At 51.7% G+C, this 70,801-nt stretch overlaps 1 protein-coding gene across 2 annotated transcripts; it reads left to right on the plus strand.

The window, feature by feature from the left end:
• Positions 1-6,854: 6,854 nt before the first annotated feature.
• WSCD1 (WSC domain sialate O sulfotransferase 1) lies at positions 6,855-50,834 on the plus strand. Of its 2 annotated transcripts, XM_089900558.1 has the most exons (10): positions 6,855-8,701; positions 15,102-15,216; positions 15,558-15,742; positions 20,120-20,241; positions 28,644-28,652; positions 30,375-30,479; positions 33,235-33,394; positions 34,102-34,266; positions 36,814-37,014; positions 38,426-50,834. In XM_089900558.1, the coding sequence occupies exons 1-10, from the start codon at positions 8,275-8,277 to the stop codon at positions 38,776-38,778; spliced, it is 1,842 nt and encodes a 613-aa protein (XP_089756684.1). In that variant the 5' UTR covers positions 6,855-8,274; the 3' UTR covers positions 38,779-50,834. The 2 variants fall into 2 exon arrangements, with proteins under 2 accessions (XP_089756684.1, XP_022451355.1); XM_022595647.3 differs by lacking the exons at positions 28,644-28,652; positions 30,375-30,479.
• Positions 50,835-70,801: the final 19,967 nt, after the last annotated feature.

Consider the following 70,801-nt stretch of genomic DNA (forward strand, 5'->3'; position numbering starts at 1 on the left):
GCCTCATCTTCCCCCAGGAGAAGCCCCTTGGCCCTCACCTGCAGCTGCATCCCCCTGTCTTCAGCAGGACCATTGCCACAGCTCCTCTGGAAGAATGCCTTATTTGGGGGGGGAGGGGATCCCTTATTCAGTGGGCGTTGGAGCCCTGCGGGGCACTGCCCTGTGGCCTACAGCATGTCTGGCTAGGAGTGAAGAGACGCTAGGATTAGGCAGAAGGCCAGACCCCTGCCCCTTTCTTCCTGTCTGCCTAACCAGGCAGAAGTGGATATTGTGGGCCACCAGTTGGTCGGCTACTAAAGCCTGAGCCTCTGAGCGCTGGGCAGTGAGTTGCAGAGCTGCTTGCCTGTACAGTCTGCCTGAACAGGCAACCCAGAGCCTCTAGACCAGGACTGAACCATGTCTGAGCAGCGCCTCTCAGGAGGGCGTGTTTCTCTTTGTAGACACGCCCGGCTTGCGATCCTATCTGGCTCAGACCCAAGTCAGCCGTAGTGAGACCAGTGCCCCGGACTCTCCCTCCGGAGCTACACTGAGGCCAGGGCAAAGCTCAGTGTTACAGACCTTCGGGGTCTTTATCCCTAGGATGTGAGTGATGATCAGACCCACCAGCAGGGGCAGAACTGGGTTGGAGGCAAGCCCTGCTCATCTGAGGCGTGAGTGCTTGAACGTGGCTTTGGACTACCCTCTCCCTGGGCCTCTTTTCATGCTGCGGCTTTTCATCTCTCTTCCTCGTGGTTTTGACAAGCAGCGTGTTGACGCATCACCTGGAAAGTTGTTGGAAGGGTGGCGCTTTGGAGAACGTATTCAGGGAGGACCTCCATCTCCCAATGTGGGACTGAGAGTGGTTGGAAGAACGGGGTGAATGAATCGTGTGCATCATAAAACACGGTGTGCCTCTTGGTAGCTGCTAAGGCTTTCCTCCTCCACTTTGATTCTCTTTCTCTTGCTCCTGGAAACTCATGAGGGGGCCAGGAGGGTGCTGAGGACAGGAAGGCGCAAGGTGTCTTGGCCTCCCCCACCCCCAGCCTAAGTCCCCCATCCCAGTGACCTGAGGCACGGCGGGCACAGAGCCAGAGAAGGGCGAGGTTCACTTTGGCTGGGTACTCCACCCACCTGCCCAGATTTATCCAAATCACTCAGTGGGGTTTGGACAAACCTCGAGAGTTTGCCACTCAATGGGAGAAACATACGAACACATGAACAAAATCGGGTTCTACTAAAGAGGTAGCCCAGAGATAGCCTAAAGGTGTCTGTGATTGGCCCTTGCAAGAGTGGGTTGGGCTCCAGATCAACCAACTAAAAAGGCGAAATGCCTTTTAGCGCATTTGGTTGTATTCTGTCTTTCTTTGCAGCCCTGGCCCCTAGAGGGGTGCCTGGAGGCATCTCCATCCCTGGAGTTGAACAGATGAAGACCATGTGATATGGTAGATGATGCCACAGACCTGGAATCCGAGAACTTGAGTTCAGTCTAGCAGTAGCTGTTTGTCTTTGGTCAAGTTAATTTGCCCTCTGTCTTCCTCAAGTTCTGCATCTCCACGATGGAGATGATAATGATCTGACTTCACCAGTTTACGGGAAGATCATTCATTCATTTGATGATCTGTTGATTCATTCAGCACACTTGAGAGTGTGTGAAAGTACCTTGCAATCTCTAATATGGTCCATAAAGATTTATTCTTATTTATATGAACCCCAGCACTTTGGTTTGCTGGAGGATTCCCCCCTCCCCCCACCTCCTTTGCATTGAATGGAGTTTCAGCCTTACTATTATGTTTTATACCTTTTTAGCAATATTTCTTATTTCGGACCTTTTAAGTTCTGAAGTTCAGAAGATCAAAAGATTTGCCTCCTCAAAGGCAGGGACCCCACCCCATTCCCATTTCCCAGACCTTGTCCCACCCCAGGGCCCAGCAGATCTATATTTAGTGGGCCCTTTGCTCTCTTTCTGAATCTCCAAGAGCCAGAGGCGTGGGACCCTGGGATGAGGGCAGCATGGCCCTGAGCCTTGGAGGGTGGCCAGTGGGCACAGATTTCTGGGGTCTGCCCTGTGCCCCACCCAGAGGTGGACAGAGGCACTGCCTGTGTCTTTGAGGGGCTCATAGGCTGGGAGGAGAAGTGGGCAGCGTAGCCGGGACTCAAGGCAGGACACGTCGCCCAGAGCATCCAGCCTCGCCGTCGAGCGCTGGGGAGTGGCTCTGCTCTGGGGATCAGGAAACCTTCTTGGAGGGGGTGGCGTTAGAGCTGAGCCTTGGTAGCCACAAAGACTTTCAGAGCCACAAGATGGGGCCCACGTTGGCATCCCTGGCCGACGGAAGAGTATGTGTAAGGGGGCATGAAGCATTGCACGCTGGCCAGTGGGGCGTCGAGTTCTGGAAGGAATACTGAAGGGAAGTTGCTGGGAGACTGAACCAGGAAGGGCCACTGAATGCCAGGCTGAGGCGCTTGAACTTGGTCGTCTGAGTCCTGGGGAGCCACTGCAGGCTATAGCATTGCTCGTTCTTGGTGTTAGAAAGATCTCTTTGTTATGATGCTAGGAGGGGACAGCGTCTCTGAGAGGGGGCGGGGTCCAGATGACAGGCACTGAGCCTGAGCAGGGCAGAGGCAGGGGTTGAGGGTGGGAAGAGACAGGGGAGGGCTAATTCAGAGCACTGAGCCCAGCTGGAGGCTCCCCGGTGTGGCTTTGCTGAGGTCCTGAGGCTGAGACAGCCGCCTGCCCCGACCCCAGCTGCTGGTCACGCAGGCTGGGGCTCCCAACTGCTAGAGCACGAATGCCCACCTCCTTGTCTGGGGAGCAACACGTTGGCCCCTGTTCCTTGAGCTTAGGGCTCTCACCCTGCTAAGAGCACACCGCTCTGAATCCCCAGAGGGTTGCAGCCCTCACCGCAGTGGCCGCAGTGGCCGAAATGCTTCTGGGGCAGCTGGAGTTGTTCTCCCCTCACCTGCCTGTCCTCTCTGGCGGGGGGCTGAGGGGTGATGGAGTCACATGACTGAACCCCAGTGGCCACTGCTGAGGCCCAGGCCGTCTCTGACCTCTTTCTCCAGCCCCCAGGCCCAAGGGTCTGCCTTCTCTCCTCTCCCGGCTGTCGCCACCCCTCTCCTGTTCAGTCCCTTGGAAACCCCAGCCTGGTGCCATCTGCCCAACCCTCGCCCCTTCAGGCTGAGCCGCAGCTGCCACCTGGGGCCCAGATAACAACAAAGTAACAGCCAAGGGCTCAAGTTGTCTAAGTCCCCAACTGAGACCCCCAGAAGCCCCTCCGTCCCAATATTCTCCTCTCATTCCTGGGAAGAAACTGAGGGGCTCTCTCCCCTGGGCCCTGGCCTCCTCTGGGGTGACACCTGGGCCTCTGGCAGGCCGCCAGGCAGGACAGCTGGCGTCCACCTTTGTCCAGCCTGAGGCTCAGTGCCTCGCTGGTGCCTCCCCCCTCCCGACAAGGCCGGAGCCTCAGGTAGGGGTGGGCCCCTGCCCCCCATCGTCCCCCTGAAGCACTTTGCATGATTCCCAGACAGGCGGTGTCACATGGGAAGCATGCCTGGGGGAAGAATGGTCCAGACCTGCAGAGGAGGGGAGGGGCCCAGGAGGCTGTGACGCTGACCACATGGCAGCATCTGGGAGGTCTGACGGGTGGGGCGAGGGGGGGGTGACACCGTGTGAGGCACCATGCCTGGGAGCTTCATCCTGGCATGTTTTCAAAAAGGTGGTGATGGAGGCACGCTAAACCCCTTTCAGGAATCAATCTTGTCTCGTGTGAAGCTGGTGTGGGGAGAGAGGCGGGAAGCTTAGTGGGCATGGGGTGGGCTCTGGGAGCAGGGAGCCAGGTCTGAATTCCGGTCCTGGTTTGTCTGGCCTTGGCCAAGGGGCTTCACCCAGCTGAGCTTTAGAGACCGGGGCTCTCAGATGGGGGGTGATCAGGGCATCTGCCTCGGCGGGAGATGGGAGTAAATGACATGGTGCAGGTGAAATACACAACCCAGTCTAGTTGGATTATTCAGCGCTGCCAAGTGCTTCATAAATGGTGGCATTGAAAAAGCAAGCAATTGCTAGCAGCTGTCTTAGCATGGGGGCAGCTTCAAGTAAGCCTGGGTTAGTGCGCCCACCCCAGGGAGTTGGAGGCTGAGAGGAGGTGTGGGTGGCTGATTCCCCCCACAGCTCAGCTGCTGCAGGCCTCTCCTCCAGCGTCTCCATGTTCGCCTCTTTTGCGCTGCTAAAGCTGAAGGCTGTAGGTAACGGAAGACTTACTCCCTGATTCGCTCCCAGGACAACGCCTACTTACCCCCATTTAGCATGAGGAGCCTGAGGCTCTGCCCTGTGCGGTGACTTGATCAAGGAGGATTTGCTCTAATGGAGGGCCTCCTGGCCCTGGGGTACAGCATACGCGCCGCAGGCGCTGGCTGCTCCCGCTGTGCAGCTGCCTTGTGGCTTGGCTGTGAGCCCTTGTGCAGATACTGCACGTAGCCCAGCCCCCCATGCCCACCCCAGGCCTCTTTCAGGTTCAGTCACTCAACAAACACTTTTACGGGCACTGCCCTGCCGGCTGTGTTCTAGGATCTGGGGATGTGGCGAGAATGTGAGATCGGGTGTCATCTGTGCCCTGAGGGAGAGGTGAGCGTGGTAGAGAGTGGGGGACGACTGACAAACGTAATATCAGTGGGAAGTGGGCTGGAAGTCGGGGCAGGGGGACAGGTTCCTGATGTGGCAGGTGTTCTGGGCTGGGAATCGGCTTCGCGACGTTGGAAGTTCAGAGCGGCAGCCTGCCTTATAGGAGGCCAGGGTCGTTGAGCGCTGGCGTGAAAGTAGCTGCCCCCTGCCCCCACGTCCAGTGCCCACCTCCCCAGACCAGGGGAGGCCCCTCTGGGAAGGGGTGGCTCTAGAGAGGACTTGGTTGGCGGGGGGGGGCTTGGGGAACCCGGGTGTGATCGCCCTGACAGTGCCGCATCCCACTGTGCCCTTTGTAGTGTGCTCCCAGAGCCTGTATACAAATGTGTATGGAGTTCTGGCCGGGTCTTGGCTTCAAAATTCTGAACAGCTGATCCATTGCCCACCTTGTGGCTCCATCCCATCAGAACCTTTCTCCCCACAGTAGGTGTCCTCTCTCCCCTTATATTTTAGTTTTATAGGATTTTTCACTGATAGAATCCCAATCTTGTAACCAGAAGCCTTTTGCAAGCAGATCCAGAAACCTCTCTTCATAGAATGACACAGGAAGGATAACATATAAAGCTCAGGCACCCTTATTAATTTCCATGTATCTGTAAGACCTGAACTGGTGAAGCGGTGTCCTTTGTGCTTACGTATTACTCCATCTGCCGTGTTTCCAGCGAGGCTTCCACAGCTCTGAATAACCGGAATTTGAGATTTCATTGCCCTGACCCCCACAGGAGGAGGTTTCTGATATCATGATTCGCCTATTAATGTTATCTTCTCATTCATTTTTTAAAAATGTATTCAGAAACAGAGATGGCTGAGCATCTATGCTGCTGGGGCTCATGCTGGGGGCCAGGGTTACTAAAATGCATAGGGCATGACCTCTAGCCTTGAGTCAGTCACAGTCCTGCAAGGATGATTGACAAGTACAGGGACAATTAAAATCATCTTGGGGGCTTCCCTGGTGGCGCAGTGGTTGAGAGGCCGCCTGCCGATGCAGGGGACACGGGTTCGTGCCCCGGTCCGGGAAGATCCCACATGCCACGGAGCGGCTGGGCCCGTGAGCCATGGCCGCTGAGCCTGCGCGTCCGGAGCCTGTGCTCCGCAACCGGAGAGGCCACAACAGTGAGAGGTCCGCGTACCACAAAAAAAAAAAAAAAAAAAAAAATCATCTTGGGGTGGTGAATGCTGGGATGGGGGTCAGCATCCCCATGGGAAGACAGAGAAATCTACACCAGTGGGTGGGTGGTGGTCAGGGAGAGCTTCTTGGAGGAAGTGGCACCTGGGCTGATTCTCAGAAGATACACAAGGATTCACCAGGCAAAGAGGGAGAAAAAGACATCAAATGCATTGTGTACAAAGGCACCAGGGCAGATGTGCTGTGTGGTCGCTCTGCTGGACTGTGTGTGTGTGTGTGTGTGTGTGTGTGTGTGTGTGTGTATGTGTACACGCACATGTGCACACATCATGGGGAAGCAGAAGGGAAGGGCCTGGCGAGAGGTGAGCTGGTTGGGCTGGATCAGGAAGGGGGCCTCGTATGTCATGCTAAGGAGCTTGGAGTTTATCCCAAAGCCATGGGGAGCTACCGAAAAGGGTTTTAAGCAGGGGAGTGCCATGATCAGATTTGTGTGTTAGTAGGATCACCCTGGTGGCCTTGCAGAGCATGGATTGGAGGGGCCAAAGCTAGAGGCAGGGAGATCAGTCAGGGTTTCTTGGCATTTTCTCTGCAGTTCTACAAATCTGACGAGGCTGGCTGGGGTGGGCCTGGCACACACCAGCTTAGAGAGAAAATAAAAGCTCTGGAGACCCGTCTGGAAGGGCTCCCAGACTCAGTGTTTAATTCCACCTTCATTTGCTGATTCCCTAGCCTGCCACCCCTGCCCCAGCCTAAAGGACCCACCGGATCCCCATATTCCCAGATCCTGCCCTCCCCAGAAGGCTCAGAACCTGGCAGCTCTCAGCATTGAATCAGAAAGGGTCATGCTGGTCTGGGCCCCTCCTGGGACCCTGGAGTGCCAGGCCGCAAGAGCCCAAACATTGTCTTTCCTCTCACACCCAGCCGCCGTCCGTAGGGCACAGAGCAGCCATTGAGGGGCCGTGGGGCCCTGGCGGAGGTACCGGGCCCTGTTACAGGCAGCGGCTTAGTCACGCTCCTAGGAGTCTTTCTCCCCGGGACAAGCCTGTCCTTGTGTTAAGGGCCGTCCTCACCCAGCAGCCTGGCTCACAGCAGCTGCGGGACCCTCTGCGAATCCGTGACAGTGCACTTCAGAGGCGCCGCCGAAGGAAACCAAAGCCCAGCGTGAGAGCTGAGTCCTGGGGAGCAGAGGGGGCACCCGGGACGGCTGCTCTGAGAGCCCTCCCCTCTTCACCTCACCAGGTGCCCAGCCCCGTTGGCAGGTGCATGGCCTGGGGCACTCTCCTGCTCTGGCCTCCCGCCTTCAGGAAGCCTGGAAAGATTATGCAAGCCCACTCTCTCCCCGTGTGCCCTCTCCTGTGTTAAAACCGACCCACGTCTGCAGAAGCATTTCCAAAAGACAGTTTGCAGCCCCAAGGCACCCGGGGAGTCAGCACGCATGTATTGAGCACCTGCTGTATACTCATGCCTTGGGCTGGGTGCACACGTAGGTGGTGGGGTCTCATTACAGGCTGGGCCACGTGTCAGTTCAGAGTCCAGGCTCTGAATACAGGCTGTTCCAAACCTCGGCCCCTCTGCTCACCAGCTGTGTGACTTTGGGAAAGTTACGTTGCCTCCTTTTGCCCCAGTTTCCTCATCTGTAAAATGCGGATAGTACTGTACAGTATCCACCTCGCTGGGTTGGTGTGAGGATTAAATGAGATGATACATAAAGCGTTTAGCTCAGTGCCTGGCATGAAGTAAGGATTCAGTACAAAGACACTGCTGTGGGTTTTTTTTTTTTTTTGATAGGAGTGGAAGGTGTTTATTTCTTTCTTTTTTTCTCCCCCGACTCCCCTCCCATCCAGGCTGCCACATAACATTGAGCAGAGTTCCCTGTGCTGTACAGTAGACCCTTGTTGGTTATCCTTTTTAAACACACTCTGCTACTGATTTTCCTCCTTACCGCTATCGTTATTGGATCTTCCTGCCGCTCCGGGATAGAGTGTTAGCTCCCTTTTACAGGTGAGGAAGCTGAGGCCCAGTGAGGTGAAGTAACCCACCTGATGTCACACAGCCATGCAGTGGCAGAGCTGGGACTGGAACCCAGCTCTCTGTCATGTGCTCTTGCAACACGGCGGTTCCCTTTGGTAAACAGAGCCCCGGAGTGCAGGGTGCCTGACCCTGGGGCAGTGGGAGAAGTGGACCCTCCTATTGCATCTAAGTGCCCTTTCTCTTCTTTTGCAGATTTTTAAGCTGGAGATGAGGGTCGCTAGAGCCCAGGGATGGCAAAGTTTGTGACACTTGGGCAGAAGCTGCAGCTGCAGGGTCCGGGCCGGAGTTAAGTGATGGTGTCATGTGAGCACCTGCTGAAAACCAGGCGGGAGGAACAGTAACCCCAGGAGAGCATAGGCTGCTCCCGGGATGCAGGGATGACGCCTCCGCAGGCCCCAGCCTCCCTCCCACCTGGGTGCTAGGAGCCGTCCCTGGGCTCCAGCCGGGAGCCCTGCCGCCCAGGGGCATGGCCAAACCTTTCTTCCGACTCCAGAAGTTTCTCCGCCGGACGCAGTTCCTGCTCTTCTTCCTCACAGCTGCCTACCTGATGACCGGCAGCCTGCTGCTGCTGCAGCGGGCCCGCGTGGGCCTCCCGCCGGGCCCCCGGGCCCCCGGCGCCCTGCAGGCCCTGCCCGTGGCCGCCGTGGCGCTGGGCGTGGGCCTGCTGGACAGCCGAGCCCTGCACGACCCCCGGGTCAGCCCAGAGCTGCTGCTCGGCGTGGACGTGCTGCGGGGCCCCCTGGCCCGGCCCCGGCCCGGCCCCCGCTGGCTCCGCAGCCGCAACTCAGAGCTGCGCCAGCTGCGGCGCCGCTGGTTCCACCACTTCAAGGGGGACCCCCAGGGGCCGCCCGCCCTGGGCCCCGAGGCCCCCAGGCCAGCCGCCAGCAGCCAAGGTAGGTGCTCAGCCCTGGGTCTCCTTGCCTATATGGGAGCTACTCCCAGGGGCCCCATTCGGGGGCACAGGACTGGTGTCCCCTCTCCCTGGCCCTGGTGGCAGCCCAAGAAGTAGGCGCCGAGAGCCCAGGGCCTTCCCACACCGCCCCTTCCCCCGGCTCCGAGGCAGACAGGAGGGGCCTGGGAGGGGAAGCCCTTTGGAGTTTTGCTCGCTCCCCAGCTGGGCTCGCACGTGGCTGGAGGTTGAGATGTGCGAGCATCTTGGAGCTGAGACAGACCTCGGCTTGAATCCTGGCTCAGCTCCAAGTTTATTGGGTGACCACGTCTCTTAATTTCTCTGGGCTCCTTGGAAATGGAGGTTGAGATACCTGCCCCAGGGTTATGGTGAGGATTAAATGTGATCATACAGAGCAGCGGTTTGCGAAGCAGAGTCCCAGACCAGCAGCCTCAGCATCACCTGGGAGCTTGTTGCAAGTGCAGGTTCTCAGACCTACCGAGTCCCAGACTCTGGGGCGGGGGCCGGCGGTCTGGGGCAGCAGGGTCTCCAGGTGGTCCTCGTGCACGCAAAAGCTGAGGACCGCTGGGCTAGGCGTCCTGATGTATTCGCTGGCACTCAGGAACTGGAGCTCTTATTATTTAAACTCCCCCAAGGTCATTCTCTTAGTCTGGGTTCCCCGGAAGCAAACCCTGACATCAGGATTTAAATGGACTTGGTTAATTTGGGATGTGATCCCAGGAACACTGGTAGGGGAGTGGGAAGTGAGGCAGGGAAGAGAAGGTGGTCAGTAAAGGGTACGTTAGGGAGCAAGTGGGGGCTTGGAGCGAGGCTAGAACATGCATCTTAGGGTACAGCCTGGAGGCAGCAAGGCCGCGGGGACACGGGCGGGACGCTGATCAGACCGCCAGGGTCATGCAGCTGGGACTCCATCGTGGGGTCAGCCTGCTTCCAGGTCGGGACTCTTTACACCAAGTTATCCAGACTATGCAGGGCCCAGTTAACTGAGCCTGTGTGAAGTGAGCACCCACGGAGTGCCACAGCTATTGTTGGGTGGTGACTGATCTCAGTCAGTGTCCCAGCATCCCTGTCACCACCCCATTTGGTCCTGTACCACAAATCACAGGAGAACTGCTATCCTGAGTATAAGAAGCGTAGTTGGAGCTTAGAGTCCTCGGTGGCAGGATATGGAAGAAGATGAGGCAAGAGCCTTATAGGAGGACGAGTCTGGTGGCCCAGTACAATGAAGACTGGAGGGCTCTGCCTTCTACAAGAAAGAAACTTCCATGGAATGAAGTTTCATCTGAAATCCTCTAGGTCATAGCCCTTGTGTGGGATTCCTCAGCAAGGCTTCCACGTAAGAATGAGGGAGAATTGAGGAACTGGTTCTGTAGCTCATTTCATAGAGATACAATTTCTGTAAACTCTCCCCAACACATCTAGAAGCTGGGTCTCTATGCAGGCTATACCAGTGTAACTCATTTAGACTAAAGTGTAAGTGACTAAACAAAGTTGCCATGGATTTCTTGGAAAGAAGGCATGGAAAGAGCACAAGTTTTGAAAACAGACCTGGGTTTCTTTCTTGGTACTGCCAGTTATTGGCTCTATGACCTTGGGCAAATTAGCCATGATTCCTCTTTTTATTTCTCTCAGTCCACACTTACTGAGGACCCACGTATGAGTCTCCGTGTGTGCTATTCACTGTGCACTTGAGGAGCTCAGTCTGGTGGTGGAATCAGATGTGCACCCAAATGATTACCCCACAGTGTGACTGAGGCATCATAGAGGCACGTGCAAAGGGCTTGGGGCTCATTAGACAGAAGTGATAGGTTCTTTGTAACCTGGCTTCAGGGTGACTGGGCAGCAGAGGAGAGGACTCAGGGTGACCTGGTTATAGCCCTGTGTATAGAATACGTATATCCAGGAGAACCAGTGGGTACCCCTTAAGTCATCATTTAGAGAGGCGATGGAAGAGGCTGCCGTGAACGCTGAGGAGATCATGGTGAGATGTAAACAGGACCGATCGTCACCCATTATACACCACCAGTTTCTGCCCTGAGCCCCTGAGTGCCCTCCACACTCTGATGCTCTGGCTGACCCTCCCTGGTGACCCTCAAACCTAGCAAGTGAAGGGTTAATGCCTGGTACAGCGGGAACAGTCGGTTCGGGTGTTGAATGGTGATAATTCTGGCAGGTTGGTGCCCCGCCCCAATAGGTTATTCAGTATTTTGAATATCCCCCAGGATTGGAGGAAGAATTCGCCCTCTGGGAGAGGCCGTGGTATCCTGGCTGGAGATCTTCAGAGAAAGTGGGGAGAGGCAGGCACTGGCCTGAGGACCCTCTGGGAGCCCCCTTCCCTTCTTGGGGCTCTGTGGGCCCCGCATAGCCAGGGGGGCCTCCCTGGTGGAGGCTAGCTCGCAGGCCAGCCCTCGGGACAGCTGCTGGGGTTGCAGACAAAGAGAGCGTCTCTTTGCGGCCCGGGCAGCCTGCCATCCCCCTGTAAGGGGATCCGGCAGGCAAGCCTTGGAAGCTGCAGGAGGCCCCATCAATCACTGAGCATTTCATTATACCTTGGACAACATCCATAATGGAATAAAATGTCAGTAAGTTTACTAGGGGAAAAATAGTAACTTCTCCATAGCCAGTTTGTTTTTTATTGATAGTAATTTGCAAAGACATTGCAATATCTCCAAAGCCATCGTTAAGAGCCTCACGGCATGTCCATTTTGATGTGCAAATGAGCAGATGCGGAGTCACAGACAATAATATATCGCCTCCGTTTCAGCCGAAAGTAATAAATCCGTCTCAGAGTGTGTCCCAGTGCATCCCTGGGAAGTCCTTTCTTTTTGCACATTCTCTCTTTCTAACTCTGTCAGGGAGTTAGAAAAGCCATTCATTATTTTTCCAAGAGAAGGGGCTCCTCTCCTCCTCACAAGCAGAGGGGGAGGCGCCTGCGTCTCAGGCCTTTGCTACAAACTGAGATGGGACCAGCGGGGCATGGGCGTCCCCTCCAGATCGGTCAGTTCCACCCGATGGCCAGCTGGTAGCTGGTTAGCCTCTTCTTGTTTTTGAAGAACCCAAGCCTGACTGCTCAAAACCATTTCTTTCTCTCTTATTAATGTGTTCTGCTAATATTTACGGAGCCGGGACTTCCCTGGTGGCGCAGTGGTTAAGAATTCTCCTGCCAATGCAGGGGACACGGGTTCGAGCCCTGGTCCGGGAAGATCCCACATGCCACGGAGCAACTAAGCCCGTGCGCCACCAACTACTGAGCCTGTGCTCTAGAGCCTGGGAGCCACAGATACTGAAGCCCACATGCCTAGAGCCTGTGCTCTGCAGCAAGAGAAGCCACTGCAATAAGAAGCCCATGCACCGCAATGAAGAGTAGCCCCCGCTCACCTCAATTAGAGAAAGCCCGCACGCAGCAACAAAGACCCAACACAGCCAAAAATAAATAAATTAAAAAAAAAAATTTACGGAGCCATTGTCACACTCGGCCCCCAGCTTAGAGTGTAGGATCAGAATAATTATAGCTGTTACTTATCTGAGCATCTGTGACGTGCCTAGATGTACATCTGTTATTTCATTTAATGTAATCTTTGAACAGCCTTATGATGTCAGCGGTGCTATCACCATTTTAATGATGAAGGATTTTGCATTTCAGGGAAGTATAGTCATGTAAAAATATTTATTGTTAATAATGACGTATAAACAATAAAAACAGTCACCACTGAGCCCGTACTACATGCCACACCTGCATTAGATACTTTCTGTGTTATCTCGTGGAATTCTCACAGCCACCCCATGAATTCCATGAGACCATATCCCCATTTTACAGATGGGACAGTGGAGGCTCAGGAAGGGGAAGCTGCACATGCCAGGTCACGCAGTCAGGTAGTAGTGGAACCTGGATTTGGATCTAAGGCAGCCCATTCCCTAAGGCTGTTTCCCCACTCTCCCCGTAAAATGTGTATGCGCCGGCCTCAGCCTTCAGGGGTCTTGAGCCCAGGCACCTTTAGAACCTTCTGGTTAATTTCCCATCAACGGTGATAAATGTTTAGCAACCCCCGAGCTTGTTTTGGATGTTTACTTGAAAGCTATAATAGAATTTATTCTTTGCTGAGCAACATACATCAGAAATTTCTTAAATACTAGTTTTTTTTTTTTTTTACTAAGTAGGCAGGCTAAGGAGAGCGATTGATTCTCACTGACCTGGGTGACAGCTTTCTGGTCTTGGTAGTCCTGAGATTTATATAAAGAAAGAGAAGCTTGTGGGGACTGGGTGTCTGGGGTCCCGAGTAGAGGAGTGGAGCCTGTGTCCATGGACAGACACTGGGTGTGGCCACGTGTGTGCTGCTGGGCATCCGTGATGAAGGTGACCTCAAGAGGTTCATAGCCTGGAAGGGGGAGAGACCCTTTGGCAGACATTGAGAAGGTGACTGTTGCTCTCTCCTCAGCCCCAGGTCCTCTAACCTGAGGTCTCTGGGTCTTCAACCATTCGTGGCATGGCAGAGAGTCCCATCTTCCACCATCTTGGTCATCTTCCTCTTACCTTGCCTTTCTTAACCTGGGGCCCCCCATCTTGGGAATCACACATTGGTACAGCCAATGGGACCAGCCCCTCCTTGCGTCTGGGCTCTCTGCTCCCCCTCTCGCACCCTCGCAGGATGTCAGTGTGGGTTTTAGGAGCTCTGACCCACTGTTGGCATCGTGCCTGACCCTGCGTGGTGAGTCACCAGCTAAGGGGAAGGTGTGGTCCCTGCCCTCAATGAGCCTTAAGTCATGGTAGACAGGATACACAGGTGTACACGATTTTTAACAACAGTTAATGATAAGGATTTGGGTGACAGCAAGGTTTTCAGACACTCACTGTGACAATTCAGAGAAAGGAGAGGCCATAGTGGGCTGGAGTGGTCAGGGCTGTAAGTTGTCAAGGACAGGTAGGAAGTAAAGTGTGGACATGCGGGAGGGAGCAGGGACATGTCCAAATGTGGCAAGAGGAATGAGCTTGGGTGGGGTGGTGGGTTGCATTTATGCATTTGAAAGTTGAGGAAACTGAGGCACAGAATGTTGAAGTGATTTAGTCAAGGTCAGAGGTGGATTTAAATGTGCTGTTCACACCCAGGAAAATCACTCCCTGATTTGGGCCCCCAGGAATGAAGGCTGGCAGACCCACTCCTCCAAACCACTCAGCAGGTGGCCCTGAGCTTCTGCTTTGGGCCAGGTTCTTGGCAGCAGCAAAAGCCAGTCTTGCCTGAACAGGGAGCTCCTGGACCGGTGGATGAGATCGCTACTCCTCCCCGCAAAGCCGTTTGGGAGCCGGCAGGCTGTTGGGAGGCCTTGGGTGTGCTGCTTCCCAGAGACAGCCTAATTTCTGGAGGCTGCAGCGTACCGCTCAGGCGCCACTTGAGACATCCTGGAACTGAGTGTGGGCGTTCCCCTGGAGACGAGAAGCATCTTTATCACGGGTGCCTGATCCAGATCTGGGCACAACTATTGAGGGTGTGCATTCACAGCTCGGACTACGTGATGGCGTGTTTGCAAACTCCCAATGCACAGTTCCTTCAACGCGCTGCGATGCACATGACATTTACACACCTGACACACCTGCTTAGTGCTCGAGTTCTCCAGGCTTTGCTGTGCATTTCTGGGAGGCAGCTCCCTCTCTTGAGGTGACAGGTCAGGGCTGTTCCCCATTGACATGTGCACGGTTGGGTCAACACTGTCGCTGCTTTGTGGAGTCTTGTCCCCTAGTGTCCCTTTGCAGGGATGTGCCACAGATGCCCTCACTGGGGAGGGCTCAGCTGTCCCTTGGTCCTGATGATTCCCACGCAGGACAGCTCTCTTACATGCTAACAGTTGCTGCTTACACACCTGCAGTGATGGGGGCTTACTCCCTCCTGGGGTGGCAGATTTTCTTCTTGATATAACTCTCCCTGTTTGCAAGATCTTTATGTTAGCTAAGATCAGACTTTCCATAACTCATTTCTTCCCTCTGGATCACGAGGAGGTGACAGAACCTGCCTATCGAGACATTTTTGGAGGCAGAGGGACCTTTTCCAGCCTAGGAAGGGTAGGGATGGAGAGGAGAGGGGTCCAGGGGAAGAAATTAAACGAGCCAGACTCAGTGGGTGAGGGTCAGTGGAAGAAAGTTGTATTCTGGCTGGTGCCAGGCTCCTGGCAGGGTGTCTGGAGGGACAGTGGGCCATTAACTAGGAAAAGGGAGAGGACGAGAACAATGTGGAAGTGTCCAGAGGCGCTTCAGGGAGGGTTGGACCACAGCCTCATCCCCTGGGCTTCTCTGAGAAGAGCCTTAGCCAGGAAGGGCAATGCCAAGGGTGGAGCCAGGTAATCTTCCCTCTCTCTGGGGCCTCTGAGTCTCTGCTGTTCTTCCCCGCCTGCAGGCACATACATGGGATGCTTCAGTGACGACGGCCAGGAGAGAACTCTGAAGGGGGCTGTGTTTTTTGACTTGAGAAAGATGACCGTCTCCCACTGCCAGAATGCGTGCGCTGAGCGGTAAGTGTGGGACCCTGACCATCAACTCCACTGGAAATAAGGTCCAGAAAGTGGAAGTGGTGTCCCTGAGGTGATGCGTCGGCTTCCAGTTGGCTGTCATAGTGTAAGCAGAGCTCGACCGATCAGATCCCAGTTGTCTGGAACAAAGAAAGTTTACTGACAGGACGGCAGGGCGTTATGGAAAGAGCTCTGGGCTCAGTGTCAGGAGACCCGGGGTTCACTTCCTGCAATGCCAGGACTCACCCTTAGCCTGGCTCCAGACCCAGCTGCCATTCCTGGAACCAGACCTCAGTGCCCTGGGCCAAGGTCGGGACTCACCCCAGGCCCCGCTCTGCCTGCAGGTCCTATGTCTATGCCGGCTTGGAGGCCGGGGCCGAATGCTACTGTGGAAACCGTCTCCCAGCAATGAGCATGGGGCCAGAGGAGTGTAACCATGAGTGCAAAGGGGAGAAGAGCTCCGTGTGCGGAGGTGTGGGCCGTCTCTCCGTGTACCGCGTGGAGCAGCTGCAGCCCGGCTCCAGGAAACGTGAGTGTGCCAGTCTGTCCCTGAGCTCCGTCTGTCCCCTGCTCTGCCACCACCCCCGCATCTGCAGCCCCTCATCCAAACCACGTGGGACCGAACCTGTGCTCCGCCTTCCTCACCACCTTCCCCAGACAGGCTCGTGGCAGGGGTGTGGGGTTAGGCTAAGTTCGCTCGAGTTCATGACCGTGGCACATCTTTCCTTATCCTCTACAGGAGAGAGAAACTGATCAGGAGGCCCAGGGCCTAGGTCTAGGTGTGTCTCAGACATGCTGTGTGGCCTCAGGCAGTTTGCTTCCCCTCTCTGGGTTCCAGTCTAGTTTGTGAAGTGCAGAGGCAGACTTTGATTTCTAGCAATGGGGCAGACCAGGTAGTCTGAATGTTTCCTAGCTATGAAACACCTAGAAATGCTGGGTAAAATTGTTTTAAATGCACAGCTGAACTAACAAGAAAGTAAGGAAATTCCTGGCTCCAGGAAAGAAGTGGGAACTAGGAATCACAGTGGTGAGATGAAGGTAATCAAGGATGCTGTGCAGCTCTGGGTCTCCGCCAGGGGAAGTTGGTCATCTTGGTGATCATACGGCTTAGGTTTTCATGTCCACAGAGGACAGAAAAGGAGGCTTTGAGCCCGTCAGGGTAGGGAGTTGGATTGAAACTTCTGTATAAAGTTGGATCCAATTTCACTGAAGTATAAATCAGTGAAATTTTAGATTAAAAAAAAAAAAACTGCCAGAAATAGAAAAACTTGTCTGTTTTGACCTGAGCTTCGGGTGAAAAACAATTTTCCTAAGAATTTATAACCTAAGAGTTTATAATTGCAGGCCTGCGTTTGTATGAGCTTTAAGGTTCAGATTTCTGCCATCTGCCTGGTCCTGAAAGCTCCAACATGAAATTTGGCTCTGGGCCATCTGGAGGTACCAACAGAGGCACATGCAAAATTCTCTCTTGGGAGCTGTGCCACCAACCCAGGTGTAAAGGGTTCCTGTAGCTAAATTCCCACTGAAGATGAGTTTACAATTCAAAATTATAGAACTCAGGGGGAAATAATCGACCACGAGGGAGAGTAAGCCGATGCATCAAACAGCAAGACTGAACCTCCCAGAATTTCACCTGAAAGTGCTACCAAACAGAGATGACAACTGAGGGCAAGACTGAACCTCCCAGAATTTCACCTGAAAGTGCTACCAAACAGAGATGACAACTGAGGGGGCCCAGCTAGATGTTTGTGAAACTCGGATTTGTCCTCATTGCAAGATGAGCTGCAGATCCACTTGATGTAATTATAAAAGGCCCTTTTATAAAGTAATATGGCTGTGTACATTTGCACATTTGGGGAGCCATCCTCTTCCTGACTGGGAGGGGCCAGGCTGGGAAACAGTCAGAACGTGGGAGACCTCCCCCCTCCGCTGGCGAGTGTGAGACTGCAGGTGATGGAGGCACAGCCCAGCATCCAGGAACATCAACTCATGAACTCAGCCACCTCTGGCCATGGACCAGGGCTCCGGGAGAGCTGATGGATTAGTTCAAGAACTGGACAGAGCTCAGAGAAAGGTGTCAGGTCAGAAGCAAAGACTGCAGAGGGGTTTCTGGGAGAGCTTTCCTAGTGACGAAGGAGTTTGCTAAGCAGTCCAGACGCCCAGCTCAGAGAAGCATGGGTGAGCTGCAAAGCCAACACTGGCTACCATCTATGGGGTCAGAGTGACGGGGAGAGTGGCTCAGTGCTCAGACCCGGCCAGCTAGGCTATTCCAGTGCTTTCTATATTCAGACAGGATTGTCTGGGAACCAGGGCTCCAGATGGGGGAATGGGGACAGGGGTGGAGACCCTGACAATGCACTCTACGGATTCACTAATGAGCCATTAACTCAACAGATACTCATTGACACCTACTCTGTGGCAGGCCCTGTCCTGGCTCAGCAGTTTGCCATGGTACATGGATGTATCAAGTCCCGCCCTGTCATCTGGGCATCCACATGGGCTTCCTGAGGACCAAACTGCTCCCGGAGGGCTTCTTGGACCTTTGATTTTCCTGGGTTCAAACAACATTAGCCCCCCTGACTCCTCAGCCCTGCCCGCCAGGAGGATCAGGTCTGTATGTGGGCTCTGGGCTGCCCTGGCAGCTCGTCCTGCCTGCTCAGCCACTGACCCTTAGAGATCAGTACTTGGCTCTAGGTTGCCCACTGGTTAAGGGTCAGATGGTCCAGTCATTCAAGCCAGCCTCAGATCTCAAGCCGGCTAGACTTGTTGTCATAGTTAATGTTGAAACGGTGGAACAGCCACCCCTTCCGGCAGGCTGGGGAGCCTGCACGGCTGACCTTTGCCGGCCTGCTCCCCTCTCAAGGGCATGAACCGACAGGATCTCTGTCAAGAGGTGACCAGGTGACCGGCCATCTGAAATTTCAGCTTCTCACTGGCAAGGAGCTCTCACGGGAGTAAGAGCCGTGAAGGTGCCCCCCGGGTTGGGATCAGAGAGAGGTGCAGAGCAAGTCATCAGTGGCTCCATCTTGGAGGTATCCTTCTGCCCTAAGTGCCCCTGGAGCTGTCACCTGGGGAGCGGGAGAGGAGGGTGTGGAACGGACTGCCCTGGGTGACAGCCTCTTCCCGACAGCCACAGCGGTGAAGTCTAGAGGCAGCTGACACTGCACTTCCGCAGCGTCCTGTATCACTGACCCGCTACGGCTTGTGCCGCGCCCTCACCTCCTATATCACTGACCCGCTACGGCTTGTGCCGCGCCCTCACCTCCTGTATCCCTGACCCGCTTCGGCTTGTGCCGCGCCCTCACCTCCTGTATCACTGACCCGCTACGGCTTGTGCCGCGCCCTCACCTGCCCTGTCGTGCCCAATTCCTTATTCTGTCGGCACATATTGGGCACCTGCTGTGTGTCAGGGTCAGGGCCGGGTGTGGGGAGCATTGGGGTGACCCAGATGCAGCCTCCTCCCAGGCCGCAGGGAGGTACTCACCGGAACACTGCTCACCCTCCCTTGCCATGTGGCCCGGAGCCTGTCTCCCTGGAGTCTGTCCCACCCCAGTGCAGCTGACCGAGGACCACAGCCCAGTCCGTCTAGATATTTTGTCCTTTGGGGGCCCAGTCATGCCACAGGACAGGACGGAGTTCTGTGGGTCCTGCACAAGTCATCACCCCAGGCCCTTGCACCAAAATCCAGGGCAGGAAAGTGGCTCTGGGAGATGCAGCCCCATGGGGGCTGGCATGTGGGTGCATGTCATCCCTCAGAACAACTCTAGCTGCCAGGCGTTACTTAGGTGAGAAAATGGAGAGTCTCTGAGTCCATGACATGCCCAGATTGCTGACTGAGTCCCTGGCAGTGCCGGGGCTTGATCCCAGGCCGTCGTTAGGACGCTCTGCCTGGACTCTTTTCCCAGCACCAGGCTGCTTTCCTTCATCTGTGCCCTGATAGGTCCGTGCCCTGACGCCCAGACCACTGGTGCCATGGTCGATAGGATGGGCTTCCAGACCCAGAGTTTGGTCCTGCTTTGTCGTTTTGCGTGGAGAGAGCCTCCCGCCATGGTGCCGGCTGGCTAGAGGGTTTCTGCTCTCTCCAAGAGGTGTGGCAGGCGGAGAGAACCGGGAGAGATGCTGAGCCCCGGGAGATGTTGTGTTAAAAGGAGCATGGGATGAGAATCAGGACGCCATCCAGAGAAACTCTGAGGAGTCTGGAGGAAATAGGAACAGTTGGTGCCGGAACATTCCAGAAGGTTTGTTCCCCACACCAAGGAAGCCAACTAGGGAGCTGAACTTCTCCACCAGAAGGTCTGTAGAACAACTTGGCAGCCTGTGTACCACGGGCTTGAGGAGTATTCCTAGAATTTGGCGGGAGTTCAAGATCAGAGAAAGCAAAGTAGTGGTGTGACTCGACGGCACAGCAAGAGGGAGTGTGGCAGGATTTCAGGTTTCCAAATCGACTTTTCTTTTCGCGCGTGCGTGGGTAGGACAGAGTTTTCCAGAGTATCAATCTCTTGGGTCACCTAGTGCAGAATCTAGCACAGAATGGATGCACAATCCCGATTTGTGGAAGGAAGGAAGGAAGGAAGGAAGGGAGAGAGGGAAGGAGGAGGAGAGGACACACACTGTCCCCCGAGGGCTGGCAGGAGAAGCAAGACATGAGTTCAGAAGCTTCAGCCAAATGGTCCCTTGTCGGTGACCCCGGCGACCAACGCTAACGAAGGTTCTGGTGCCTGGTTTCTCTCAGGGGCTTGGCTTGACCACAGCCTCTACGGGCAGTTTGCCCCCTCTGATTGGAAATCTGCCTTTCCTGAGTGTATTTCCACCTGTTTCGGCCTCTGAAGCCACCGTTTTCCTCTGTGACAGGCACCAAGAACAGTGGGCACCATTTCTCACCGGAACCCCATTTCCTTCCCCGCAGGAAGGACCGTCACGTACCGGGGCTGCTTCCGACTGCTGGAGAACGTCACCCACGCCTTCCCCGACTCCCTGGTACAGGCCAACGTGACCGTGGAGACGTGTTCGGGATTTTGTTCCCAGAAAGTAAGAGCAATTATGATCTCACAGCCCCGTCCTTGAACCATCCAGCCTGAGTGGTAGTCTCAGGGAGGGGCAGGTGCCCGCGCGGGGCTGCGGCTGTCTGTCCTCGGAGCCTGGGTGGGAGCTGAGGAGGGAGGTCTGGGAGGGCGGTGGGCGATGGCGCAGCAGAGTCGCCGAGGATGCCAGCAGGAAGCCCGCTAACGAGGTGATCCGGGGCTGGGTGGGGAATTGTCAGAGAAGGTTGTAAAGCTGAAAGAATCGTGCCTTTCCCGACGTGAGCTCTTGGCACAAGTGTCAGATGTTCAATTGACTTGGTTTGGAAACAGGAAGATGCTGGCTTGGGACTTGGGGAGTGCAGATTTTCTGTTATTTGCGCTGACGGCGTTGGGCCATGAATCTGACTTTCGGGGGCTGTAGTCACTCATGTACCTTTGGTTCAGCCTGGGCTGAGGAGTGGAGTGTGGCTCTGTGCAGGGGCTGGGCTGGGCACCAAAGCCTACTGTCCCTGCATTGCATGCCAGCTCCAGGGTGGGAAATGTTGATCAAGGCCACGTGGGGCTTGCACAAAGCAGGACCTGGGACGGGGTGTGAAGTGAGGCTGGCGGGACCGGCGGGCCGCCCAAAGAGTGTTGAGAGCTGGGGCTGGAGACCCGTGGTCTCCAGATTGGGCTGGATGCTGGCCCTGGAAATAGCCCCAGGTGGCAGTAGGCTTGGATTTGGGGCTGCTCCGATGTGCTGGGGTTCAGTAGCCTTGATGGGACTGTGATACGTGGCAGTGTAACAGAGTAGGGCTAGGAGAGAGGAGGGCCTTGGCAACGATGATGGTATTTATCAACAGAAGCTAACAGGTATTGATCATTTATTCCAGGTTCTGTTCCAACTTTACATGTGTTAACCCATTTAATCCTCTTGACAACCATAGGTGCTCTGATTAACTGCATTTTGCAGGTGAGGAAACAGAGCTCGGGCATCCTGCCCGAGGTCACACGGCCAGGAAGGGGGAGATCCAGGATTTGAGCTCTGCCTAGCTCTGTAGCCTGCTGGTTGTTAGAAGGGTATAGGGCGTGGGCCTCAGCCAAAGCACATGTAGTTGGACACAAAGAAGCACTCCCTCCATGGGGCCCCGACCCACAGGGAGCTGCCGTGCTCTCAGCCCTGTTGAGATGCTTCCCTTGGAGGTGGGGGGAGACAAAGTCTTTTTCCTACTCGCTTCCCTCTTGCACAGTCGCGGCCTTTGAAGTGGCTCTCTGACATCTCCGGCATTTCCAAAGCCACTGCCAAGGATGTCTTTGGCATCAGGGCTCATGAGACACAATTCTGGGAGCCGAAAAGACTGTTTGTTGATTCACAGACATCTGGCCTGGGAACCCCTTCCGCCCCTCTCCCCCTGGTGGGATCAGAGCCAGTAGAGATGGCAGGGACACCTGCTCGCCCAGCAGGGAAGCAAGCCGCCCTCTCTGGGCTTCCTTCACACCTGCAGTTCAGAGCGGCTCCCTGGAGAGCCGCGCACTGGAATCAGAGGAACTCAGCTGATCTGGGCCTGCTGAAGGCGAGCCTCCCGGTCAGCAGACATAGAGGCGTCTTCCTGTGTGCCGGGCGCTGGGTTGCAGCCTTCCCACTGGTGGTCGGCTCACGGCTCTCAGTGCTCCGTGAGCGGGGATAGTCTGACCCCTGCTTGCTGCGGAGCTAGTGCAGGGTTTGCAGGAGTGAGAGCTCTCACACGCAGGCACAGAGCGACGGGGCTTTACATCCCACTCTCGACACCATGCCCCGTGCTTTTCACGCTGCTGCCGCCTCTCGGTGTGACATCGGCGGGGGAAGGGGACAGGCGAATTAGCCGGAGGAGATAGGAGATAGGAAAAGAAACAAGACGAAAGGGAGTGGGCAGCATCACGGCGCTGCCTCTTTGATGTTTTAAATTATTTTCAATAGATAACATGCTCACGTGGAACACAGTAAAAAGACACCAAAGGGGGTCAAGGGGAAAGTCTTCCTCTCACCCCTGTGTGTCGTCCACTCAATGTCCTTCCTTGGACGCAGCTGACGGACCTGACCTCGGCCAGCCACTCTCGGAGAGATTCTATGAATATTCAAGTGGTTGTTCCTTTACAGAGTCACGATGCCTTTACAAACCCCACAGATGGTAACGAGCCACACACAGTGCTCTGCCCCACGATCCCCTACTCTCTCTTAGAGATTGCTCCACGTTGGCACAGAAAGTGCTTTCCCACTCTTTTATTCAATTACATGGATGTCCTATAACTTATCTCACCAACGCCCCGCTATTAAGCATTTAGGTTGTTTCCAGTCTTTTGCTTTTACAAACAAGGCTCTGATGACTATCCTTGTAGGTGGGTTGTTTTGTGTCGGTGGTGGACCTGCCAGATGAAATTCTTAGGAGGTGCCAGGTCAAAGGTTGTCTGTCCTTGTCCTGTGGGTAAACTTTGCCATGCTGCCCTCGGCAAAGGTTGTGTTAATTTTACGCCCCACCAGCTCTGCATGAGAGGGAAGCAAGGCATCCTTGTGCCTCTTCTTTTGGAGAGGATGACTTCAAAGCAGCATCCCAGGTAGACGGCCCGGTATTCTGGGGATGCCTCCCCTGGGGCAGCCCACAGGGGCCCAGAGAATTCTGCCTTGTGGTTACAGACACAGAACTTGAAGATTTTAAACTCTTCAACTCCCATTTCCAGCCATTCTTCATATTTACTGACAGAAATCCAGGTCACTGCAATCTCACATTGCAACGTGTGCCAAAAGATACCCGAGGGTTGTTGATAGCTTATGCTGTTTTGCACCTTTGCATTTTGTACGTCTCCCCTCGAGATGCGTTTCAAGGGCTGGTTACTTGCTTGGCTCTGGGCAGCGATGCTGCGAATTGTTGAGGTCAGAACAAGGATGAAAGGGCGTCCAGGGTTCTCAGAAATGGCCTTTGCCCTACAGGCGTCAGAATCTGTGCTGACAGCTTGGCTCATATCCTGGCCTCCCCTGTATTGTCAGATGGGGCAGGGACAGTGGCTGTTTCCTTGAATCCCATTGTTTCGATCCACGGAATGTTGCAGCTGTGAGGATCAGAGTCACCATTTCCAGCTTTCAAGTTGAAAGCAGGTCTTGGCAGGACATACCTGTGGGACAGGGGCCAAACACATACACTGACACTTATCGGGGGGATGCCAGCTGCCCCAGGAGATAGAGCTCACCCCTGAAGAAGGGCTAAGACAGGAACTGGGTGATTCTGACATACAGCAGAGGAAGGTCAGTGCCTGATGGGGATGAAGGAGGCTTGGAGGGAGGCTTCAGTAGGAGGGCTGCAGCTTTTTGGAAGGGTTAGAGCTGGAGGATGTGGGGTGGCGTCAGCGGGCAGGGGAGGGGCGTGAGGAGTGCATCATAAAACTAGGCAGTGGCTGGGCAGGGGTGAGGTAGTGGGAAGGCAGCCAGCCCGCCCAGAGTGTAGGGCTCCGTGGTGCCATGTGAAAGGTAGGACGGGGACAGACTGCAATGCCCGCCTCCAAGCCCAGATGTTTTTCGGTGGGTAGGAGGGAGCTACTGATGGTGTGGCAGGGAGGGGGCGGTGTGACTGGTGTGGGCCTTCATAGCTGTGGGTAGGATGCTCTGGGGTGAGGGGTGTTCTCTGTGGATCCCTTTGGGAGACAGCAGTCCTCAGGGCCACCCCCAGAGATGCCTTGGCAAAACTGTGACTGAAGTCCACCTGTGACCTGGCTCTGGAATTAGGAATTCCAGGTAGGGCAAGGATGATGCCCCAGATGTCATGCTTGTAAGTAAAACCACCATCTGCCTGACAGAGTGAGCCGCTGGTTCCCAGAATGTCCGTTCCTCACTTCTCCCTCCTTCTGCTCTGCGGTTGTTGGTATGATTTGTACTCAGGCCTTCTGATGATCCCCGTCAGCTCTCAGGTTCCCAGTGGGAGCTAGGCTGGGACCCTGACCTCACTCTAGGGCAGGGTTGCTCATCCTTGCAGCTGTTGACATTTCGAGTTGGATAATTGTTTGGGGATGTGTCTGTACATTGTAGAATATTTAGCAGCATCCCTGGCCTCTACCCACTACATACCAGTAGTACTCCCCACTTAGCTGTGACAACCCAGACTGTCTCCAGACATAACCAGGGGTCCCCTCCAGGGGACCCACTGTCCCAGAGGGCCACCTGGCATGTGTTGGCTCAGCCATACCAGGCCCGGTTCACGTTCCCCACGCATCTGAATCCTGGTGATCGATTGTCTTTTACAACTATTTAGGGAGGATGAAGAAGCAAATTCCGCCTCCAGCGCTGAGGTCTGGTGGATACAGGATCAGTTGGAAGTTCAGCTGACCCAGGCCTGCAGAGGCCAGGGATCTATTTGCAGGAAAGGTCTTCCCTCTCCTCTCCTGGACGTTGAGGGTGAATGAGAGAGGTGAATTTGGAGATTTCTGGCTGTACTTTCCTGACCGACGTGCCAAGCACTTCCTCTCCGGAAAGGCGGGTGGCACCGAGGCTGCAGAGACGTCCCAGTGGCAGCTTCATCTCATCCTAATTTGGCTGCAAGACAAGCTCGGATGTCCCACGATGTGGGAGTGGTTGCATTATGCCACGGCCATACAGTGGACTATAATACAGCCATTGAAAATGTTTTCAATGACTTTTATGATGGAAAATGCTCACAGCAGACTGTTAAATGGGGCGGAGCTAAACCTGAGGGTGGGGACAACAGGCTTAATTAGGGCTGGCTGGGCAGAGGGGCCGGGAGCGGCAGATGCCAGAGGTGGGGCACGCAAGCAGGAAAAGACGGGGAGCCTTCTTTGTGCCGTGCCCCGATTTCGAGTACCATCTGAGATTTATTTGCGGCTCCCGATAAAAATCTCTACTGTTTTTTTGCTAGTTCGTTACAACGGATTTGGGGAGCTCCCAGAGTGTAGTTTGACAGGGAAAGAACATTTGGGGCCACGTCAGCATCTTAATGATCTGGCTCTCTGCCAGCGAGGGCGACTTGACCTGTGTAATGTGTTTTTAAACACAGTAAAATGATCTTGTCTAATTTTCTGCGATCGTGCTGGTGATGGAAGAAAACCTGCTCATTCTCTGGCCTCTAGATGTTATCACCTCCTTCATTGGAACAGAAGGTGAAAATGATCTTAGATGTTTGCACTGCTGCCCATTCGGATGGGGGTCGTTAATTTTGAAGCCCCGTATTGCTGTTCGAGTAGATAGGCCATTCGTGGGAGTGTGCCATTCCTGCGGCGGGACCGATGGGTGAAATCTGGTACCATCTGCAAATAGGTTACTAACGTGTGAAGCTTCGGCTATTACACCTTGTGATCTGAGGTTTGCTCTCCCAGCAACTGCTAGTGGTCCTACCGAGAAAGGCATCGCAGGGAGAGAGGTGTTAGCCTTTCTGCCTGCCCTCTTTTAGCCTCTTTGGGGTGTATACGTTCTTCATACAGAATAGTTATCACCTGGATGTTTTCCCATCGACATTTCTTCTGAGGTTTTTCCTTTGTCCGTTTAAAGGAGGCGCTAACCCAGCTGCCTGTGCGCATTAACGCGGAGCCGGTGGCTCTGGCCACGCCCCCTTGCATCCCGATAGATGCAGTCCATCCTGCGTGGGTCTGGGGTTTGCGAATTACTACCTCTGTCTGCTGTCTGGGGCTCCAGTCTGCGGAGAGCCATCGCCCAAGGGGACATCCCCTAGGGGCCCCTGGAGACACTCTGACATTTAGCTCAAAGTTATCCTGAGGCAGCACCTTTGAGGCTGGACACGTGGAAGAGGGCTGGTGAGTTAGCTCTTCCTGTGGAGAAGAGTGAATACGGAGAGATGGCCTAATGCCCCCACCCCATGCCTTTGGCCTCCTCCGGACTCGGACCAGCCAACTTGCTGAGGGTCTCTGAAAGGCCCCGTAATAGTATAGCTTGAACTGCACTTGTCCACTTACGTGTGGATTTTTTTTCAATAAATTCGTACCACAGTATGTATCATCAGCCATTGGCTGAATCCACGAACACGGAACCACAGCCTTGAGGATCCACGGATTTGGGTATCTGTGCCAGGTCCTGGAACCCATCCCCTGCAGATACCAAGAGATGAGAGTATTTCATTGCATCCTAAAATCCCCCTTACAGCTGGAGAAATCAAGACTCAAGCCGTCTAAATTTAAACTCACACCAGAGCCCTTAATCGTTAAGCTGTGCCCCTTTTACAGAGGATAAAACCAAGGCTCACAGCTGCCTGGTAGCTTGTCGACAGTCACACAAATGAGATTCAAAGCCCGGGATTCCTGACGACAGGCCTCAATCTGGGTCCACCTCCCGTAGCTGCCCGTCCAAACCACACAGCCCTGTACCTGCAGTCAGATAAGAGGGAAACATGCTCTCAGTTACAGGATCAGCGGACGGGTTTGCATTCAAACTGACATTCGCCGGAAAGCAAGAGTCGGTCCTTTCATCCCCATCCGCACATCCCCCTTCGTGGGCCTCTCCTCTCCTTTCTGTGTCTTGAATGTTCCCCAGTTATGCCTCTGGAGGCAAGAGACTGGTCAGAGGCAACCTCCATGCCGGTTCCTGAATTTCGTCACAAACCCACCGCATTCACGTTTTTGCCTCCCAGGGGCTGAGTGTGGTGTGTGGCAAAGCCCCGGACTGGGAGTCCGGAAGGCTGGCTTCTGCTCCCACACACCCTGATGGTCTGAGGTCGTGGGCTGCTTGCCGCCGGCCTCCAAGCCTCAGCTTCGCCTTCTGAAACCAGAAGTTCTCATCTCGGAAGTTTTGGTAATTCTGTGTAATCCTGGAGATCCTGAGAAAGGTGCCCAAGGAGGAGCGAGGATAGAGAAGAGGAGACCCCAGTGGGGGTACTTCTTGAGGCCTCGCTCCTTGCCTGTTGCAATGTCCGATCCTTGACCCCTTGGCCACGGCCAAGCCTTGGTGTGTGGATCCCTGCCGCCTGGAGAGCCCAGCCCTGGCTGTATCGTGACCCGGCTCCAGGCTGAATGCCCAGACATACTGCAGACCCAGTCCCCACCTGAGCCCCCATCCTGGACACCCAGGCTCAGGCTGTAGAGAAAGTACTGGGATCAGGGTGTGCACCCACCCTGCCCTCGGAACTCCTCATCTGTTCGAAGCAGTATCACATCTGTGTTCCTGTTCTGCCTAGTCTTGGTTCATTGTCTCCTCTGCTCTCTCTCTGTGCTTTCGCTCTTGCTTTTGTTCTCTCTCTCTCTCTCTCTCTCTCTCTCTCTCTCCCTGCAGCTTGACGTGGAGGTGCCGGGGAGCAGCAAGGTTGGCAGAGAGATAAGATTCATCAATATTTAATTTTTAAGAAAATCATGTCTTAGAAATCCCCAAGGGGCTGAAAATTGTTCTGTGTTTTCAGAATCCAATGATGTTGCTGAAGAGGTTATGTTGTAAATAAAACCACATTACTGTCCGCAGCTCTCCCGTTGCTCTGCAAACACCCGGGAACTTGACAGTTTAATCCACTCAAGGAAGCAGAAAGGTTCGGGTCACTGGTGGGGGCAGCCTGGCCCCACAGCCCTGGGATACAGGATCGTGAGGCATCGACATCAGCCATTACCTCCGGGGAGGGAGACAGACCCAGCCTGCCCTGAGCAGACTTTTTTTTTTTTTTAAACTGTGTTGGTGAAATGTTCTTGTCTGAACAGGAATCTCAGGATGGCGGAGTCCCCTGGGGTTCCTGTTGTCAGGGAGGGTTTGCTTAGATGGAGCAGGCTTTCTTCTCTTTACTCATGGCACAAGTGACCAACAGAAGGCTCATGTCCAAGTCTGTTGCCAACAACTCTGGGGGGAGTTGGGATCTGGAAAGGACATTCATTCATTCATTCATTCATTCGTTGGTTCATCCATCCAACATCCATTAAGCATCCACCATGTTCTAGACTTTGTTCCAGGTACTGAGAATGCATCAAAGCACACCAGACACACAAAACTCCCGCTTATATTCTTGTGGGTAAAGACAGATAGTAAACCAGGTAAAATATATCGTATGTTGAATGGTGACAAGCACCGTGGAGAAAAATGAAGCAGGAACCTTACATATTTACCCGTTGGAAATGAAGATGTGTATCCACTGAAAGTCTTGCCCAAGAATGTGCATAGCAGCATTATTCGTAATAGGTAAAAACTGAAAACAGCCCAGGGATCCATCAAGTGAAGGAGTCCACAAATTGTTATGTCCACACACGGAATGATACTCAGCGATAAAAAGCAACAGTCCACTGCCAGACAAAACAACATGGGTGGACTTAACAAATATTTTTCTGAAAGAAACCAGACTCACAGAAATATGTGCTGAGTGATTCTATGTATAGGCCATTCTAGAATAGACAAAACTCATCTGTGATGATGGAAGTCAGAATAGGGGTTGCTTTGGGGGAGGGGGGTATGACTGGGAAGGGACCGAGGAAACTGGTGTGAGGGAAATGCTGTGTATCCTGCTAGGCATTCATCAAAACAGACTGGGTGGTACATTCAGGGTCAGAGTGTTCCATCGAGGTAAGTTATACCACTGAAACAAAAGTAGAAAACACAGCAAGGGATTGGGTGTATCGGTGATAGCAGGAGGGATGTTGCAACGGGTGGCCAGGGAAGGCCTCACAGAAGAGGTCTTGCAGAAGGTGAGGGAGAAAACCATGAGGGTATCTGGGGGGCTTCCCTGGTGGCACAGTGGTTAAGAATCCACCTGCCAATGCAGGGGACACGGGTTCGAGCCCTGGTCCGGGAAGATCCCACATGCTGCGGAGCAACTAAGCCCATGCACCACAACTGCTGAGCCTGTGTTCTAGAGCCCACGAGCCACAACTATGGAGCCCGCATGCCTAGAGCCCGTGCTCCGCAACAAGAGAAGACACTGCAATGAGAAGCCCACACTCCGCAACGAAGAGTAGCCCCTGCTCGCCGCAACTAGAGAAAGCCCGCGTGCAGCAACGAAGACCCAATGCAGCCAAAAAAAAAATAATTAATTAATTAATTAAAAAAAAGAAAGCCGTGAGGGTATCTGGGAAAGGACATTCCAGGCAGCGGGCACAGCAAGTGCAAAGGCCCTGAGGTGGGAGCGAGACTGCAGTGGCCAAGGACTGGTAAGAAAGCTAGTGTTAGTTTGCTCGGCCTGTCATAACAAATTCCCACAGACTGCTGGGTGGCTTAAACAATAGAAATTTATTTTCTCTCAGTTATGGAGGCTAGAAGTCCAAGATCAAAGTGTTGGCACGGTTGGTTTCTTCTGAGGCCTGTCTCTCTGGCTTGACAATGGCCTTCTCCTCCATCTCTGTGTGTCTGGGTCCTAATCTCTTCTCATAACGACACCAGTCAGATTCGATGGGGGCCCATCCTAATGGCCCCAGTTTAACTTAATTGCCTCTTTAAAGGCCCTGTCTCCAAATACAGTCATATTCCGAAGTGCTGGGGGTTAAGGCATCAACATATGAATTTTAGGGGACACAATTCAGCCCGTAACAGCCAGCGTGGATAGAAGTGTGGGAGACACAGACGTAGACAGCTGCGTGCTCTCTGCTACCGCCGTGGTACCCAGGCCGCTTGTTCCCTCTGCTCGCTGTGATGAAGGTATTGAGCTGGGACGAGACGGGATGAGGGCTTTTCGGGAGAGGATGGATAGCAGTGGGAGAGGCCAGAGGTTGCAGTTCTTGTGACGGCTTTTCACTAACATCAGCAGGAGAACTTGCTTCCAGAACGCCAACGACATTCTGATTGAGGTCAGGACACAGATTCGCTTTCTGTTGAGAAATGACATGGGGGCCCCAGGGTGGGTGGAGTCTAGCCAGAGGTACTGATGGGGTTTGTCCAGCCTTTTGTCCCCTCACTCCAAGCCCAGCGGCCCCAGCTGCCTGTGCTGGACATCACCACAGCTCTGACAGTGACGGCAGCTGTGGCTGAGTGGGTCCTGGTTCCAGGGTTAGGGCCCCATTGTGGCCACTGAGCCCTCAAAGCAATTCTTTTCTTTTTTTTAATATATTTTTTAAATGTATTTTTTGGCTGCATTGGGTCTTCGTTGCTGTGCACAGGCTTTCTCTAGTTGCAGTGAGCAGGGGCTACTCTTCGTTGCGGTGCACGGGCTTCTCATTGCGGTGGCTTCTCTTGTTGCAGTGCACAGGCTCTAGGCGCGCAGGCTTCAGTAGTTGTGGCTCGCAGGCTCAGTAGTTGTGGCGCATGGGCTTAGTTGCTCCGCGGCATGTGGGATCTTCCCGGACCAGGGATCAAACCCGTGTCCCCTGCATTGGCAGGCAGATTCTTAACCACTGAACCACCAGGGAAGTCCTAGCGATTCTTTTCTTTATGTGTCTGATCGAGATTAAGGATCACAAGTGCTGCTTGGGGGAGGGACTTCCAAGCTTTGCTTGATCCTGAGCTTTTGGGGCCTTGGAGGGGGAGCCAGAAAGAGGAATTTTAGGAACCAAACTCTCAGGTACTCTGCGTGTCAGGAGGGTGGTCTGGGGCCCGCCTCTAGTACAATTAAAGGTCTTAAGAATTAAGAGTAAGGGAGCCCTTACTATGTGCTGGGTCCTTTTCACGCATCATCCTCCCTTCACTCTCCCAGCACTCTATGGTGTGAATATTATTGCCCCCAGATGACAGATGAGACAGCCAGGACTTGGGGGGCAGGTAGTGATTGGTCCAAGGTCATACAGATATTCAGCCGTGGCCCCGGGATTCGAGTCCAGGTCTATTGGATTGTAAACCTGGTGCTTTTTCTCCTACCGGGTGCTTGCTCCCTGGTGCCTCTGGACATGAGCCCATGGACACCCAGAATGACTGCCTACCGCTAGCCCCCTGTCCTGGGAGAAATTTGCAACTCAAGCCTCGTCCAGGAAAGGCATGGGGGTAAATGTCCTAGTCTCACTGGCCCTCACGGTGGATCAGAGGGAGAGAAATGAGATCTTCCGACTCTTCCAGGCAGGACAACTCAAGCAATATGTCCATTTTACAGATGGAGAAACTAAGGTTCCAGAAGGGGAGGTGATTTGCTTATGGTCCCATAAATTTCTAATGCCAAAGTGAGAACTGAGCTCTGGAAGCAGATTTTGTGTGTGTGTGTGTGTGTGTCTGTGTCTGTGTCTGTGTGTCCGTGTGTGTGTATGTAGGGGTGTGTAGTGTAAGAATAGTGAAAGCATCCTCTCCTGTCCCCACATGGCAGCTCAGCCCTGAGAGAGGGATGTGCGGCTGGCAGAGGCAAAGCTGCCCCTGAGCCTCGATGAAGGGGGAGGGGGATGGGGAGGGGCCTTCGTGGGGGCTGTGAGGCCTCTGGGAGAGCATCCCACCTACACAGGAGAGCAGCCCTCCACCGGCGGCAGCCTCCCCTCCTACCTCCTAAGGGACCACCCGGCCCCAGGCCCTGCATCGCCCTCCCCTGGCTGGGACACCATCCACTGTCTTTTCTGAGTGCCGAGATCCCGGGCTCTGCCAAGCCACGCTCAGAAGACAGTATTGATTTTCCTTTATTTATTTATTTATGAGATTTTTTTTTGCTGTGGGCAAAAAATAAAAAGGTTTGTTCAGCGTTTCCCTTAGCAGCGAGAAGTTTTCTCTGCCCACTGCTTCCCTCGCCCCCAAGCACTCACCTGATTGACTCCTCTCCTCTCTCTGTGCTCCAGGGGGCCTTGCATCTCCTGTTTGCAAGATGCACGGAGAGGCAGAGTGGAGATGGGGCTGAGTGTCCTACCTGGTGCCTGGTACATAGTAGGTGCTCACGTAAAATGTTTGGGAGAGGTGAGTGGAGGAATTGCCCACCAGGGAAAGGAAGCCGAGGATGGCCTGCTCCTCTGTGAAGAAAGCACCTACTGTGTGCTGGGCCCAGTGCTGGGCAATTTGGACCTTTCTCATCTAGTTTTCACAACCGATGTGCAAGGTGGGTTTTATTCCCTTTGTTCAATGGTGAAATTCAGAAAGGTTCAAGGTTACCCAGGCTGTGAACCTGAATTCACATTCAGGCCTTCCCAATGCCAGCGCCCCAGCTCTTGCTGCTGTGCGGTGGGTGCAGCCTCCTCCCCAGAGGGAACCAAGAAAACACATGTAAAAAACCGCCAGGAATTGGCTTGGCCTTCTAACCCTGGCAGGGCCCCTCCGATTTAAGGAAGCCCCCATCAGCCTGATCACCTCGGAGTGGTCAAGGCCTGACCTTGCCCACCCCTCCTGTCCTGGAGAGATGCTGTGTGGGAATCTGTCACGGGCCCTGCACCCCACCCCGCAGCAGGACTGCAGAAGCAGGGGTTAGGTCTGTCTCTTTCCAGGGAGGGCTGGCGGGAATTCCAGACCTCACTGGGGGCTCACAGTCTGTTGGTTAAAGATGTTGAATGCTGAGCTGCCCTGGGTGGGCCTTTCTGTCCCATTCTAACCCAGACACATGTGGTTTCCCCACCTGGAATGCTGTTCCCTCCCCGGCACTCCTGACGACCCCCTAGATGTCTCCAAAATCCAGATCCAGTCCCCCCAGTGGAGTCACCCCTCTGTAGTAGCATCGGTGCTATCAACAGTGGACTTTTCTGGACTTCCCTGGTGGTCCAGTGATTAAGACTCCACTGCAGGGGGCACGGGTTTGATCCCTGGTCAGGGAAGTTCTGCATGTCGTGTGGTGTGGCAAAAAAAAAAAATTTATAAACACACACACACACACACACACATATATAAAGAATGGGTAATAGAAGAAGGTAGTTATAAATACCAGCTATGACTATGTGACCAGTTACATAAATAAAGACTGTAATTATCATAAAAAACAAAACCAAACAGACAAACAAACAAAAAACAGTAGACTCGTCACCGGCCAGGGATGAGCTGCTAGAGGGCAGAGGTCTTGTCTCATTGAGCTTTGTCTCCCCCTGGGTTTGGGCCCAGAGCCCAGCGCTGGAAGGATGGACAGACACCCCTGTAGATCCCATGCAGCTGGCAGGACATCCCCCGTGCTCACCCTGGTCCCTGAGCAGTGGGGACGTGGCCCCTGCATTCGCCCAAGATGCTTCTCTTTCTCTCCTTCCCTGGCAGGAGTTCCCCTTGGCCATCCTCAGGGGCTGGGAGTGCTACTGTGCTTACCCCACCCCCCAGTTCAACCTGCGGGATGCTGTGGACAGCTCGCTGTGTGGCCAGGAGTCTGAGGCCCAAAGGCTAGCGGAGTACTGTGAGGTCTACCAGACGCCCGTGCAGGGTGAGTTCTGCCCCGGAGGTGTACAGGCGTGCAGGGCCCTCCTCCTGTGTCTACCACTGGTTGTGGCACTTGGTCTGGGGATTTGGACTGAGTATGCGGTCCTGGGGCGGGGAAGGTGTCTTGGTGGGTGGTCCTATCTTGGGATAACGGGAACAGGAGGCCTCCACCATCCCTGGAGGCAGGACACAGGATGCGGGGCTCGGTTTGAAGAGCACCTGACCTTTATCTGAGTCTCTCTGGGGGTGAAGGTGGTTTGAGGATGAGCAGAGAGGCAGGGTCTAGAGGGATAGCAGTGGCAGGGCGGTGGAGCTGGGTGACATGGCAGCCCAATGGCCATGGGGGCCTCCCTGAGCCAGTCCAGGACCTGGGGACCAGTAAGTCACCCAGGCTGTGTGCCCAGGCTCCAGCATCTTCCTTGTGTGAGAAGCAGGTCTGCCCCAGCTGACCTTGGGAGTCTGCAGGACGCTGATTCCCACCAGACTGTTACACTGGGAGGTCTCGTCATCACTGGGGCTTTCTCTGGCCAGCCGTGGACCTGTGCAGCCAAGGTCCAGGTGGCAAATCCCTTCCCCTTTTTGGGCCTCAGTTTTCCCATTCATCTCCCAGTGGGAGTCGTGGGTTGGCATTTCCTATCTAGGGAAGTCTGAGAGAGAGTCTGGGAGTCGCAGTGGAGGTGGGTAACCCTGAGACGACTTCTGGACTTTCAGATACCCGGTGCACGGACCGGAGGTTCCTGCCCACCAAATCCAAAGTGTTCGTGGCTCTGTCAAGCTTCCCGGGAGCTGGGAACACATGGGCACGGCACCTCATCGAGCACGCCACCGGCTTCTACACAGGGAGCTACTACTTTGATGGAACTCTCTACAACAAAGGTTAGTGCAGGCTGCACGGCAGGGAGGAAGGCGGTTCCCAGCGCCCAGGCTGCAGCTTCTCCAGCCCAGGTCCTCCTTGGAGCACTGGAGCTGTGCTTCTCAAACTTGAACGTGCGTAAGTGTCACCTTGAGGGTTTATTAATTCAACATAGCTTCCTGGTTTGCATGCCCCCCCTCCACCAAGAGAGTGTGATTTAGTCGATCTGAGATGGGGCCTAGGAATTGGCATTTCTAACAAGCTCCTAGGTGGTGCTGACACAGCCAGCCCTAGGACCACACTTTGAGAGAAAATTCACAAGATCTGTTCTGGATTCAAAGGGAAAGCCTAGTAGCTTAGATTCCCTCTCTGTAAACATTTCTTGAGTTTTCCTTAATGTTTAGAACCCTCAATAATTAGGGGAAACTGACTTCATGTGTTCATTTCTTTTTTATTTTTTGAGGCAAGTGTAGCTTATCAAAACACGATTTTTTAAAACGAGGTCCAAATATCTTCAAGAGTTTCATGATTTCTAATATTTCTCTTGTAGAAATAAGAGGCCTCATTATGTCAAGTAAATGAACTTTAAAATGGCTCAAATCTGTGCACTGTTTAAGACTAAGAACCTCAGATAAGCCAAGTGGGATCTATATTTGGTGAAATATATTTCTCTGTTGTCAAGTGTTAACAACAGTTTCTCTGGGATTCTTAGAGTTTGGTTGAGGAAAAGAGGATACTATCTAACATCCTAGAGAAAACACAAACTTCCTGAGGTGGGCAGCGGGTTCTAGAATCACCCACAGCAATCTTGGTCTGGTTGGGAAAAAGCCAAGGGTGTGCATGTAATACAGTTTCATCACCCCTGGGAGTCTTGAGTGTTATGGCAGCTACAGGTGAAGTGACCAGATGAAGCACATGGACCTGCCCACTCCGGCCTAATCCCCTGGGAACCACCTAATGTGTACAGGCTGCAGCTACCCACCGTATTCATCTAGAAAGAAGGCCTTTACCTTATTCAAACAGCTGGCTGTCTCAGTCTACAAATGGCTAAGTGGCCCAATGGCTCGATAGCTGGGCATAATGATTGGGTCGACACTGCCTCAGAATGGCTTTAGAGATTCCCTGATGCATCTTTGAGCCTTACGAGATTGGTTAGATGTAGCCACTGACCTCAGAGCACTGTCAGAGCAGTCACACACGTACACACACACGTGCACACACGTGAAATTTGCAAGGAAGCTCCAATGCCAAAATGCCAAACTGTCACGGGTGAGCATGGTCTGAGTTATGTGGAAAAGTGGTACCTGTTGAAATAGGCCAAGGCAGTACAAAAGGCACCCTGGGCCGCAGGGTGTCAAAGACCAGATCTCATGTTTACTTGGCTCATGGTTTGACTCATTCTTTCCTGGAACTTCCCAGCTGTTTGACAGAATGAATCAAAGCAAAGACTTTTGGTGTTTGGCCCGTGGCAGAGATGAATTTGAAACGTGTTGAGTTTCAGCTGGTGACCCCAGACTTACAGACTCAAAGGACACTTGCATTTTCCAGGCATCAGAGACTTGCCGTAGATACAAATACTTCGCAACCATTCATGAAGGGGGGTGGGGGGTGGGACTCATTTATGTTTCCAAGAGCCCGAGGCAAGCTCATGGGCAATTTTCGAGCTTGTCGCTAGAGCTGGATGGCTTGGGCTACGTTGAGATGTGGCCAGGAGACCAGGTTCAGGGGACATCTTTCCAGGAAGCCTTCTGTGACATCCCACTACACTCCCAAACTAGTCCGCCTTACTCTTTGTTCCCATAAGCCCCTGTGCTCTGTATTACACTTGGGCTATCCCCCCACTAGACTGTAAGCTTAAAGACAGGGTCTGAGTTTTACCCCTTTGTCCCCAGTGTAAAGTCCAACACAGAACGGGCACACAATGATATTTGTTGATAAATGTGTGACTCTGTGTAGGGATGGGTAGAGTCTCCACGGATGCAAGACTGGAGCCCAGTTGTAGGACTGTGGCATAAGGTCAGAGGGTGGGGCCACAGCTGCTGACTGCCCTTCAGCCTGATGATGGGGATCCTGCCCCTTCTGTGGGGAGGCCTCGCAGGGACACACAAAGCCACGTGGAGAGAGCCCTGGCTCTGATGCTGTGGTGCTGTGTGATCTTGAGCCAGTCACACACCCACTCTGAGCCTCAGTCTCTTCATCTGGCTATGCCTGCCGCTGTGGTCAACTCAGGGTTATTTGCAACGCTCATGTGACACAGCCATGCAGATGCCCAAATGGATGCGTCTACAGTGTCTAGAGAGAGGGCATGATCGGGCTCTGCCTGCTGACTTCTGGGATCTACAGGAGGTGCCTTATCTTCTTTCTCTTGCAGACGCCATCTTTCCCCACTTAGATGCCTCCTGCCCTCACTGTCTCTTGGGCAGGGTCAGGCCCTATCGGCCATCCACAGGCCATCCCAGTGCCCTCGGCCGTGCCCCCAATGTCGGCTCTCCCTCAGGGGTGCAGGTTAGCGTTCAGACCTGTCTGCTGCCGTGGCAGCGGGGGCTCCACGATGCCTTTCTCCCGGGCAGGGTTCAAGGGCGAGAAGGACCACTGGAGGAGCCGGCGCACCATCTGCGTGAAGACCCACGAGAGTGGCAGGAGGGAGATTGAGATGTTCGACTCGGCCATCCTGCTGATCCGGAACCCATACAGGTCCCTGGTGGCTGAGTTCAACAGGAAATGTGCCGGGCATCTGGGCTACGCAGCTGACCGCAACTGGAAGAGCAAAGGTGAGCAGAAGGGGCCAGTGGGGTGGGGGAAACGGTTGCAACTTTATAAGTGGGGTCAGTCTGCAGATACACGCTTACTGAAGTCCTACTATGTGCCAGGCACTGGGCAAGGCGCCAGGATCCCAGGCTACAGGGGTCACAGTCTCTGCCCTCAAGGCACGAACAGTCTAGCCTTTGGGCAATGAATTAAAGAGACACAAGTCAGGATAGTGAGTGATATAAAATGAAGCCATCAGAAATACAGCTGTGTCCAGCAGTGTGGGTGGCACGATGAGACACGGGGCCTGAGGCTGGGCAGGCTTGTGCTTCCGTCCCCGTGTGACTCTGGATCAGCTGAGGCCGGTGGGTCTCCCCGCCTTTCCCTATCACCCTCCTTCTAGAGCAGCCCCCGTCAGCCATCCCTGCCCTCCTGCTGACTCCCCTTGAGGACGCAGGCAGGCTGAGCTCTGATCCCTCCTGGGTCTCTTACCAGCCCAGTGACCCCAGGCAAGCTGCAGACCTTGTCTTCTGAGCCTCGGTTTTCTCACCGTAAAAACAAGGGTGGTCCCATCTCATAGGGTCGTTGTGAAGGTTAGAGAAAGCGGATGCTTCCCACAGCATTTTAGGTGTCTTAATAGCCCAATTATGGAAGCGATTTTTGTTGGGGTGATTCTTGACATTTGCACCCTTCTCCCCACTTAAAAAAAAGACCCACCGAATTTCTAAATTTGCTGAAAACAAACCTCATGGAGCAGATCACCTGCCAGAGATTGCAGCGGCCCCGTCTGTGGCCTCCTTGTACGTCACTGGTTACACCGGCGATTGCACCCACAAGACACAAGAAGCGTCAGTTAGGCACCCCATTCACGTAGCTGTGTAGGAGGCCCTGGGACAGGAAATCCGGCCTGCACAGCGTCTTCACCTGACTAGGAGGCACAGAAGCTGCCCCCCCCCACTGCTCGGCCCCCATTACCCAGACTGGATGCGCAGAGCTGCCAGGGCAACATCAAGGTGAACCGAGGGTCATCTCGACAGAGAGGCCCTGCCTCGGTCGTCTTTAACTCCACTGTGTCCCATAGGCCCGAGACCCCGGGCTCTCGCCACGCAGGGACAGTCCCAGAGGGCGAGGTCCACCAGAGAGAGAACCAGTTCTTGGAACGCACAGTCCCCGTTCGTCTTAACTTGGTGTGTTTCCAAGGAAACTGCTGGGGGAGGGTGGACCTGAGGTCACAGCTCCCAGGCGGGCTTGCAGCGCTTCAGAGCCCAGCCTGATAGTAACCCTCCCCTACACGAGGTCACCAAGAGGGCCTTCCTCCGTGGGAGATCGGGTAGGTCGCCCTGGGTGGTGGACGATGGCGCATCCTGGCCCCCAGGAGGCCAGCAGCCCCACCGGGCCCGGGCCCTGACACGGCGCCCCTTCTCTCGCACCCAGAGTGGCCGGACTTTGTCAACAGCTACGCGTCGTGGTGGTCCTCGCACGTGCTGGACTGGCTCAGGTACGGCAAGCGGCTGCTGGTGGTGCACTACGAAGAGCTGCGGCGCAGCCTGGTGCCCACGCTGCGGGAGGTGGTGGCCTTCCTCAACGTGTCCGTGAGCGAGGAGCGCCTGCTCTGCGTGGAGAGCAACAAGGAGGGGAGCTTCCGGCGGCGCGGCCGGCGCCCGCACGACCTCGAGCCCTTCACCCCCGCGATGAAGGACCTGATCAACGGCTACATCCGGACGGTGGACCGGGCCCTGCGTGACCACAACTGGGCCGGGCTGCCCCGGGAGTACGTGCCCAGATGATAGGCCCCGGCCCGCTCTGCCCACCCCGCTGGGAGCCGGCCACCCCCGCCAGGCTACGCACGTGCTCCAACGCTCGGGTGCCCCCCTGGGATGCTCGGGTGCCGATGCCACCTGCAGGGAGGTTCCCCACCCGCCCCCAGGGCTGCCTGCCTCCCGCACGGGGAGACTGGACGTGAGCCCCGGCCAGGCGGACCCGATGTCACAGGATGGACGCGAGGGGACACGCACTCCTAGCCAGACCCGCTTAGACCTGCCACTCACTGCTCACGGCGCCCTAACGCGCCTACGCCACCACCCCGGCTGTGCCGGACACTCCCAGACTTGCAGACGCGAACGTTGATGCAGGCGTGTGGCGTCTGCACGTTCCTAGGGGCTGCCTGTCCGTCTCTCCCACACACTGACACACACGTGCACCCTGGGCTCTCGGAGGCCCCGGGCTTCCTGTTTCCAGCCCAGTGCAGGCTTGCTGCTCAGGGGCTTTGACTGGGGGATACTGGGCTGGGCGAGCTTAGTGCTCTGAGGACCCGGGAGCCCGGCCTGGAGATGGGCTCACAGCCTGTGCCCGCCGGGCCGGGCAGCCCTGACCGTGCACCTGCATCCCACAGTGTGTGTGGTGCGATGACCGGGCCCCGCCAGCTCTGCGGCCCTGCCTCTCCCTTCACTGGGGGTGGGCTGGTGGCACCACGGGTGGAGCGGAGCTGCCCACACAAACCCCGCACCTCAGGACCGGCCACAAGTTCTGTGCACCCCCGACCCCCCCGTCCAAAATCAGCACTCCCTGGAGTGGGCGCCTCCTTGCCTGGCTTCTTTCTCTGACTGTCCCCATAACGCTGGGGACTCGGGCCATGTCCCAGAAGCAGGGTGTGGGGGCGAGGAGACAGCAGGGCAGGGAAGGGGCTGGGCCTCCAGGGGAGCCCTAGACCTGGGGGCCCCGTACACCAGCAATGCCAGCAGAAGGGGGCTTGGGGTGGGCATGGGCAGACCCGGGAGGGATGAGTCTTGGGTGCCACTGGGGCTGGTTGTCCCCCCTATCTTGACGGGCCCCTGCTCTCCACGGGGTCGCCCCTGGGTTCATGAGGAAGGGGGGTGGCATGGCCTGTCAACCAGGCTGCAGCTCCTGTCTGACCCCCACTGGCCCAGCCCTCTCTGTCTCTCTGTTATTCACCCACCACTTCCTGTCACTGGGCCTCTTTGTCACCCCCTCTGTCTCTGTTTTCTGTGAAGCTGTCTTTCCCACTCGTTCATCCAAGAAGGGGAAGGGAACTCCCGGGCACTGACGCCTGCTGCTGTGTACAAGCCTACGGGCCTCCTGAGAAGGTGGATTCATAAGGTCCCCTCCCCTCACTGTCTAGTGGGGATTGGGGAGGGGTTGTCACAAATGGGAGTGAGAAACCCAGTGACAGAGGAGTGTGCGTGCTGTGCGGGCTCCCAGGGGGTCAGGGAATGCATCACAGCGGCTTTGAGCTGGTCTTGAGGAACCTGTAGGAATTATTCCAGCCACGCAGAGGGGAAGGGTAATCGAGGCAGAGGGAACGGCATGTACAAAGGCTCAGAGGCTTGGAAAACCCTTGTATGCTTTGCAGAAGAGGTGAGTGGGTGTGGGGCATGTGTCTGTCCGAGTCTGTGCAGCAGGAGGACGGGAGTGGGTGGGCGAAGACAGAGGAGGGGACACAGAGAGGGACCCTCCTTGCAGCCACGTAGTGCTCAGCCTGGCCTCTTCCGCTGCGGAGCACAGGCTCCGGACGCGCAGGCCCAGCGGCCATGGCTCACGGGACCAGCCGCTCCGCGGCACGTGGGATCTTCCCGGACCGGGGCACGAACCCTCGTCCCCTGCATCGGCAGGCGGACTCTCAACCACTGCGCCACCAGGGAAGCCCACTAATTACCTCCTTGGGTTGCCCTTTGCTACATGTCTTGGGCTCAGAAATGAGGCTGCGGACACCAGGGGGCTCAGGTCTGGAGGGTGGGGTTGAGCCCAGGAGCACAGCCCAGGACAGCTGAGACCCAAGGCGGGCTGTGGAGAGCTCGGCTGCGCTCTGACCCCTGCGAGGGAGGAATGTGGGCGGCCATGAGCTTGGGCAGCCCCTGAGCCCCTCTGCAGCTTCTCCAGGCCTGCGCTGGGCCCGCTGGTCTGACCTCTACGTCAGCAGGAGAAAAGGGGGTGAGGGGTTTGGGAGAGCCGGGCGTGGGTATGTCAGACCCTCTGCTCCCTGGCTGGCAGTGGGAGCTGGGGGGCGCTCCCAGTGGGGAAGGCAGGGCCCAGAGGCCTGGCAGACCTGCCCTTCTTCAGAGGGAAGCCTCCCACGCCTTCGGTTTTGCCAGTGAATGGCCTTGAGGATCTGTTCCTGGTGGCCTCCAAGCTCTTCCTGAGGCTCCCCCAAAGCCACACCGATGCCGACGCTGTTTTAGATCCTCCTAAAGCATCACTCAGCTCAGCTCAAAGCTGGAAACACCAGGGTCTTTATAAACAATTATTGGTACAGCATGGCTCGGCGGCCAAGTCTGTGACGGCCCCTGATGAGGTCATTCTCCTGAGTTGTAGGTGTAACTGAAACCCACCAGGAGCTTCCCCACTGCCTTGGAAGGGGGGCCAGGGGATACCTGCATCCCAGAGCAAACCTAAAGCCTCATAGGAGACCGTAGCACTGAGTGATGGAGAATAGGGAAGCTGGCCTCCTCTGGAGACTGGCGTCCTGGCCACCCAGACGACCTCCAGGGAGGAGGCTCATATGCCAAGGAGTCTGTGAAGGGCAGTGGAGTAGCTGAAGGACCGACCAGGACTGCAGCCAGGGCCTGGGCCCCTGGGCTTCCCGCATCACCCCAGGGGGTCAGGAGAACAGCGGCACCGGCTCGTTCTTCCTGGAAGATGAGTCCGTTCCCTGCTGCCAGGTACGCAGAAACCTCCTCTCCTTCCAGGTGGAGGGCCACCTGCTCAAACGGCCTTGTAGTTTCCTTTGCACCTTAGCCAGGCACGCAGATGAGAGGAATGATGGGATCAGGGTGCATCCAGGTCGTGTTGAGCCAGTCCACCCAGCAAGGCACCTGACCCCTGGCACGCGCTCCCAGACACTGGGTGAGGAGGTGCTAAGGCCCTGTGTGAGGAGGTGCTAAGGCCCTGTGTGTGGAGGTGCTAAGCCCCTGTGTGTGGATGGTTCTCGGCAGCTGCCGCCCAGGTCCTGAGAAACAAAGGAAAGGAATTTGTCCTTTTGGGAAAGTCCACTTGTCTCTCTCCACGTTAGGTCTCATCTATAGCTCTTAGCTTCTCCATAAAGAGGATACTGTCCCAACCAGCCACAGAGTAAAAGAGGCTCTGTATTTAGAAGCGTGACAAATGCATCAGGAACCAATCAGACCAGAACAGGAAAACCCTGTCTACAGATTCCAACTTTAATAGTAAGGCTGTGGAGTTACACAAACCTGTGTTAAAACATGTAATTCTCATGGGTTTCACCTCCCCTTGTGGATCAATTTGGAAAAACCAAAATATATAATTTTAAAAAACTGAAACTCATTCTGATAATCCCAGCGATGTGTAAATGAGAGAGAAGAATAGACAGGCTTCCAAACCCTGGTTAGAAAGCTGCTTAATTATGTGAGCATCTTATAATGAAGTCTCTTACAGCTAAAATTAGATTTTGAGTGCATGAATATGCGATAATGTTTGCATACCATGATGCATTTTTTTCCCTTAAAAGTAGCAGAAGCTACTTGGTTCTTAGGGGGTCCCAAGAGGGGAGATGGAAGTGCTGGGATTTATCTTTGTGGTTGCAAGAATTCTTGGGGCTGAAGTTTGATTTCTGTTGGCTGGAAATTTGTTGGAGGTGTTTAAAATGTGATGCCTCCGAAGTAGTTCATTAGCGTTTAGGGAGAAATTGATTGGTCTGAACCCACGTTGATGACCACTCAGTATTTGCCGAGTTGGCCTGAACAAGGTTGTTGGTTGCATCCCCAATGTTCATTCCCCCATTTCCTTTCCCAGCAGACCCTGATGTCTTTTGGCAGGGGCGGGTTATGATCTGCTGGAGCTGTCTCTACCGTCACTTCTGGGGTGGGGTGCGTGACCTAGACTGAGCCCACACCACCCCCCATCTCTCTGGCTACACTGATGTGTTCAGGTATGGTCATATGAGCTAAGGCAATGGAACCAGATGGAATTTCAAGACTTTTTCTGGGAATGTTTTTATGCACTCTGCTGGATGTGAACAAGGAAGTAGGTAATCCTGGGTCTTGATGGCACCTGTCTTGCGATCCTGGGGCAGGAACCACTCCCAGCATGAAGCTGATAACTGAAGGGAGAGTCAGGAGGGAAGGAAACCAGGTCCTTGGTGACACTGTTAAGTACAGGATCTAGCTTTGCCTGTGATTGGCCCTGCCCGTGGATGGTTTTGTTACATGAGCCAACATAGTCCCTTTATTGTTTAAGTTGGGTTGAGTCTGGTTTCTGTTACTTACAACCCAGAGCTGTGTACAAAGGGCTTGGGTTGAGAGGCCCTGGGGTTCTGACATTCTCTGTCTCTATGGCTGAAGTAGATAAAGACGGAGGCTCAGACAAGAATGAGCTGTCAGATTAGGAAGTTGCTTTTTACAGGAATGGGGGGTGGGTGTGAAATCCTCAGTAGGAAGCTGTGCTCTGTCAGCCAGGACAAGTAGCATCTTTAAGTCAGTACATTATGGGGTCACCTGCATATCCGGAGAAAATCATTCCTCTTGATTGCCCAGCCCACACTAGAAGTTGTCTCCTTTAATCCTTAACCAATGCTATGTGATTATCTCCACTTGACAGATGAGAGGACTGGGATAGTAATCTGTGATGATTATAAAACCGTGGTCCTGTTCTATTTACCATAACTCCTTTCATGGAGAATATGATGTCGTGTTGGAAGGAATGCTTTGACAAGTTACTTGGATTGAGCGTGAGACCCCCTCTGAGGGACATGTTCAGGTAACAGCTGATGGGCAGTAAACTGGAGGCAGTAAACTGGAGGAGGGTAGGTATGCGTAGCCCTGCCGCTTCGGTTTTGCTGAGTTGGACACGCAAGCTTGGGGCAAAGCAGAATCGTTGCCATTGGTGGAGAGGTGGGATGATGCCACTGAGAGGTCCCCTCCTCTGTTTTCACCTCTTTAACCCTACTGTGTGCTAAAAATTGGAGGGACAAAGGGAGTTATATGTGGCCCTTATCTTCAAACTCTCCGTGGAAAGTCTGACCACAATACAGTGTGCAGGACAGAGGTCCAGACAATATGTAGAGGGAGTCCAGAGTCCCAGGAGATCGACGTGAGTATATTTGTCCCCAGTACTCCCTTTTGAGACTGATGATCGATTTGGGGCCCTCCTGAGAACGTCTACTATGCAGAAGCATTGCAGAAATCTGGGTCCCTGCCATGGGAAGTACGAGCATATCTACCCAGATAACAAACATAATTGCTTATATAAAATGAGGAATCTTGATAACAAAAATGAAAACAATTCCAGTTTGGGGTTTTTAAAAAAAAAAAACATATGAAAACAATTCCAGTTGATGCTGGATGCGTAAGCATGAGCTGAATGAATGAACTTTCCAAGGCGTCTTCGGTACCTGCGATATTCTTTTCAGGTTGAGACAGATCCATGGCTTGATGATGTAGCTGGTGATGATCAATTACAGTAAACAGTGTTCTTACAGGTCAGAAAGTGTCACAGATGTCACCCCACATGTGCCTCAGTGAGGTGGACATTATTTCCGTTTGCGGGGGAGAAAAATTTAGTTTCTGAGACTGAGTTGCCCAAAGTTCAAATCCTTTATTTTACAGATAAGAAAAATGAGACTGGGAATGGGAACGGGTTTCCTACGAGGTTCGGCTGTGAGAATGGGTGGGGGAACTAGGGCTGGAATGTGGGCTCCCTCCCCAAAACCACCTGACTGCCCCCGTACTGCATCCCCATCACTCTTCAACAAGTTGCTGAAAATGAGGCAGGTGTGCACGTTCAGCTCATTTGGAAGCGACTCCATTCGTTTCACTGCCAATTCTTTGCCAAGATACTTTTTGGTGGGCACCTGAGTTCAATGTTAAGGGCCATTTATCAAGCATCCCCAGTACTTGAAAATCTGCTCAGAGCAGCACTTTTCAAAGGACTGGGGTTAAAGAGAGGCACCGTAATTGGCACAAGATAGGAGCCCAGAGTTTTCGTGCTAAGTTACCAGCACCCGAGGCAACAGAAAGGCCCTGCTCCTCCAAGATATTAATAGACAGGCATCTTTGGTGGACTGGAGCCCAGCAGTCTGTGTGTTTATGTATATGTGTTTGTGCAGGTGTGCGCTCCAGTTGCTGACAAACAGCTACCCCTTTGAATCACATGCCAGCCATCCTGACCGTATACAAGTGACAAGAGCCTGGATACCTGAGAAGCCAGTCTTCGTCAGGTCTCCTCCAGAATGGAAAAGAGGAAAAATGAAATCCTCTTAACATCAAATAATTTTTGTTTATTCCTTCCATTCTTCTCTTTTTTTAATTTGATAATCAATTCACCAACATTTTTTCGTTCACTTGAAAGGCTATATTTATGTATTTTTTCACTGGCTTTTAAACCAGTGAAGACAGGAACAGTATCTATCTTTGTAACCTCAGCCCTTAGCCCATGACCTGATATGTGAGAGGCACAGGAAACATTAGTGGAAGGAAGGAGGATGCATGAAAATCTTAAATCGCCTGGCTTGTAAAGTTTCCAGGAAAGTAACATCTTCCTGGAAAATAATACCTTTTTCTTCCTATTTGTGAGCTGAGGAGATGTTGCTGAGACACTTGGTGAATTTTTCCATCCCCTGTTTTTTGAGACGCCTGGGGACTGGGTTGATCTATAAGCATTCAGTGCCAGAGGTAAAAAAGTGAAGAAATATGGCAGCCCCCAAATTCCACTGGAGAGTTGTTTTGAACTGTTGCATAAGTTATCAGTCACCCATCTGCTCCTGACTCATAGAGAAGAACAGGAGACAAATTGGCAGGATTCTTGTCAAAATCTCTTCCCTGGATGTTCAGGTAAATGGTCTAATGGTGTCATCCCCACCTTTGCTCCCCATGGGAGCCTCCACTGCCGATGGACGACATTCTTGTTTGCCTTGGGACAGGTAGCTTCTCTACCTCCTCCAGATCTGCAGCTCATTCCTTAAAGTTAATCATTAAACCTCTAGCAAAACTTTTTTCTTCTAAATAAAAACCTCCTTTCTATAGGAAGCTCCAAGGTGTAGCACACAGAACACCCCCTTCACCCTTCCTTTTTCTCCCGAGAGCAACAGAAGAGGAAGAGTGTGTTTGGATGGGTGGCAAGAGAGGGAAGGATGGAGGGGATATCCTCCCTGGACCGACTCCCATGTCCTGGCTCAGGCAGGAAATGAGGAAGGTTTCTCTCCCTGCCCCACTTCCCAAGTTAGGTGAGGTAGAGCCTTTCTCTCTATGAGATGGCGCAAGGGTGAGAAATGCAGAGACAGAGCAAGGAGAGTCTGCCTCCTAGGCAGCCTGGAGCTCCTTGACCCAGCAGCCTTACAGAGTCTAAAGCTCACTGTATCCATTATCCATCAGCATGTGACAAATTACCACCAAATTTAGGCATAGCTTAGAGCCACAACTTTAGAGAAACATTCATTAACTAAGAGTTCCTCTGGGTCAGGAATCCAGGCCCTGCTTAACGGAGCTCTGCCACTCAAGGACTCTCATGAGGCTGCAACCAAGAAGTTGGCTGGGCTGCAGTCTCTTCTGAGGGTTCAGCTGGGACAGGACTCAGTTCCAAGCTCCTTCATGTCGTCATTGGCAGAATTCAGTTTCCCACGGGCCATTGGACCGAGGACCTCCGTTTCTCACTGGCTGTCGGCCAGAGGCCACACTTGGCTCCTTGCCATGTGAGCTTCTCCGTAAGGCTTGATTCATCAGAGTAAGAATGTGAGAAGACCTAAAGAGAGTGTGAACAAGAGAGAAGCCACAGTTTTTTGTAACCTAATCTTGGAAATCACATCCCATCACTTTGACTGTATTGTATGTGTTAGAAGCAAGTCAGAAGGTTCAGCCTACATCCAGGGGAGGGGAGTATATAGGGGCATGAATACCAAAAGGTGAGATCATTTGGGAGCCGTTTCGTAGCTGCCCACCAACTCCAGCGGAGGACCTTCGACCGTTGAGTCAGTCCCTTCACAGTCTGCCCCGCGGCTGCTTCCGCTGGGTGTCTCCGCGGCACAGAGCCACACCACAGCCCTCAGCACCCTCCGTAATGCTTCCCTAGACCCACAGGCTGGCGGGGCTCCTGCCTACATCACTGTTAACGGCGAGGGCTCGTTTCCTGCCGTCTCCTCCCTTATAATCACAGGTATCACTTCTTGATACCCAGGAGAACTGTCCTGGTCCCCACATTCAGCCTGGCAGGGAAACAACAAGTCAGGAAAACTCTGGCCAGACATCCTAACGGGATGGCCCACTCCTTGGGCTCACCCGTGAAACCAGCTCTTAGCATAATCCATTACTGCCTGTTCCGCCCAGGCTTCCCCTGTTCCACGGCCACATTAATCTCCATCAGATAATTAAGGGCTTGGCTTTCCATGAGAGGCCTTAAATGTCACCTTTCTGCCACCCAATGCGTCTTTGAATGACACAGACGCTAATGAGATGTTCAAATATAGAAGGCTGAATGACTCCTTGCCTTCATTGTGACATTTATTCAGCCGGAGTGATCTGACTACCCCACTACATTACTTATAATCTTCCCCTGACCTTGGGTGGTGGAGTGTAATCTTTAAGGAAACTACCCATTTATTCTCCCTCACCTTATTAGCATTTAATCACTAGGACACATTTTCAGATGTACCAAGCATGTTAGTATTATAATTCAATTTTCCCTTCCAATGGCCCAGTAGCCAAGGACAGTGGGACCATCTCGGGCACCACTGAGTTCTGACTGAGGAAGCATCCTGGACCTGACTTCGTCTCCTGCCCCTCAGAGCACCAAGCAGGGCTTATCCAACCATGGCTGCCCCGTCCAAGGACCCTCTGCCCAGACCTCTCTCTGTCTTTCTCATCACTGGGCTGAGGCTGTTTTGCTGCTCAGGGTCAGGCCAAGTCATGGGGCCAGGAAGAGGGTGCCGGATGCAAAGGATGCCAGCAAACCCTCAGATCTGACAGCTGCACTGGGCAGTGGATTCCGAAAGTGAAACGTTTTATGCAGATTTTTGATTGCAGAAGAACAACAGATGGAAATAAGCCAGAGATGCGCTCAGCTATTCTCACTCCTTCAAACACCCACATGCTGTTTCTGTGAATTACTCTGCCATTTCCCCACAGGAATGCCCTGTCTGATACCTCTTGCGTGTCCTAACCCCATAGGTCACTGAGCTAGTCCTCGGATGTGGAGAATAAGACAACTCTGAGGAGAGGAAAGCTCACCAGACCTGGGATCCGCAGAATTTGGGCTCCAGAACTGTCTGGGCCACTAATCACCCATGCATCTGTGGAAGATTCCGTCCCCTTCTCTATCACTCAAACATGGCGGTGGAGGTGACATCTGGGTTTAACCTCACGACCTTGTCTTCCCAGCCACAGTTCACTGGGACTCTCTAACCTGAGCTGGGGTGATCCTATTCTCTCTTTTGGTCACTTGGACTTGGGCCTGAGAGACACCAGCCTGTCTGCCAGGTGTGTGAAATGAAACCACGGGAGCGTGGGGTCCATGGAGCATGGGCACCAGTATGCACGAGGTCTCTGCAGAGGGAACAATGGGTGATGTCATTGTCCTGGGAGAAGGAGAACCTAGGAGTAAATACCCCAGAGGGAGACGAGACAGTAGCTGTTAATATTAAGGTTAAATGAAAACCAAAACACAAGACAAAAGTTATGCACCTAATCCAATCACTACCCTCATTTGTCCATATAGTTTTCTAGTCCCTTGTCATATGCTAGTTTAATTTTTTACCTATGTGAGCTATTGTAGACTTTTACTTTCCTCTTTATTTAGCATTATATTACGAACATTTTCCCATTTTGCTATAGTCTTTTTTATATCTTCCCCCCCCCCCGCCAATTTCCTTTCTTTTCAAACCTTCCTGTCCTGTCCCCAATATAGTCCCAATAGTGACAGCCTGGTGTAATCCATTCACACCCTTCTCTATATTCCTATGAATATGTAAAAGCATGTGTGTGTGTGTCTCTATACCTATATCCATACATCTATATCCATGAACATAGTGCATCATTTAGTGGAAGATAAAAAGGAAGAGCAATCTGCATTGCATAATCACATTTTTGCAAAATCAAACGATGGCCCCCAAAGTTCAATTTCACTCTTTTAGGAAGGTAGCATAATATTCTCTAGTAAGGATCTCCAAAACAGGGTGCATACACCCCATTGGCACAAGGAAAAACTATTCAAAGTTTTATCTCTCTTTATTTTTATCTCACCTTTTTAAAATTTCTATTTTGTATTTGTTTATCCTACACTTAAGATACTCATACATGCAAATAAATATCCATATTTGAGAGGTGCATGCTATCACTAAATGAGCAATCAAAAATACTTAGAGGGCTTCCCTGGTGGCGCAGTGGTTGAGGGTCCGCCTGCCGATGCAGGGGACACGGGTTCGTGCCCTGGTCCGGGAAGGTCCCACATGCCGCGGAGCGGCTGGGCCCGTGGGCCGTGGCCACTGGGCCTGCGCGTCCGGAGCCTGTGCTCCACAGCGGGAGAGGCCACAACAGTGAGAGGCCCGCATACCGCAAACAAAAACAAAAACAAAGACAAAAACAAACAAACAAAAATACTTAGAGACCACCAGTCTACAGAATCAGAGAACAATTTATTCACACATTGCCCTTTTGATGGATATCCAGGCAATTTCTAGTTAGGGCCACTACAAACTATGCTGAAAAAAGCATCACTCTACATATGCATTTCTATACGAGTGCTTTTAGATCTATAGGACAGATTCCCAAAAGTTAAATTGCTGATTCAAAGGGTGTGTGTACTTATAATTTTAATCAATACTGGTGGCCTGCTCTCAAAAAAGTCTGTAACAATTCATATTCCCATCAGCAATGTATAAAATGCTTATTCCCCTGCGTCTTCATGGACTTTGGGAATTATCAGTCTTTCTCACGTTTGCCAGTCCAGTGGATGGGTTGAGAAATGGCGTCCAATCTTTAACGGCCCATTACGTATAGGTGAGGGCATTGGACGAGATGACCTCGAAGCTCCTTCCAGCTCAAGTGTCCATGCTTCTCTAATTATCTGTTTTCAGAGCTTACCTGCTCCAGGTGTGTCTCTAGTCCCCACTGCCTAGCCGTTTGTGAATCCCAGAGACACCTATGGAACAGTTGCTAGAAACCAATGAATCCAGGACTAGAAAGAAAGCTAGCTGAATGCCGTCCAGAGGGTCATCTTGACAATACTGTTCAGCTTGTAAAAACCAACTAGGCTAAATCCCTGCAATTTCATCCAGAACAAATACTAAAAAGCAGTGTGTACTATTTCTAGGATGAGCATATTCATAGTAAATAGTTTAAGATCAATGGCTGCACAAAATGGTTTTCCTTGGAGTTTCATTTTTCAAATGGCTTTGTATTAAAAGTGAAATTTCAATAAATATTCATGGGGAAATTCATTGATGTGTTTTACCATTTACAGCTAAAATGTGTAAGGTTCTGGGGGAAAAAAAAGATGTATGATGTGTATTTTACCCTCTTAAGAGAAAAGTGGTGAAAAAATGCATGATATGCTTTTGTCTTCTCTGACCATAAACCCTCCAAGGCAGACAGCTGTGCTTTCCCACTCATGCTACTCTCCAGCCAGTCCTGGGGCAGTTTGCAGCCTGGGCAGAGAGGAACTGCAAGAAGACCTGACAGAGGAAGGGGTGGTGGAAAGTGGGGAAGGCCTGTGTGCTGAGTCTTTTCAAAGTTCCCCAAAGCCCCTTTTAACATCTACCATTTGATGAGCACTTACTGCATACCTGGCGTGTGCTTAAAACTTCCCGTACATTCTCCCACTGAGTCCTTACCACGACCTTGTGAAATGGTCACCATGATTCCCATTTTACAGATGAGGAAACTGAGCCTTGGCAAAGTTAAGCAATTTGTCTCCATGGTCACACAGCTAGTTAAGTGGCAGAATGAGGATTCAGACTCAGGTCCATCTGGCTCTAATGTGCTTTGCCCCTCGGTGTCCCATCTATAACTTCCCCAGATTGCCAGGAGCCCACTGGGGCTGCAGGGATTGGAGGAAGCTAGGCGTCGTGCTAAATGCCTTCCTGTTTACCTCCCCTGCCTCACGGTGCCTGGTAGGCGTCATTTGGCTGCCGGCTCTGAACACGAGGCATCCCACAGCCTCCGTGACATCATTCTTCTTGGCCCCCTTGCCTGTGGCAGGAAGCTAACTCACACAGGCAAAGTGCTGAAAATCTGGCTGCTTATTCCTGCCAGTTTTCTCAGAGTCTCAGGTGAACCTATTTATTTTTATAACGGCAAGTTGTACCCTTGGCCAAGATCAGATCCCATTGTTCCTTTGCTTAAGATGCTGGAATCACTTCCCATGGCCAATAGAATAAAACCCAAATGCCCCCAGCCCCTGCCTTGGCTTGGCATTCAAAGCTTTCTGTAACCTGGCCACATGACCATCCTCTTCCTCGTCCTAGGATGCTCACCTACCCTAGATGGTTAGCTGTCCTTTGCCCATGTTCGTGGTCTTCCATTTGCCTGGAATGTCATTCGTTCACCTCTCTGACTGTTAGCATCTTAAATACTCTTCAAGGCCCACTTGAACGGACTTGCGTCCTCCGAGTGGCCTTCTCTGTGTCCCTAGGCAGAGTTCACAGGTCTCTCCTCTGCAGTCCCCACAGTCCCCTTCAATCATTCTGCCACTGACCCTCACTGGCACTTTTCATATCGGCCTTTGCAGCTGGGCTGTGAGTTTTTGAGGGGCAGGGGCCATGCTATTTATCTCTGTTTCCGCAGCATCCCACTCGACATTTGGCTAAAAGTAATAGTGACAATGACAACATCAATGACAGTAATAGTAGCTAACATTTATGGAGGATTTAAAACGTGATCTGACTGAATCCCTCAGAACAACCTCATGACGCTGATACTATATTTACTCCTAGTTAGCAGATAAGGAATTGGGGGTTTGAAAAAACTATGTGGAAATGAGGGAGCTGCCATTTGAACCTAGGGTGCCCAGTTCCCGAGCTAACTTCTCTGACCCATTGGCTTCATTAGGTGTTTGTGAAATGTTTGTTGAATGAATAATCAAACACATCAATGAGCAAATGAGTAATGAGGGGAAAAATCACACAAATATAGAAAAATTATCCACTCCACTGACTAAAGCAAGGCATTTCCTAGCATCTAAGTAATGATCATAAACATTTTCCTTCATCATCCAATGGTGGCCCCCCTGCCACTCGGGAAAATTCCATCAACACACTTATTATAGAAGCCACACCAGTGGGTGTCATTCCAGACATATTCCTAAGGGATATAGAGAAGAATGTCTCATCTTTTTGGGTAGAGGACAATGCTGTGATGATCCCCAGGAGGACAGGAACTTAGAGCTGCACCCAGGACAGGAGGGGTGGGTGACTCTGGCTCATTCACAGCCCCTCCCATGATCCTCCGGGGACAAACAGTGGTTCGAAGACTGCTACATACTGTCAGAGAGTGGTACAGGCAGAAAGTGTTTGCAGAGCCCAAGAAAGCCAAATGGGATGTAGGAAACAAAAGGGTGGGCAGATGGAGAGCTGCCAGGGCAGAGCAGACACCAGGCTGCAGCTGGGGCTTTGCTTGTGGGGAACCACAGGTGCCAGCGAAATGGAGGTCATGGTGCAGGAATGTGGGAAGGATACCCCATGCCTTGGTCTCAGAGACACCTTGGGTGCTGGGTGGGCACATGGCAGACAAGCTTAGCTCAGGGAGGAGCCATATTCACCTGGGGTTCAGCCGGGAGCAAACACACGGACTGGGGTGTGGCCCACCGGCCTGCTGGCGGCCACCCAGCCCTGCCTGATGCTCAGAAGTAGAGGGGCAAGCCCTAGAGCATTCTCCATCCTCCCTTCTCCCACCTTCCCCCCTACAGGAAGAATTCTGGAGACATGGGAGCACACAGATTTTCACTCACACACACACACACACACACACACACACATGCTGGGAAGGCCGGTCAGGCTTCCAGCACTTCACAGCATGAGTCGGTGGATCTTGTTTCTGGAGAGAAACCAGTATGTCCGGAAGGTCTCTGAGCTTCCTCCCTCTGAGAGGCCGCCAATTGGATTTTCAGTCTCCATTTTCATCCATGGCGATTTTCTGGCCTTGCACATGATAGGAAAGTGAACCTAGAGGCCAAGGATCCGACAGGGGCCAGAAAACAAAGTTGCACAGCCAAAAGGAACAAGGAGGAAAAGAAAACACATTTCATACAGAGGACTGAATTTCTACTTAGGAAGACTGACACAATTTCCTAAGGTGGTTTTGGAAACACATGAAAGCGTTTTCCTTTTTGAACCTGAGAGATGGATCCTGAGGCTGTAACTAGCTCCCTGGGAGCTCAAGGTTCTGGTTCTCTTTCCATAAGAGCTGGGAACCAACGGCAGTGAGATACATATATAGTCTCTGCAAGAACCACAAGGAATGAGATATGGGAAGTCCCATCCAATTCAGTGGAATCCATCCATGCATCCATCCATCCATCTAACATTCACTCATCCAGCCAGCCAGCCAGCCTAGGGTCATTCGCTCATACAGTTAACATTTATTACCACCTGTTTTGGGTCTACCTTTAGCCTGGCCCCGGAGTCCAGTTATCCTGAAAGGACCTGGAGTCCCCTCTTGATTATCTATGGAAAGGAAGGGATACGAGTGACAAGGACTCTTCTAGTTCTAATTCAAAGGCAAAACAGAGGATAAACCCTCTCGGGTGTGAAAGTCTCTTGGCCTGAGGACAATGTAGTAGTTCATCTGGGGCCTGGCCCAAGCCAGATTCTCGGGAAAGACCTGTTAATTCAGGGTAACTTGGACCACTTGTTTAATGCCCTTGCTGAACTCTACACTTTCCATCTTTGAAAATCTTTCATTAAGGTTTCATAATGGGAGAAGGCTGAACGATTATGTAAGAGTGGGGGTTTTTTTGCAACAATTTTATGGATATATTTTGAGGGAAGCAAACATATGCCTATTAAACAGGGGGAGAATAATCAGTGAATGTTTTTAAATGACCAATAAAAATGACATTATCATTGCTCATTGTTTTTTATGGAACATAATGTGTTTTGTTTTGTTTTGTTTTTTTAATAATGGAAATATCCAACAAACTCCCCTCCTAGACGCCGGCCGCTAATTACACAGTTAGCACACAGTAATCCAGGCAAGTGGGTTCTCGCCTGTCGTAATTCATCTTCATAAAGATAATTGGCCCAGTGAATGAGACCACAAAATAATTCTGCAAACAGGAGACAGATTCAATAAAAACGGATTTTAGTCTTCTCTCTTCCAAAACGACAAGTTTGAGAGAGGAGTTTTCAAGAATATATCAGATTTCTCCCCAGATTGCCACCCCCACCCCCATTTGTTTATTACCGAAAGATTTATTGAGGACCCACTCTTTTCGAATCATTAGCTAAATAATGGGGAAAAGCAAAACTTGGACCAAATTCCCCATGACAAGGAATGTGCAATCAGGTAAAGGAATACATAAGCAGCAGACAGAAGTAACATGACACACGGTGGACAGTCAAAAAATGCTCCAGAAGAGATGTAGAGAGAGGGCTACTGGAGTTCAGAGGCAAAGCGGTTGCTTCCGGCTGGAAAATCGGCAAAGGCTTCATGGAAGAAGCGGCGTTTGAGCTGAATGCTGAAGGGGTGGGAGAAGGTGGGGAGATGAATGGCCATTCGGACAAACACGGGAGCAATTTCAGTGGAGCACAGACAGGTGACGGGAGGAGAGATGGAGTGGAAAGATAGATTGAAGGTTGTCGTGAAGTGGGAGAAGCAGATTTTTAACTTTTTAACTCATGGCTGTGCCCCTTCCCCTCTGCATATGTGATAGGTATTAACTTGACACAATCAGTAGAACACACCCGCTACGTGCCAGACCCCGCGCTAGGGCTGTGTGGGAGACCCAGATGATTTAGCTACAAAACCTCACCTCAGAAACTCAGAAGGGAGTCAGAAATGTTGATGTGGCCAATACTGGCTGAGCTCGTGCCTGAATTTATTATTGGAGGCGGCGGGAGGTGTGGGTGGGGGTCACTGTTCAAATGAGGCAGGAGGCCCCAGATGAGCCTACCATCCATCCAATTCCATATCACAGCAGGCGTTGTTAGCATCAGGCTCTAGTTGTTTCCAAGGCAAAAAATTTTTGGACTATTTACTGACAAATACTTCTTTTCTCTATCTCTGTCGCCAAAATTTCCCTCCTTGAAAATTTGAAAGAGTCAGGAAAAGACAGCGAGAAAAAAATGTTCAGGGAGATAGAGGAGCAATGCAAATGAGAATCACAAAGCAGAATCCCAGGGAATGGGAATTTCAGGAAGGGAATTGTTGACAGTGTCACATGGTGTAGAGAATTAAAAGGAGAGCTGGCAGGTGTCTGTTGGACTTAGCATGGAGAAAATCATTGATGAGCTGGTGAGAGTCACATCAGAAAAGTGGGGCCTGGGGAGCAGAAGCCAGGTGGCAGGGGCGTGAGGAGTGAGCTGGCTGGTGTGGGGAAGGAGTCACACAGCTGATACAGGGTGGGCTATTGACCTGACCACCATCTTACCTCCACTTTGCTTTTTGGTCTCTACTCTCATCAACAGACCTAATAACTCTGAGGAAATTACAATTTTACAGAATAAGTTATGTGCCACTATGATGTTTTTACATTGGAAGGTCTTTGAGATGGCCTTAGAAAGTGTCCCGAGCTAGGGAATGCCCAGCCTACTGTAGTGGTTCTTACCCTTTCATGGTACTAAAATCTTGACTCAGTAACCTAGATGTATCACAGACTTTCCCCCTGCTCTCTCCACTTACATCCCATCTGCTCCCAACTTCTATTTATTCTTTCTGCCTATCACCTCATTTATCCGTTCTCTCCTCCTTACTCCTATAGCTTCCATTGTGGTAGACTGAATTTTTGGTTCTAACTCTTCACTGCTCTGTAATAAATTTTACTTGCACGCCCTTTCCATGGCCCCCTGTTCTTCCTCACTCCTTGACCTTTGGGTGGACCATATGACTTGTCAATAAGATGTTAGTAATGTGACACAATCAGAGGCCTCAAATGTTCTTGTGTAATCGAGTTTGCTTTTTTGTACTCCAGTGATACACCTGAGAAGATTATGTGCCAGGTAGATGCTGCCACTTCTGACTGGGCCCCAGAAGAATCACATGTGAAAAAGACCCGAGTCTACCCTGTAGCCTGGAGCTGAGCCCACCCTAGATCAGCCACACTATAATCAATCTGCAGATCCAAGATTGTGAAAATAAATACTTACTGTTTTAAACCACTGAGTTTTGGGGCAGTTTGTTATGCAGCATTACTATACCATTATCTCACTGATACAACCTCACTAGTTCAAGTCCTCTACTCTCACTCCTTAAGTCCAACTGCCATATGGACTGTTAGAAAACCTCAAACACTACAAGCAATAAAATCTTCCCCTTCACGGTTTTCAGTTTTTCTTCCAGAAGGTTTATTCCTTTATTCATTTTGTTCATACACTCAATAAATGGAGACTTGTGCTAAACCTTAGCAAGGGCAATGGGGGGGCAAGCAAGGGGAGGTTATAAATTGGAATGAGATGCATTCCATTTCTTTAAGTGAGAGACAGACATGAAAGCAAATAATTACATCCCAAGGTGTCGGCCATATTTATCCTAAAACAAACCAAGTGGGGATAAAGTAATCATTGTTGCAAATGCCCTTGCTTATACTTAAAAGCAATTATCTGTGGGTATTTAAAAAAATAAAATTGATAGTAATTATGAGTTTGCCTTTTTGTTTTTCACATTTCACATGAGCCAGTGAGGGAGTGGAATGCAAGATAGTCTGACCATATGTCAATACCAAATACATTCCCTTTCACGTTTGCTTTGCACATCTGTTCTGGAAGATGGGGAATGAAATGTACTTGTAGACAGACACAAATGATCCCCAGGATCATGATCACTTTCCATCAGCTGCATCAATTATATACAGCAATGGGACTCGGTGAAATACATTTACAACTTGTTAAAAACACTCCTCGAAACAATTCAGACCTTGTTAAGTCCTGGTGTGCTCAGCCAAGCATGGGCTGGCAGTCGGCAGACCATAGTCCTTGTACCAAATCTGAGCTGACCTTGGCCAAGAGGAAAGCATGTCAGGATGGAGTTTCTTTCTGATCTCTCTTTGCATTGTCATGAGATGGAAGACAGGGAAGCCAGCTATGAAATGAGTACAGGCTTTTATTAGGTTGTCAATAAAGCACCCAATCAGTCATCAAACCAATTAATACTCTGTCAGGTGATGGGGATAAAGTAATGCAAGTAAAAGAATAAATACATGGTCCTGTCCTTGGGTCACTTACAGTCTCATAGGAGTTTACCATTTCCAGCTCCTCCTACTAACTATGTAATCTTAAAAAAAAATTCACCTAAATTCCCAGTCCCTCAACTTCCTCATCCATAAAATTACAAAAATAATAATTAAAAATAATAAAATTACAAAAAGTACATCATGGGATTATTGTGATAATTAAAGAAATTAGTACATGGTATGGCAGACACAGCCAGTTGCCTACCCAATATTCATGATCCCCTTCTTTTTTTACTAAGAGAACCCTGATTTTGTTGGAATGACAAGGCATCCTGCCAAAATACTCAACTTTCCAGCCTCCCTTGCAGCTATGGTAGCATGTGCCTCAGTTCTAGCCAGTGAGAAGTAGACAGAAGTCTTGGCAAGGGCATTCCTTCCTGAATAATTAGGACAAAGTTTCATGAGAGACAGTTTTCATTCATCTTCTTGTTAGAAACACATATATGGCACATCCAACCACTTTGAGACTCTGAGGATGAAACTACATGCTTGGGATGGTGGAGCAGAAAACGGGAAGGAACTTGACTTCCAAATGATATCCTTGGACACCTGCATCAACTCGATTCCACTTACTTCCAGACTCGTCATAGGAGGAATAGTTCTTGCTTAGGCCACTTGCTTGCTGAAGTCACTCTTTGTGTGTGTGTGTGTGTGTGTGTGTGTGTGTGTGAAGGGGTTCTGTTCTACACAGGTGAACAAATTCCTAACTGCAAACAAGTAAAATGCCTGGCATGTGGGAAGCACTCAATAAATGCCATTAGTTCTGTTAATGTTATGACCACACCATGTGATGGTGGCATGGTGAGAACACAGGGAGCTGTCAGACCACTTAGGAGGGCTTCTAATCCAGACCAGATGGGAAATTCTTGGAGAAAGAGACATCCAAGCCAGACCTGAAAGGCTGGATAGGAGTGCTGTCAGCTCTAAGTCTGAAAGGTCTTTTCAAGTGGACCCCTCTTCTCATTCCCACTGTCCTCCTACTTCACGAAGGCTCTACTTTGGACATTCCAGCAGGCTCTCAATAGGACTCCTGCTTTTGATCTTGCCCAGACCATCTTCCCCAGTTTTTTCCAGAGAAATCTTTCTAAATGGGTCTGGCTATATCACACCCCCAGATGAAAACCTCTTGAGAGCAACCCCTCTCCTACACAGGGCTGCTCAAAGTTTCCATCAAAGGACCCCTAAGCAGCCTGTAACCTCCCTGGAGGCTTCAGCAAGACCTGAAAAGGTATGAAATTTATTTGAACTTTTCTAATTCAATCCTTAAAAAAATCATGTAGCTTTTGAATTTTTAGTCTGTAATATATTCTTGTTGGTTTTAATATGAAAATGTTTTAACTTACTTCCTAATGGGCTTAATTCATATTCTAGGAAGATGCACTATATTTAACCAGTGGCTCCGAGTAGCCCCTCATATACTGCTCTACACCTCAGAGGGCGTGCTGGAGCTACCCATCCTGGCATCAAGACAGCACCTGTTTGGCCTCCTGTGATGCCTCCTTGCCTTTCCACATGCCAGCCCTTCCTCTCTGAATGGCCTTCCTCCCTGACTGTCTGGCAAACTCCGATGTGTGCTCCTGTGTTAAAGCACCCACCATGTCATAGTTTGGGCAGTGATTACAGAGTCCCCAATCTCTAATGAAGTTGTGAAGCTGTCAAGCACAGGGCTGAGTTTTATCCATCCTTGAAGGTTTTCCACTGACCATTGCATAATGAATTACTCCCAAACCTAGAGGCTCACAACAATCATTTTATTTTGCCCCCAGTTTTGTGGGTCAAAAATTCCAGAAGGGCTCAGCTGGGCAGTTCTTGCTTGGAGTCTCTCAGGCAGTTTGCAGTCACATAGCAGCTGAGGCCACAGTCATCTCTCTGAAGGCTTGACTGGGCTGGAAAGTCCAAGGTGGCCCCCTCCTGTGGCTGGCAGCTCATGCTGGCTGTTCGCTGGGTGCTCAGATGGTGCTGTTGACTGGAGGGTCTGTGTGCAGCCTCTCTAGTCCGACGTCCTAAGGTGGTGGCCTCCCCCAGAGCAAGTGTCCCAAGAGACCAGGAGTAAGCTGTATACGACCTCACAAATCATGCAATGTTCATGTCCAACCACATCATACTGGTTACAAGTGAGTCACAGGCCAGCAGAGATTCAAAGAGGGGACTTAGACTACACCTCTTGATGAGGTCTCATTATAGAAGAAAGAGTGGGATGGAAGCTATTGGAGCAGCTGTCTTTGGGAAACACTGCCTAACATAATAAGCATCTCAGCTCTGAGCCCAATTTATGGCGAATGAATGAATGAATGGATTTTAAGTATTCTGTGAACTGCCACCATTCCCAGGATAAGATTTTGACATAGAGGGGAAGTAACATCTCTCTCTACTTTCCTGTCCAAACCTTCTTTTCTCTAGGACCCCCTGTGCCTCTCCCTACCTGAGGATGAGCGTTGAGGCCAGGAGATGTAGAAAGAGGAAGAGAGGGAGGGAGAAAGAGAGAGAGAGAGAGAGAGAGAGAGAGAGAGAGAAAGAGAAGGGAGGGGAGAGAGAGGGAGAAAAGAAGGACGGGAAGGAAGGGGGTGAGAGATTTCCAACTCCGGGGAAGGTGAGAAATAAATTCCCCTCCCTTGGTGTTTCCAGCTCCCATAGCTTCCGTTTTTCTTGCCCTCCCCAAATGGGAAATGGAGTGATTGGGAGTCATCCTGAACATAAATCAGCGGTTGGGAAAAGCTTGAAAATAAATGAGACTTGATATTCCATTCGTCCCCATTGGAATCATTTCTGCCCTTCTCCCTCCGGGCCTCAGCTTCCTCGCCTTCCCATTAGAACAAGGAGGGCTTTGGACCAGCTCATCTCCTAAAATTCCTGCTGCTTAAACCCTGTGATTTCACATCAACCACCCACACCCATCCTAGCAGGGTATCAGCCTCCCGGGGAGAGGCAGCCTGTCATTCAGAGAACTCTCCTTCTCCAAAATCTAATAGCCCCTCATCTCCCGCTGCAAGCTCAGTTATGGGAGCCTTCATAGCAGCATAGCAGGTGTCATTAAATAGACATTAAGACCCAACAGGGCATGTTTTATGGGACCATTACCACATGCCTGATGTTTGCTGTGACAAATGGAGATCCAGCCAACCACACCATGTGATAATGGGCAGGAAACACCCCCTGGGGTGAGGTAATGTGACTAGGAGATGATGCACTCATTGTTTAATGCCACACATCCCATCGGAAGAGGGCTGCTTCCTCTCGGCTGACTCGGTCTGGAAGTCAGGCTTCACCCCTGTCTTCCTGGGTCCATCAGGCACTTGGGCCAGGAGAGATGGAGCCCACCGTCGGGCCGGCATGGCCAGCCTGAACGTGTTCCAAGGAGATCTGCCTCCTGATTTAAAGACAAAGGGCTACCCTGCCTCAGTTTCCCCCAAGCTGACTGGTCTCTGGAAACCAGGGGCCCAACAGTGAAAGTGAGATGAGCTAATTGATCCTTCTGCCCATCGGAGCAGGAAGTCAAGCCTGTTGGGACACGGAGAACTCAAGTCGATCTAAACGTCACCTCGTTACAGGTGACTGGACGCTCCTACCGTGCTCTCTTCGCCGGAGCCCTTTGTGTCCTGGAGGTAGCACAGTGTGGGGGGTGCACCTGAGCTCTGGATTCTGACCTCCCTGGGCTTGAACTCAGCTCTGCCGTTTGGTCTCATACAGACTCCCCTTTCCCATCTCCTGTGCAGAGATGTGATGAGGATAACTTGGGAAGACTCACGCAAGTATTCAGGGCCTCATTTAGCAAACGTAGTTTTCCTAACCCTGCACGTTTCTTCTTACCGTGGCTATCCCATTCTTGGTCTTTCAGAGAATTAAAGGCCTGGGATCCCAGGGTCTAAGACCTGCTTGTGCCTGCTGCCCCCTGGGGAGTGGAGGTACCCAAAGCCAGACGCCCTCAGCTGCTGACTTACAACCTCATACCCCACGCTCTGCAGACTCTCCACTGCCTGCTCGCTCTGGATCACACCTCAGTGACACAGCTTTGCTGGGGACAGTCCGCAAACCTACCAACCCGCTGACTGAGCAGGCCTCTCACTCCCCCCACTAACATGTCCACCTCCCGGCCAGAGCCTGGGGAGTGATCTTTGCAGTTACTATTACAAAAAGATTATGACTCGCTGAAGGCTTAGATGATGCTCAGCTTTTTTTAGCAATGAAGTATTTTTAAAATTAAGGTACATACATTGTTTTCTTAAAGACATAATACTATTGCATACATCATAGATTATGGTAGAGTATAAATATAACTTTTATATGCACTGGGAAACCAAAAAATTCATGACTTGCAAAATTCGCTTTATTGCTGTGGTCTGGAACCGAACCTGCAATACCTAGAAGGTCTGTCCGTATTTAACATACAGGGCTGTTCATGAAATCAGCTGATATATATATTGATGGTATAAGCCTCATGAACTGTTTGTAAATTTTGGAGACTAATCCCTTGTCGGTCACATCATTTGCAAATACTTTCTCCCAATCTGTGGGTCATCTTTTAGTTTTGTTTATGGTTTCCTTTGCTGTGCAAAAGCTTTTGAGTTTACTTGGGTCCCAGTTGTTTATTTTTGTTTTTATTTCCATTATTCTGGGAGACACATCAAAAAAGATATTGTTGCGATTTATGTCAGAGAATGTTCTGCCTATGTTTTCCTCTAGGAGTTTTATAATGTCCAGTCTCACACTTAGGTCTTTAATCCATTTTGAGTTCATTTTTGTGTACGGTGTTAGGGAGTGTTCTAATTTCATTCTCTTACATGTAGCTGTCCAGTCGTCCCAGCACCACTTATTGAAGAGGCTGTCTTTCCACCATTGTGTAGTCTCGTCTCCTTTGGAGAGGAGATTACTTGACCATAGGTGCGTGGGAGCTGATACGTGTAAAGAGCCTAACGCCATGACTGGTGTGTGGTGAGTGTAGTCATTATTATTATTACTGCTACTATTTTTCTCTCTCTGTGACAAGAACTAGCAGACATGCAGATAGGACTTGCTGGGAGTGTAGAGGAGCCAGGAGGAGGCGGTTTGGGAGCGCCTCTGGACCATGGCTTAGGAGTGGATATGGAGAGAGGGAGGGAGGACGTGGTACTTGGGAGAACACACCAAAGAAGGAGATGGAAAAGACGGAAGTTTGGAGCTACCCTTAAGTCTGAGGCTTTATACAGATCCCAAACACCTATGGTATTAATTACTGCTCTATTACTGTTTTCCTCCCTATGAGTTTTTTTTTTAATTGAGCCAAAAAATTCACATAACATAAAATTAACCATTTTAGAGTACAATTCACTTACATTTGGTACATTTCCCAGTATTGTACAACCAACGCCTCTATCTAGTTCTAAAACATTTTCATTATTCCCAAAAGAATCAATTAAACAGCACGAGATTATTTTCACAATTTTTATTTGGGTGTAATTTTAGATTTACATAAGAGCTGCAAAGACGGCACAGAGAGTTCCCTTCACTCAGCTTCCCTGATGTTAAAAGCTCCTTGTGTAATCTGGGTACATTTATCAAAACTGAGACATTAACATTGGTACAAAACTGAACTACACACATTTATTTGGATCTCTCCAGGGTCTCCACGAATGCCCTTTTTCTGTTTCACGATCAAACGCAGGATAGCAGCACACTGCATTTGGAGAGATTGTTTTTGAAACCCAAAGAATCAAAATCAAGTCCACGACTCCTTGGGCTTGGAATCGTTCCTTAGTGGCGGTTTGCATCATTCCCTCCCTGAGGGCCCCTGAGACTCACCTTGATCCAAAGGACAAGTTTCCATTGGGCCCACGGGCTATGAGCCCATCACATACCACCAAGGGCCGGCAGGGGAGGAGAGCGCAGTGTGTCCTCTAAGAACCACATCTCATTCAGGGTCCCTAATATGGTCAGCGTTTCCCCTACACTGATTCCTGGGCACCTTCCAGCCCACACTCTCTCCCTTCCTCAGGGTGTCACTCTGGGGAGAGGCCAGGTCATGCTGCAGCTACAAACAACCTGGGAATCTCAATGGCTTAGGCCACCAAGGCACATATCTCACCTGCACGTCCTGTACGTCAGGACCATCTAGACACCGTGCTCGATACCCTCCTCCTCGAGACCTAAGCTGATGGGTAAGCACTTTCTGGAGCTTTGCATGTATGAAAAGGACCCCTCGTGGGTCTTGCACCAGCATTTAAATGTCCCATCCCCAAACTGAGACACATCACACCCATTCAAACTCATTGGTTGGAACTAGTCACACAGCTGCATCCAACCAAAGGGAGCCCAGCAGTGTGACCCCACCACGTGCCCGGAAGCGTGGAGGGTGGACTGGTGAGCAAACAGCACCAAAACCCATCACTCCCAAAGATGGCATTGAAAGGCGTGTCTGCAAACCTGCCTCCCCAAATTCAGGGTGACTCTGGGGTCTGGGGAGTCTGTGTGCCTCCTTTGGGGTCTTGAAACCACTCATAGGGTGGGTGGGGGACCGGGCTGAGGCGGACACAAGTAGGCAGAGAGAAGGAGGCAGGGCTACGGCAAAGATGAAGAAACCGTACTTCTAACCTCAGACCCTCAGCCTGATGCAAGAGACCACAAACAGAATCAAATAATCAGGGTCCAAAGCACTGAATAAACTAGAAGGGCTCCTGCCACTCCCTTAGGACAGGGTGTAACGGTACCATTCGTGCAATTTCTTCCACAGCTAATTACCAAGTCCCGACCACACACCAAGCCCCACGCCTCCTAGAGTCATCTGAGATTTACCAACTGTCTGCAGGGCTTGGTGCTTTTACATTTATAATCCATTTCAATGATGTAGGCATCAGGCCAGTAGTGAGTTGACTAGTGGCCCCCAAAAGACGTGTTTACGTCCTAACCTCCAGAACCTGTGAATGTAACCTTACTTGGGGGAGGAAGGGTCTTGGCAGATGTAATTAAATTAAGAATCTCAACATGAGATCATCCTGGATTATCCCTAAATCCAATGACAAGTGTCCTTATAAGAGACAGAAGAGGAGACACAGACACACAAAGGACAAGTCCATGGAAGACAGAGGCAGAGATTGGAGCGATGCAGCCACAAGCCAAGGAAGCCTAGAGACATCGGAAGCTGAAAGAGACAAAGGGGGATGCTAAAAATAACACTTTCCTCCCAGAGCTGTTTTGAGAGTGAAAGGAGTGGGTGAGCGGGGGCTATGAAAAGTACTCAGAGTCCTGCCTGGAACCCAGTGAGCACGAGGAAAGCACCTGTTATGACTGTGTGTCTGCAGAATATTTGGTTGCCCCTGTTCTCCTAATCACACATTCTGTCTCCATCCCTGTGCCATCCCTGCAAGCCTCCCCAACGGCAACACTACTGACATTTTGGAATCTATGATTCCTTGCTGTGAGGGCTGCCCTGTGCACTGTAGGACCTGAGCACCTTCCCTGGCCTCTACCCACCAGATGCCATAGCACCACCCCCCTCCAAGCCCAAGATATAAAAAACAAAATTGTCTCCCTCTTACCAAATTTGGGAGACAAAATCATCCCTGGTGGAGAACCACTGCCTTTCGACTTGGGCCTCTTGATGGGCACCCACTGCTTGCAGCCGGGTTTCGGATACAGGTCTGGGTTTTGGATACAGGTCTGGTCTGTGGGTCTGTCAGGCAGGTGACCCTCAGTGAAGGGCTCTGAGACCCTCAATCCCCAGGGCAAGAGAGGCAGCATATTAAACAAATGGACATTTGGTGTTGGAGAGACCACCCCGGAGCCCTGGCTCTACCACTGAACTTTTCTGAGCTTCTATTTCCACACCTATAAAATGGGAATAATAATAATATCAGCCTCACATAGTGATTATAGGCGTGAAATGAAATATTAGATATAAAGAGATTAGCAGCGTGCTGGGCACGGAGTTGGCCTTTGGTCGATATCAGTTATTACTATTTTCACTATTAATATTATCCCAGTCTGGGAGCTGACCCACAAAGGGATAAAAGAGGAAAGCCTCTAAGCTTAATGGCTGCAAAGCCCCCAAATCAAATCAGAGCATTTGGTGCCTGCTGTCAAATAAAATACGCATGCCCAGGATGAGGGTGGGAGCTCGGTGTGTAATGTAATTTAAAGCAATGTCTTTCCAGGGCAGAAGGAAACTGTGAGAGATGTACACTGATGTGACAAAGGTTCCCAAAAGCAGCAGTTCTCCCACGGCCTGAGATGATGATATGTGCTGCTAGCAGATGTAGCTGAATTGGGAAAAGAGAGACTGAGCCCGCTGATTGTCACTTCATTTTATTCTCCCATTGCTGTTGTCCAAAGAGCTGAAGTGGGAGACCCTCCATGGAGGCGCCTCCCAGGATCTTTCCCCACCTGCTTTTCCCTTATAAATTGTGATTTATAACAAATATATATTTGGGGACTTCCCTGGTGGCGCAGTGATTAAGAATCCACCTGCCAATGCAGGGGACACGGGTTCGAGCCCTGGTCCGGGAAGATCTCACATGCCGCGGAGCAACAAAGCCCGGTGCGCCATAACTACTGAAGGCTGCGCACCTAGAGCCTTTGCTCCGCAACAAGAGAAGGCACCGCAATGAGAAGCCTGCGCACTGCAACGAAGAATAGCCCCCGCTCGCCGCAACTAGAGAGAAAGCCTGCACGCAGCAATGAAGACCCAACACAGCCAAAAATAAAAACTAATTAATTAATTAATGGGAAAAAAAAGAAATACGTATTTGGTTACTTCGATGTCTAAAGTGAATTTCTCATTTATATGTGGTCTTCAGCCACAGTTCCTGGCTCACACAGCTCCAGAGCCCTTGGAATTTCCTAAGTGAGGAGAGTGATAAAGGTTTCTTTTGTTATGTTAATGAATGGCTTTTGGAACTCACCTAAGCCAAGGGAGCCAACCATCTATTTAGAGTCTCACCTCTTGACCTCCTGGGAGGGGAGATAGGCTGGAGGTTGAATCAATCACCAATGGCCAATGATTTAATCAATCCTGCCCCTGTAATGGAGCCTCCGTAAAAATTTGAGAGCTTCTGGATTGGTGAACATGTGGCGATATGGAAAGAGCGGTGCCTGCTCCCCATACCTTGCCCTGTGCCTCTCTTCCGTCTGGCTGTTCCTGAGTTATAGCCTTTTATCATAAACTGGTGATCTAGTGAGTAAAATGTTTCTCTGAGTTCTGTGAACTGCTCTAGCAAATCAGTCAAACCCAAGGAGTAGGTCATGGGAGCCTCGGATTTATAGCCAGTCCGTCAGAAGCACAGGTAACAGCCTGGACTTGCGTGTCAGAAGCTGGGGGTGGGGGTGGGGGTGGGGATGGGGGCCAGCAGTCTTGCAGGAATAAGCTCTTAACCTCAGGAGCCCTTAACCTGTGGGATCTGATTCCACCCCCAGGTACGCAGTGTCTGAATTGAGTTGAATTCTCGGACACCAGTGGGGTGCTAATGGCCGTCCCCCACATTGGAAGTTGGGTCTCAGAAAACCGAAAGACCTCCTCTTCTGCATAAAAACCTACGGAAGATGTGCAGGAAAGGGCTCAGGAGTCAAGAGGTCTGAGTGTGAACAGTGGCTCTGCACCTTGCCAGCTGTGTGATGACGGCTCAGAAAATGCCGTTCGCCATCTGGTTCTACGAGAATAAAGTCACTAGCCATGCAGTCGCTGACCTTTCACACACCCTGAAAGAAGTACAAGGAGGAAACCAGGAATGAGGCCCTCTGTGCTCTGGGAAAACTGGCAGAACAGGCCTTCAGAGAGTTAGATGTTTTCAGGAGGCATTTTTATGAACCTGGATTCTTGCATCTTCCCATACTTGGAAAAGCGCTACAACCATTACCTCAGACACGGGTTCCTCATGAGTAGCAGCAACTTTCTACTGAGGGGCTACTTGCAACCAAGATGTGTGCTTGGTTGCAGGTAGCCCCTTCACCAAAAGCACAAATACACTGCCCTCCCCGCTGTGAAGCAGTTCCTCGAAGCTATCTGAGAGGCTGTCTCCTGGGCTAGAGTCCTCAGTAAGTCCCCAAATAAAACTGAAACTCACAGCCCTCACATTGTGCAGTTTGTTTTGTTTTTTCAGTCGACAGTGACCTCGGGCAAGCCTCTTCCCTCCTCTGTTGAAAAGGCAGTAAACTCATGCCGCTTACCTAATTCTGCTCTTAATTGCCTGGGCTTCTAACCCCGCTTCCCAAAGCCTGCCTGCTGCCCGCTACCCCCGCACTGGTCCCCAGGGTTGATTGCCATCAGGTCCACCCTGTACAGTTGTTCAGGTTGTGTACTGCATAAGGGAGCTACACTTAAGAGGATGACATTTACATTGCAGACAAATACTAACTTCCATGACAGCATATAGTGGGCACTAGGTGTCCATGCTTCCCAGGTACATCCTAGAATGACCAGTCATTCATATACCCACCCAGACACCCACCACCAGGCCTCCACTCAGGAGCACAGGCACTCACACATTCACTGGTGCAGGGGTATAGCTGCACCAGGTCCTGACTGTGCCCCAAGCATCCCCCTGAGGTTGCTTCTCCCACTGCCCTGGCTCTCAGTGGCTCGATTCCTGTCCTGTAGCAGGCTCTGAGTCAGCTATGATTGCCTTGTTGAGGGGATGGGGCAGGTGCAGAACAGTATCTATGAACTGTGAGCCTGAGAGAGCGGGGCTGTGTGTGTACATAAAGCTGGGGCCTGACTCCTAATCGGATGATGTCTTGCCCGGGGTTCCTAAGAAGAGGCTTACGTGCGAGCGCGTTTTTGGGGAATGGGATGACGGCACAGCGAGGGATCGTTTGGCAGCTGTAACAAACTACCGCAAACTTGGTGGCTTAAGATAACACACACTTGTTCTCCTACAGTCCTGGAAGTTGGAAGTCTGAAGTCAGTTTCACGGGCCAAAATCCAGGTGTCGGCAGGGCCACACTCCCTCTGGTGTACCCTCTTTCCCATCCTGCTCTGTCTCCTTTATCCCTGATTCTATCTATCTTGGGACCTTCTATCTACCTTCAGACCTTCAGCCTGCATCTCACTCCTCCACAGTGAGGATCTCTGGGTACTTTCAGCAAGTTCTACCTAGACAAGATTCTAAATCTTTCAGGACAGGCTGAGCCTTCACCCCACCAGTCTCAGGCCCAACCCTGACCCTGGCCTTGATCTTCACCTTGACCTGTGAGTCTCAGTCTTGCTTCAGAGTTAGCCCAACACTCATCCCAGGCTAAACCCTCAACTCTGCCGCAAATGTGCCTTCACCCCAGACCGAGTTCCATCCCCTATCAGACCGAGTTCCATCCCCTATCAGACCGAGTTCCATCCCCTATCAGACCGAGTTCCATCCCCTATCAGACCGAGTTCCATCCCCTATCAGACCGAGTTCCATCCCCTATCAGACCGAGTTCCATCCCCTATCAGACCGAGTTCCATCCCCTATCAGACCGAGTTCCAACCCCTATCAGACCGAGTTCCATCCCCTATCAGACCGAGTTCCATCCCCTATCAGACCGAGTTCCATCCCCTATCAGACCAAGTTTCAAGCCCAGACATGATCCCAAATGGTCTCCCAACCTAATCCAGCCCATAAATGTAAATTACTGGTTTAAAGAGGAAAACGGACAGAGAAAGTGAAGAGCGTGGATCAGCCCCTTCACTTGGGGAGTTCAGCTTCCATGTCATGTGCTTGGTGCGTCAGCTTATCAAGAGCATCAGGGTCACAGTAGAAAGGCCACCTTGCTTGGGTCTGAGTCCAAGCTTTCTCACCAGCTAAGTCACCTTAGGCAAAGTTCTAGGAGGCAATTTTCTGGCCTCTGTTTCCTCTTCTCCTCATGAAGGGATATTGAAAGGTCTCTGCACCCTCGTGCCTGGGTGTCTTTTGTAAACTGCAGAGGAACACTGGGATTTGCATTTTCTTTGTCCCAGATTCAGGAGTTCTCCGGAAGGGATATTTACACCCTTCCCCAGCCAGAAAGACCAGTCCTTCTCCCAGCAGGGCAGGCAGGCACGCTGGGCCTTCCACCAACCCCCCGACCTGCCGACAGTATGTTTAAACAAGGCTCCTACAAGCCCTGGCCCTGCTGCCAGCAGCCGACCTAGTTTCATTTCACCTCCCTTAAAAGAAAGTGTTATCCCAGCTCACCCTGTGTAGTCTGACAAACGTGTCTCTTTATTAGGGTGAACCGGGCCCTTGGAAGCATCGGAGCAGGTCACGTGCTGGCAAGGTTGCCATGGAAATTATTCACTTTTATTGAATTATTCATTTGTGCAGTCCACCTAGAATGTCCCCCCAGGCTCATAGCTGTGACAGACAGACACCTAGACAGAGAGGTGGGTGCCCCCCCGAGCCCCTCCACATGTTGTCACTGCCCGAGAGCGGCCTAATGACAGGACAAAGCAGAAAACTGGGGTCGGAGACGCTGGCTTCCCTCCCCACTCGGTTCCAGGTGACAGCCATCCTACAGTGATTTCACGGGCAGACTCTCCCTCCGGACTGCCAGGGTTCAAGTCCCCTTTCTCCTCTCCCCCTGTTTTTGCAACGGAAAAAATCGGACTAGAAAAATGCCTACCTCCCAGGGTTGCTGTTAAATTTTAGACTTAAGATACATATAAAATTCTAAGAATAACTTTAGCTTTTATTATTTTCTTCCCAACTGTGTGATCATGGGCCTCAATTTTCCCATCTGTAAAATGAAGACAGACCAAATACTCTTTAAGGAGCCTTCCAGCTCTGATATTCCCTGCAATTGGTAATGGAAACCAAATGGTGATTTCTTGCCTGAATTGATAAGTTTCTCAGGGAAACAGAAGCTATTTCCCCCAGTAGACTTTATCCTCTTCCCAGAGGTAGCCACAGGTCAGAGTTGTGAAGTGAGAGTGTGCTGAAGACCCAGATGGGCCCAATTCCAATGTCAAAATCAGGGGAAGGGGCTTCCCTGGTGGCGCAGTGGTTGAGAGTCCACCTGCCGATGCAGGGGATGCGGGTTCGTGCCCCGGTCCGGGAAGATCCCACATGCCGCGGAGCGGCTGGGCCCGTGAGCCATGGTCGCTGAGCCTGCACGTCCGGAGCCTGTGCTCCGCAACGGGAGAGGCCACAACAGTGAGAGGCCCGTGTACAGCAAAGAAAAAAAAAAAAAAAAAATCAGGGGAAGAAGAGTTAGTTCTGCATCCCTTTGACTCTCCCAAGCTAAGCAGTGTTGTCTACAAGGCTGTTATACCATCACCAGCTTAATGAACCAGGTCATTTTTTCTAACATCACCACCACCTTCTGCAACCTGCAGAGATCATCTGGGCATGTTAGTAATGCCTTCAAATAACTGATTCTCAGTAGACTGAAAAAAAAAACCCTCAACAACACGATATTTGTTTTTTGGTATTCTAAACTGAGACCATTTTTTATAGCAGCCACTGCAACGTATGTGTAAAGATGAAAATTGAGGAATGTTATCACAGAAGTATTGGAAATCACCTAAATGCTGATCAATAAGAGAGTGGCTAC

The sequence above is a fragment of the Delphinapterus leucas genome, chromosome 19 (genome assembly GCF_059928025.1).
Source record: "Delphinapterus leucas isolate spDelLeu-1000000601 "Yukka" chromosome 19, BTC_Dleu_Yukka2, whole genome shotgun sequence".
Lineage (NCBI taxonomy): Eukaryota > Metazoa > Chordata > Mammalia > Artiodactyla > Monodontidae > Delphinapterus > Delphinapterus leucas.

Coding starts and splice junctions, on each gene's coding strand:
- WSCD1 (XM_089900558.1), top strand. CDS start 8,275: ATGGCCAAACCTTTCTTCCGACTCCAGAAGTTTCTCCGCCGGACGCAG. Junction 8,702..15,101: donor GCCAGCCGCCAGCAGCCAAG/GTAGGTGCTCAG, acceptor CCCCGCCTGCAG/GCACATACATGGGATGCTTC. Junction 33,395..34,101: donor CTACCAGACGCCCGTGCAGG/GTGAGTTCTGCC, acceptor CTGGACTTTCAG/ATACCCGGTGCACGGACCGG.